This window comes from Quercus lobata, chromosome 6, assembly GCF_001633185.2.
Source record: "Quercus lobata isolate SW786 chromosome 6, ValleyOak3.0 Primary Assembly, whole genome shotgun sequence".
NCBI classification, from domain to species: domain Eukaryota; kingdom Viridiplantae; phylum Streptophyta; class Magnoliopsida; order Fagales; family Fagaceae; genus Quercus; species Quercus lobata.
The window spans coordinates 42,903,505-42,975,593 of NC_044909.1; the positions used below are offsets into that span (position 1 = coordinate 42,903,505).

Sequence of the window (72,089 nt, forward strand, 5' to 3'; positions counted from 1 at the left end):
CTCATGCTTAACCTTTACCACTCCAATGCCAAGAATTTTTGTAGTTCTTAGCCTGTATGGATCATATCATTTGAGTTTTGCTTTTGCCTTTGTCTTTGTTCTTCTGTTTGCAAGATTGTCGTAGCATTGAGTAACCATGATAGCTAATTGCGGTTGCTATTGGTTTATATGTAAATTAAATGTCTAGAACTAAGATAGATGTGGCAATAGTGTTTATTGAAATTATTTATAAATTGAATCTTTAGTTGCATGATTTAAAATTAATATGAAGTTGTATGTTTTTATTGTTGCAAAATTTTATTTGGATTCTGGCTTTAAGCCTAGCTAGGTAAACATACAACGGTTGCAATTCTTTGTAAATAGTTTTCCCTTTATTTTTCTATCGTTCTTTTAGATTTTTTCTTCATGGGCAAATCAACCTCTTAATGATTCCTTTAGCCTTTTCTTTTTATCATAAGGTTGATTAATTATTTTTTTATTTAACTATCTCGTACAACGCACGAGTTAGCGACTAGTATTACTAAAAGCTGAAGCATAACATTTAATGTTGCTATGCTCATGTTGACCCACATCAGCAGCCACGTCATTATTTTTTGTTTCCAATTTTTCTTCTATATATATATTTTAAACATTTTCTCATTTAAGATGACTTAATTATTTAAAAATTAAAATATCTTTTAACCATTATTTTTATTATTAATTTTCCAAAACTCTCCTTTCCTTTTATCTCTTCATCTCCCCACTACTTTCTACCTTAATATCATTCTTTCTCTACCTTTTTATCTTCCTTTATTTTGACTCTTCTTATTCTCAACATCTTACTATAAATTTGACATTTTCTTTTTCATTCTATGCATAGTTTTCTCACACAAAAAAAGGTTACTTCTCTCTCTCTCTCTCTCTCAATTTATTTTTCATTTTTTGTTTGATTTTTTTAATATTTTTATTGCATCAATTCTTTAGGTTGATGAATTTTTGTGTTAATTAGAATTCTACTTTGAGTTGATGTAATTTAGTTTTGTGTTTTAAGTTGTTATCTTCTATATTCTCTTTGATTAAATATTATCCTACTGCATTATACATATAGTATATAATAATATATTGTTATTATATTACATAGAATGACTTGGATAATTTGATTTTTATTGCTATATATTTTATTTTTACTCTTTTTTCCTCTCATATTATTTTATTCAATATTTAAATCCAATCACATCCTCCATACTATTAAACTAGTCGCTAACCCGTGCTATGCACGGGAAAACTACTTAAAGAGATTTTTAAAAATTAAACTAATATTTTTCAATGAATTTTTTCTCTCAATCTCTCACTCAGTAATAATCTTACCCCTTAATGTTTGAATGTTATCAAGTTTATAATTTTCTCCAATATTTTATTTGTCCTTGCAAATGTATATCAATACAAAAAACATAATTCATAAAAAATTTCATTGTAAGAAGACTACTATTATAATGTTGCATTTTTGGTTTTTTTTATTAAAGTTCTAATGTACTAAAAATACAAATTATGTTGATGGCCTAGTATGCCTAAATGCACATGAAAAAGAATAAAAAAAGAAAAAAGAAAAGAAAAAAGACCGGTGGAAACTAACCCAAGAGGCACAAACCATGAAGTTGACTTAAACTAATGCATAAGTGAGACATGTTGTCAAACAGATATATATATATATATATATATATGTATATAACACACTAAACTAATTATTTTACAAAATGCTAAAGATACAACAAATTAATAACAAAACATTTTGTTTGATGTGACAATAATTATGATTGGTAAATGGACAATAATTATGATTGGTAAATGGCATTATCAAAATAAATAATAAACAAATATCAATTTTTTTTATTTTTTATAACGGGTGACATTAGTTTCTAGAGGTTAAGTGATGAAATTTGTTATATCGTTAGCATCATTTATATATATATATTTTTTTTACCCTAACTATCCTACTAATATTTTTTTAACCTTTCTTTTATTCTCATCCACTTATTCTCTCAACCTTTTAATGTTTTTTTCTTTTTATTTTTTTCCTTTCTTTTAAACTCCTCCACATGCTATCGTCTTCAGTCAAAAAATTATTAAAAAAAAAAAAAAAAATCCTCCACATGTTCCCACTGGGGTTATTCCAGCTTGTAAGGCCATAGTTGTAATAAAAGATGCCAACACCATCAATGCATGTTGATGCTTAATTATTGGCCTCTCTGAACTCTCTTTCATGGTTAGTGTTGAGGTTAGAGATTTAGTTATCCAAGGAACTTCTGTTGGATCCCATTAATTCATGTACAATATATCTTTTACACTTAAAGCCCCAGCACATTGAAGAATTTCCCCAATCTCTATATCCTTCAAATCTCTAGGTCTCTATATCAGAATGTCTAAAGTTGTAGGGCCAGTGCAACCAAATTTGAAAAAGAAAAAGAAATAGAGAGAATCGGTCACAGAGAGAAACATATCTGAGGCAAAGAAGAAACGAAGAAATAGAAGATGGAGGAACACATATAGTAAACGAAGAAAAAGAAACTAACAGCAGTAAAGAAAACACAGAATAAAAAGAGAAGAGACTGAGATAGGAGAGATAGCCTATACATCTTCCAATAGATCAGGTTTGAGATAAATAGAAGAGATTGTATTTGCACCCAGGAGAAGTTAGGACAGAAAGTGACAGTCCGGCTATGAACAAAGACACAGATTTGAGAGTCTAAAGAGGAGAGGAAGAGAGAAAGAAAAAGTATCGGGATTTAGAAAAGTGCAATTATGTTTTTTTTTTTTTTTAATATTGTGCTGATGTGGAAAATTGTGAGAGTTTCAAAAGCTTCAGTTATATATATATATATATATATATATATATATATATAAATTATGCAGCACAAATTAAGAGAATGGCTAGACACAAACTTGCCTTTCTTTACCATACATTGGGGGAATCAAAATATTTGTGTGATAAAGGGTCATATAATTTATAATTTAGATAGCAGCACCCTTTGAATGTGTCTAGGCCCATAGATTGAGCAATTTGTAGACTTAAAAAGCTATTGAGAATGAACTTTTTGAATCAAGTCTAAAAAAAATATGAACTACTATATATCATTTAGATAAAAACTTTTATCATAGATACATTAATACTTTTTTTGCCACAAATTTAAATCACGCAAGCTTAATAATTTTATATTATGTGTTAGCATCGTCTTTGCTTCTTCTTCTTCTTCTAAAAAAATATTATGTATCATCTTTAAAGGATGCCAACAATATTGATCTTATGGGAAAAGTTACATAAAATATTGAGAATTTTTTTTTTTTTTTTTTATATTACAATCTACTAAAAATGTTTTTTAAATATTTAAATCTTTCTATTTTTCATATCACTGACGTGTTTTACAACTACCACATGTGTTAACTTAAGTCTTAATATCCTTAAGTTGTTTCGGCAAAAAGAAAAAAAAAGGTTGTCACAAAAGAGGAGTTCATGTAATGTTTTTTGCAAAATGAAAGTAAACAATGAAATAATGATTCATGAATAAAGAAAAAATTATCTATACATATTTATCTTGTGCTGTTGTAACTTTACATATAATTTTGCATTTATATGTTGATTTACTTTAATTTAGATATAACTTAATAATGAAATCTATGAACAAGGTAAGTAAAACAATCATATTTCTACAATTCAAAAAGTCACAATTTCTTTTTTATGAAAGAGGCCTTTTACATTTCCTTGGAATTATTTTTAAATTTTTTTATTAAACCTTTGACATACTACTAACCTAACCACTTCATACATTAAAAATATTTAAGGCTCATAATTATTTCCATTAATATATTATGGATATCTTAATTGATTGAGACCAAACTAGAGAAATGCCTTTCATATTTCCTTGAAAATTCAGAAGGAAAAAAAACCTTTGACATACCACTAACGTAACTATACCTATAACTATTTAAGCCATCCATGATATCTATTTTTTATTGATAACCATAAAATTTACAACTAGCAAGGGAACATACAAAGTAATAAAAAAGAAATGAAGGAAGAAAAAAAGAAATGAAATCAAACGTCAATTAATAACCGTTATTTGGAAAATAGAAAGGTGGTCAAGAGGAATAAGAAATAAAATAGAGATGGCTAGACAAAGGACATTGAAAACTTTACAATGCAATAAAATCAACCATTACATTCACTTAATTAAATTTGTTAGGACATATGTGATTCACTTGTTAGGAACATATGTCACTATTTTATGTAATTGGCTAATCCTTTGAAAAAACGCATTTTACTTATATTTGGGTAGATCTAGGATGTGTTTAATACTTCAACAAACCTTATTTCAAGTTCAAGCGTTAAAACCATGCAAGTTTGTCCAAGATTCAAGCTGAGAAAGTGCCTGTCATTAAAGTTGTACAGCTAGCCATCTATCGAGCTTGAAGAGCTATTCTAGCCCCGTGGCTTGACAGCAGCTCAACAGCAGCTCGACAGATAGGGCATTTGTCAAGGTTTATGAAAAACAGAATTTTAGTTTCTATTTTGACTCCAATCTATGATTGTATGTTTGGGCTTCCTTTTCTCACAACCCTAGACATATAAAATGATTATTTTAAGGGCCGTCAAAGGTGGAACAAGTTGCACAAGTGTTGAGCAAAGTTTGTTCAAGCAAATTGTGACCGGAGATAGAATTTGCCCTAATTCATCTTTCTTGTGAAGAAGTTGATGTGTCTGTACACCATAGGGTTTTGTGACCAAGCATCTTCTTGATTTTCATCGTGTGATGAACTGAAGAACTTTGTAGCCAAAAACCTTTTCTAGTTGGTGATTGAAGTCGCGTACTGGAATCCGCGCAATTGGTTAATCATGTACTAGGAGTCGTGCATTACAAGGAGAGATTGTCACTACAGAACAAGTTCAATTGTGTATTGGGGTAAGGGTTTAACTGTAGGTTAGTATAAGGTACTGAGATTCCTTTACTTGTAACCACTTGTTTTGATAATAGTGGATTCTCGGGAGTGGTGACCTTAAAATCACCTAGTGGGGTTTTTGCCATGTTGGTTTTCCCCATTCATAAACGAATCATCGTGTTAATTTATTTTCTACTGCACACTTAGTTTAATTGGTGATTTGTTTGTGCTACCACGCACTTTGTGTGTTAATTTGATTAATTAATAAACTTGGCTAATTAATCAATTGATTAATCACAAGGGGTCAATACATTTTTGGCCTATCAAAATCAATAATCAACAATTTAATATAATAATACAAAATTTAAACTTAAAACTAATCAAACTCTAACTAGGGAAATTATATTTATATATATAATCATAATTGTTAGGACATATGTGATTTATTGTTAGGACATATGTGATTTAATGTTAGGAACATATGTCAATACTGAATTGGCTAATCCTTTGACAAAATGCACTTTACTTGTAATTGGGTAGATCTAGGATGTGTTTAATGCTTCAAGGAACAAGGTTTCAAGTTCAAGTGTTAAAACCATGCAAGTTTGTCCAAGAAACAAGTGAAGAAGTGATGGATTTTAAAGCTCGATAGCTAGTTCGACAGCTAGTATTTATCGAGGTTTAAAAGGCTGCTGAAGCCCAATGCTCGATAGCTTCTCAATAGATAGTTTTTATGAAAGTCAGTTTTTCAGAACTGATTTCACTTAAATCCGTGAATACATGTTTGGGCTTTCTTTTCTCACAACCCTAAACATATATAAGAATTGTTTTAAGGGTTGTCAAAGGTTGCGCAAGTGTGAAGCAAAGTTGTGCTTGTGCAAATTGTGACTGGAGATAGAATTTGCCCTAGTTCATCTTTCTCTTGAAGAAGCTGTTGTGTTTGTACACCGTAGGGTTTTGTAACCAAGAAGTTTTGTGATCGTCATCATGTGATGAACTGAAGAACTTTACAACCAACATCTTTCTCAAGTTGGTGAGTAAGCTGCGAACCGGGATTCGTGCATCAAATTGGTTAGTCACGTACTGGGAGCCGTGCATTACAAGGAGAGATTGTCACTACAGAACAAGTCCAATTGGATATTGGGATAAGGGTTTAACTATAGGTTGGTATAAGATACTAGGATTCCTTTACTTGTAATTGCTTGTTGTGATAATAGTGAATTCTCGGGAGTGGTGACCTTAAAATCACTTGGTGGGGTTTTTGCCGTGTAGGTTTTCCCCATTTGTAAACAAATCACTGTGTCAATTTATTTTCCACTACACTTTAACTTAGTTGGTGATTTTTTTGTGCTACCACGCGTATTGCATGTTTATTGAATTAATTAATTAATTTGGCTAATTAATTTGTTAATTCATCACAAGGGTTCAATACATTCTTGACCTATCAAGTGGTATCAGAGTAGGCACACTCTGATTAGGTTTTAATCTTTGCTCTGTGATCCATTGACCCCTGTTTGTCATAGATAGAGGACAGTCTCTTATTATACCTCCTTTATTTGATGGCACTAACTATGTATACTAGAAAGTACGCATGAAAGCGTTCTTGTAGTCATTAGATGCGAAGGTGTGGCAAGCTATGGAGATAGTCTGGACCAAGCCGAAGGAAGCGCTGGCCAATTGGGATGATGCTAAGATCAAGGCGGTTATCTTCAACAGCAGGGCATTGAATGCTTTATTCAATGCAGTCATGAATGAGGAGTTCAAGAAGATATCCTCTATTGAAACTACAAAGGAAGCATGGACTACCCTCCAGACAACCTATGAAGGAACCAAGCCTGTCAAGGATTCAAAACTTCAGAGGCTTATCACGAGCTTTGAAGAGATAAAGATAGAGGAGGATGAGTCATTTGATGATTTCTATGCCAATCTGCAGACCTATGAGTTAGGTTTGACAAGGATAGGGAAATCTATTGAGGGAAAGGGCATGGCATTGAAGGCCAAAAGTAGTGACATTGATGAGTCTTCAGACGATGAAGATTCTAAGTTGAAATCCTATATCACTCGGCAATTCAAAAAGTTTATGAAGAATGCCAATTCTAAAGGATTTGACAAAGACCGCAAGCAATTTAGCTCGTCTTAGTTTAAGAACCAGGACAAAGGAAAGAAGGATGCTAAGGTTGGCAGTCAGTACACTGTTCCCTCAAGACTAAAATGCTTTGGATGTCAAGACTTCGGACACATGAAACAAGAGTGCCCTACATATCTCAAGACCATTGGGAAAAGCAAGGCACTTGCTGCTACCTTGAGTGACACTAAGCCTAAAGATGATTTTGACAATGAGGATGATGGAATCCTAAATGCCTTCACTGCCACTGTAAATCCTACTGAGGGGATTTTTGAAGATGTGGATGAAGAAGAAGACTTGGTGGAGTCTAAGTTTGAAAAGATGAATGAACAAGATGACATCCACATAGCCTATGCAAAGTCATACAAGGTCTCGAAAAAGCATGAGAAGTTGTATAGGTTAACCACCAAGAAGTTCAGTGATATGGAGCTTGAACGGGAAGAAATCTTCATGAAGTTTGATGAAGCCAATCAAACCATTGGAGCACTGAGATTTAAGAACAATTTATTGGCCGAGAGAACCAAGATGCTTGAAGAAGAACTGTTTCAAGTCAGAGCTCAACTGGAGAGGACTTCAAGTGCAAAGCTTGATGAGATGCCCAGTCTTCAGAAATCTGCTTCCGATCGAACCGGTCTAGGGTATGATTTCTCTTCTCCTAGTATTGCTACTTCTAGTACTACTGTTTTTGTTCCTCCTACTAATAATGTTGAAACTGAGAACAATGATATTAAAAATGAATTAGCTAGTGAGAACATAGACAAGGGTAAATCTATCTTAGGAGCACCCCCTAAGTAGGATAAGAAAGAGATTAAAAACCCCAGGGCTAAGAAGGGAAACACTTAAAAGCCTAAACAAAAGAAGCAGCATCTCTGTCATCATTGTGGAGTAGTTGGACATACTCGACCAAATTGCTACAAGTGGTTAGCCACTCAATAGAGCAATAGTATGATCTCATCGGGAAACTAGAATAAATTTCCATCCTCCTTTGCTCCTCTTAGAGATCTTCTAAAAGCCCTCATATTCCTTTCAAACTTGAACGGTTTCAATTCTTCTCCCTTACCATCGGATCAAGGGTTTGTTGTACCGAAAGGTTCTTCCAAGGTCTAGAAGGAAAAAGGCTCCAAGTGATTCAGTCACTTTGTCTCTCTCTCTCTCTCCCCCTTTCTTGTTTTTGAGGTTGCATTACTTGTGTGTTTTGCTTTCTTATTTTGAGTCAGTCTAGTTTTATGCATTGCTTTGTTTAACATGTTTTTATTATTTTATTTTATTTTTTTGTTTTGATTTTTTTTGTTTTTCATAAAAAAAATTGAAAAATTAGAAAAATACAAAAACAGTGTGTGTTTGTATACATTGGTACTTGTGTACCTTGGATGGCCATTGAAACAAAATTTTCTAAATTTTGTATCTTTTGTAACTTAGATGATTATCTCTATGCACAACTAAGCAAGTGAGTTTTGTGGCTCGTGTTTGGGATGAGTAAGATTAAGTAATCTCTTGTACTTAACACTCGTATCACTCTTTTTGACGGGAAGGACTAGAAAGTCCTAAGAGAAAGGCATAAATAACCATCTCACCACTGTTGCCCGCCAATCATGAGACGACATTTGAATAATTCGGCATAGCAAAAGTGGAATGTCAAAAGCTTAGCATCATTGGGTATTTCTTTTCTATCTCTTATATGCCCATGCATGGTTTGCTTAAAAGAAAAATACGCAAAGAAATATAAAAAGCAAAAAGAATCAAAATGCTTTATATATGATTGCAAGTGTGTCTTCTAGGAGATATGGGAGTTATAGGATGTTCCTCAAAGGTGATAGTCCCCATCAAATAGTTACGATTGTGTGTGAGTTAAAGTGATTTTCTCATATCTCAAATCGTCATAACATGTAGACATTTATGCAATCTTGCGATATTTTTTCAAATACAACACGCAATATTCTTTGCTACTTTTGATACACGTGTAGGTATATTGTGATTTGGCCATCACAAGGAATACATATGTTAATGTATGCTCACTAAACTGTCTTAACTTGTTTTTGAAATATAAAATTGGTTAGAATTGTTTAGTGTGTATGTGTGTTTTTGGATTTATGTGCTTGACATTTTTTCTTGTTGAGAGATGATTTTGAGAGCTTAAAAATGTTGTTTGGATCTTTGGTTGTGTAGCATGCTTGATTGCATTCATATCTATGTTTTTCTCTTCTTGGAAAACTGTTTTTAAGCAATTTCGACAGTTGTTGGGCACCTCTCAACAGCTAGGCTATCTATCAAGCCCTTTCAGCTTCTTTTTATCACATTCTCGATAGCTACTCAATCCATTAAGGAAGTCTTTGGATGCTCAATAGATTCTTGATAGCTTCTCGATCCATCAAGACCCTTTTGCTGTGGACACCTCTCAACAGATCCTCAATAGCTCTTTGATAGCTAATTCTCGCATTTTAAAGCTCAACACCTCTCGATCCATTGAGCTTTATGATTTTCTATATATAGGGTCAGCACGAAAATTCTCTCATTTTCTTTGATCTCTCTCGATAGATTCTCACTTCTTTCTCTCCCAAACTCTTCAAACTCAACATCTTCACATTCCCCACTTGATCTTTAGCCTAAATTGAGTTTTATTCATCTAGTATGATCTTATTTCTCTCTTGTATCATGCATTTCGTTCTTTTTGACCTAAGTTTTAGGTTTTTGAAAATTTTTTGGGGTTTTTCAAAATTGATGAAGTTTTGGTGAAATTTTTGGGTTAGGTTATGTTTAAATGATCCTAAAATGTTCATGCATTGCATCACATTTGCATTATAACTATATTTTCATGCATTATAGATGTGTGCTATATATGTTGAATTGCTGTGTGTTGTTAGCTTTGGATTGGGCTAAGCCCATGATGCTTTTTATGTTGCATATCACATGCTCATGCATTTTCATGCATACGTACCTTCTTTTATCTTTATATTGATATTGATATTGTTGGTGCTTTTCTGTGTGTTTCTTTCTCTCCCTCTTTCCTTTATTAGTTGTTTTATGGCACCTAACCGAAAATCCACTCCGTCCTAGAACCCTCTTCGTTCTGGGGCATCCACTTCTTCTGATACCACTCCTTCTCACATACGGTTCTGTGATGATAAAGCCCATAAGGACTTTTCGGAGAAATTTTCTCAACGAGGCATTCATTTGGAACACCAAGTCATTCTATCGAATTTTTCTGATCTGACCTTCCCATTGTCATCTACAGTTGGGGTTGGGAGTCATTGTGTGGCATCCCGGTCACTTGTCCCTCCATGATCATACAGGAGTTTTACTTCAACATGCACGGATTCGATACTTCTGTACCTCATTTTGTCACTCGTGTTCGAGGTACACGCATTGTAGTTACTCCGTATATTGTATCCGAGGTACTACATGTTCCTAGGGTAGCGCATCTTGACTACCCTGGCTATGATCATCTGTGGACTATGTCCAAAGACGAACTCTTGTCTCTATTTTATGAGACACCTTCATCTTGGAGTGACCGTCAAAACACCCCTAGCTCGGGCTTTGCAAAAGGTCCAAGATTCCTTAACATGGTGATGACATTCATTCTTCACCCTTTGTCTCACTATAACTCTATCACAAAGCCTCGTGCTCAATTTTTGTTATCCCTCTTAGAGAACATTTCTATTGACTTGCCTTCTTATGATTCTATCCCTTATAGATGTCTATAGGGATACAACGACTTGTGATAAGCTCATTTTTCCTTCCACTATCATGAAGCTTCTTCACCATTTTTTTGTCTCTTTTCCCGAGTCTCCTCATTTTACGATTATGAGTGCCATAGACCTTGCTACCGTTAGACAAAGCAAGGCCCAGCTTAGACCGAGGCGACCTCGGACTGAGACGGTGACTCCTTTAGCTTCTTCCGCTCCATCCAGCTTCTCTCCTTTGTCTTCTGCAAGTGGAGTGACTCTCGAGGCCATCATGGCACAGCTTGTGCGCATCGATGCTTGCCTTGACACACTCAGTGATGAGTTGTGTCAGGTGAACACCCGTGTTGGTCGAATTGCATGATGACAGGCTGCCATGGGTGGTTTCACTGCGTATACCTCTCCATCTCCACCAGCTTCAGAGGATGAGAGTGATGATGACTCCGGCAGTGATGATACTGATGAGGACGATGGTGCTAGCTCGCCTATTGATAATGAGATGTCTACTTGATGTACTTACCCTTTATCACTCGTGACAAAAAGGGGGGAGTAGTTTTGATATGAAAGTAGTCATATACATAGAGGGAGAGTTAGCATTGGAAATTTTTGTGATAGGGGGAGTGTTTATACTATGAGGGATGTAGTGAGGTTTTTATGTATTTTATTTTCTTTCTTTTACATTTACCTCATGTATATTGGTCTTGTGACCATTTGACATACATTGTACTTATATTTGGGTTTATATATATTGGTGTATGTTAGGTTCTAAAGACTTAGGTTTTTATGTATTTAGAACTCTAATGTGTATTATTGGCAAACCATGATCAAAACAATATGGTTAGTAGTGTTTAGTCTTGCTTAAAGTTGTATCTTTTATGTAAAGTTGGAATCGAGCTAATGCAGAAGTTACTGTGCATTTCGTCCTGGCTCGATCGATCGAATCTTGGGCAGAATGCGTTTTTCTGTAGATTTCCAACTCAGCCCTAGTTTGTTTAAAACGTTTAGGGTTTTCTAATTTGTCCTAATTATAAAATGCAAACCCTAGCCACGTTTTAGTGTTGCTCATATTGCTGTTTTTGTAAATCTCTTGTGAGATCTAGAGGAGCTTTCCTTTACACAAACTTAGGGTTTTCAAGGAGGAGATATTCTCTACACCTTGATGATCAACTCAGTTACTACCATTGAAGCTTAAAGAAACACAAGCGGGTGTGTTTGTATCTGGTGGTGAATCCAAGAAAGAAGAAGTCTATGGATTCGGAGCTTGCAAGTGGTCGTGTTAGTAAGTTCTACTGGTGGGTAGTAATAAGAAGTCGAGCATAGGGGCTTGTAAGTCTTATTGTATGAACTTCGATTCTTTCAAGATAGTGGATTCAGGTTTACCTTGAGGATAATTAGGTTAAATCATCCCCAGGTTTTTACCGGTTTGGTTTCTTAGGTGATCATATCTTTGTGTTATTTATTTTCCGCTGCTATCCATGATATGGTTGTTGTGATTGTGATAACCTAGATTTGTTAAATTGGACTAAGTAACAACTTGGCTAATTACCTAGGTTAATTCAATTGTGTTTTAAGGGGTCTAAAAACCATCAATGTAAGTTATTAACCTATCTTTACATGTGTTGTTTCTTTTCTTTCTTGATGCACATGCTTCTTATATATTGTATGCAATTTTTTATTTTTGTTTCACACTAAGATGTCGTGATGAGTTTTGTTTAAAGTGTTTCAGAAATACAGGTTGTCAAAGTCTTCTTGCTATGAACTCTCTTCTTGTAAAGTTTTTCTAGAGTTTGTGTTAGGATAGATTTTATTGTATTCAACAAGTGAGTATGAGTTGCATGATTTATGACTTCTCTCATATGTTCATTTGTTTGTTGTAGTTTTGTTACAGATTGTCAAAAGGGGGATATTGTTAGGACATATGTGATTTATTGTTAGGACATTTGTGATTTAATGTTAAGAACATATGTCAATATTGAATTGGCTAATCCTTTGACAAAACACACTTTACTTGTAATTGGGTAGATCTAGGATGTGTTTAATGCTTCAAGGAACAAGGTTTCAAGTTCAAGTGTTAAAGCCATGCAAGTTTTTCCAAGAAACAAGTGAAGAAGTGCTGGATTTTAAAGCTCGACAGTTAGTATCTATCGAGATTTAAAAGGCTACTAAAGCCCGATGCTCGATAGCTTCTCGATAGATAGTTTATTTATCTGTCGAGGTTTATGAAAATCAGTTTTTCAGAGCTGATTTTTCACTTCAATACGTGAGTACATGTTTGGGCTTTCTTTTCTCACAACCATAAACATATATAAGGATTTTTTTAAGGGTCGTCAAACATTGTGCAAGTGTGAAGTAAAGTTGTATTCATGCAAATTATGACCGGAGACAAAATTTGCCCTAGTTCAACTTTCTCTTGAAGAAGCTGTTGTGTTTGTACACCGTAGGGTTTTGTAACCAAGGAGTTTCGTAATCTTCATTGTGTGATGAACTAAAGAACTTTGCAGCCAACATCTTTCTTAAGTTGGTGAGTAAGCTACGTACTGGGATCCGTGCATCGAATTGTATAGTCACATATTGGGAGCCATGCATTACAAGGAGAGATTGTCACTACAGAACAAGTCCAACTGGGTATTGGGGTAAGGTTTCAACTGTAGGTTAGTATAAGGTATTGAGATTCCTTTATTTGTAACCGCTTGTTGTGATAATAGTGAATTCTCAGGAGTGGTGACCTTAAAATCACCCGATAAAGTTTTTGCCATGTAGGTTTTCTCCATTCGTAAACAAATCACCGTATCAATTTATTTTCCGTTGCACTTTAACTTAGTTGGTGATTTGTTTGTGCTACCACGCGTATTGCATGTTAATTGAATCAATTAATTAACTTGGCTAATTAATTTGTTAATTCATCACAAGGGGTCAATACATTCTTAGCCTATCAATAATCTTCATACACAATGAATAGTTTTACCTCTTATTTAATGTTTATGTTATGCAAATCATCAACCAATAAATATATGATAATAGAAAAAAGGGAAAAATGCTCACACACCCCCCGAACTTTAGAGGAGTGGTCATTACACTCCCTAGACATTTATTTTGGCCAATTTACTCCAACTTTACACATCTGCCAAATCACTACCTCTATTAGTTTGCTATCAAAATTTAACATAAAATGCACATGAGACACATGTGAAACAAAGGAGAGAATTGTTTTTTGAGCGAGGGCGACAGTCAATCAGAATGACCATCTTGTCGTTCAACCACAATATGGATCCACACCAGACACACCCAAAAAATAGTCTAAAATCTCTAAAACAAGTTTGTTTCAATTTTAAGAAGGTTCTAATGGATTTGGATATGAGGGATTGTGCTGCTAAAGCTCCCTAGGGATTTCCTAGAAACCCAAACAACTGGAGGTTTTTTGTTTTTAATTTTTTAATTGAAAACAAAAATTCTGGGTTTTGAAGAATTTGGTGTTGTTGGGATTTAGAATTAGATGTGGGTTTTACCATTTTGGTTAGTTTTCTTTATTGGGTTGGTAAAGATTGTTAATATAGATGGTGGACTTGGCTATTGTGGTTGTTGATTACTGCTCCCAAGGAATTCGTCCACAGAATGCTTGAAGGGTAAAAGAATTGAAGTCCAGCATTCCATCCTTGTAAACCATGCTTCATTGTAGGAAAACAAGGTCCCGAAACTAAGGCATCATGGGAAATATTTAGAATGAAAATATTAGTAAAATGGTGGCTATTGAACAAGAGATCCATATTTGCAGCTGGACGGTGCAGTGGGACCATAAACAATAGGACAAAGACTTCCAGCCCCGAAGGTAAGGATGTCACAGTGGTGTTCTAACCATTGACCTCTCTCTTCTTCATCTTTTTGATTATGGTATTTTAAGCATCACATGTGTATGACGTGTATTTTCTGTTAAAATTTTGATAGCAAACTAATAGAGGTAGTGATTTGGCAGATGTGTAAAGTTGAAGGAGTAAATTGGCCAAAATAAAAGTTCAAGTGGTGTAATGACCACTACTCTAAAGTTCAGGGGGTATTGGGGCATTTTTCCCTAGAAAAAATGTTATAGACAAGATTATGAAAAATATGACAAAACTTTTTTTTTTTTAACTCTTTATAAAGTCTAGGGACTAAAATAGTATTTTATCTAAAAAATTAACACGCGTAACGTGCAAGTCTGCGACTAGTTTCTATTAAAGATGAAGAATAATTGATTGATAGTTGCCATCATAAGTGGTCTGCCAGCTAAGGAAATTGTTGCAGAAGCCAAGAAGTCTGAATTTATATATATATATATATATATATATAACAATGACTCTAGAACTGTGCACAACTTCATTGTAGAAAGTTAAAAGTTATATATTCAATACAATTAAAAGTTATATATTTTACTGATAGATTGAGAAATGAAACTACAGTAAAAAAAAAAAAAAAAAAAAAAAAAAAAAAAAAAAAAGAATAAACTTGTACACTGCTTTAAAGAACAAAAAAGCAAGGTTGTGGCATAATTTATTTGATACATTCATCATTTGCTGATCATAAAGGAAAAAATATATAAAATTCCCATATCATTTACATCTTTAAAAAAAAAAAGCTTCAGCAATGCAATCGACTGTTGCTTTTGTTCATTTTTATTTCTAATTGAATTTGAGCTTTACCCTGAACTCTCACCTACATGCCCTATGTGCCTCTCTCTCTTCTTCTACTTTTTTTTTTTTTTTCTCTTTTTGCTTTTGCTTCTTTATATTTTAAAGTTTTTGTAACAAATATTCAAGTTATTGGGTTCACATATTATTTCAACTAACTTATGCATAACTTTTAATTTCTCACAAACCAAAAAACACAATTAGTAAATAAAGTAAGATCGATCTGTATTTTCTTCTTTACACTACATTCAAAGCAACCTTAAAAATGGTTTGCAGACAACTATTTGGAAAAAATACCCTAACATTCCTTTCACATATTCTTTGAGATTAAAATTACGCGGCATTCGATCTCATCAACTACTTTATTATTCCCAAGTAAAGCAGAATAGATTCATAACAATGGAATTTTCCAGCAAAGCAATTCATTTTTATTTCTAATTGAAGAAACAATATTAAAAAAAAAAAAAAAAGCATAATAAGAAATGAATGTGCTAAAAAAAAGCAATTGGTGACAAAACATGACACTGCGGTTGTAGTTTTAAAATATAGCATGTGATAGTATTGGCGGTTTTTTTGCAGCGTTTGTCAGAATTGAACCAAAAGACAAAGCTCCAATTAAAAACCATGGGAATCAAAACAATCAACCACACCATAGCAAAGCAATTCATTGTTATTTCTAATTGAACAAACAATTACAATGTTTGCACCTCTGCTAAGCTTGTCCTACCTAGATTCCAAAAGATACGTTGCAAAACAACAGGGCTTTGAACATTTACATTCCAAGTTATTTCCAATCGGTCAGTGGGCATGGTTGCCTAAGCTAGGAGTGCAATTTCGCCAGAACTAATTGGGTATTAATCCCACCTATAGCATGTTTCATAAATTAAAACCTCCCTTAAGCATAAAAATAAGATACAAAAAAGAAAAAGGGTAAGAAGGAAAGTATAAAAATAAAAGAACCTAGGAAAAGTAATTTGGCTTTGTAAAAGATTGACTTTTACATTATATTTTGGAAGTAAAACCAAAACAGCTTGTGGCAAGATACAATGTTTTGGATGAAAGTTGATCCACAATTCTCTGATTTGCCAAAGCATGCTCCATTAAACTCGTGAATTACAAGAACATAAAGATATAGATAAGACTTAAAGAGTCCATATCCATATCATTTTTCCTGGGCTTCTCTCTCTCTCTCTCTCTCTCTCTCTCTCTCTCTCAATTAATCAATTATATCTCTGTCAAAGACCCAAACTCTCAGACCAATAATAAAGATTCAATTTTTGAATGTGTGTTTGTCTTCCTTATAATCTCAGAAACTGAATTGTGTGTTCAAATCCAAGCAGCAAACCATTACTACCAATCCATATAACAAAATGTAATAAGGGAAACAAAAAAATCAAGCAAAAGAATGGAGCACAAAAAGAACTGAGATTTAGAGATACCTCAACCAAAGAAACCATGTTCTATAAGTATTTATACATTGTGAAGAGAGAAAGACAGGAAGGAAAGAACTCAAATAGGCGGCCGTTACTGCGAAACGAGCAAGAAGGTGGGGAGATTTCAATGGTTTCAAATGGTATTAGATTATCCTAGCCTTCACGGTTTCAAACTCTTTGTTTCCCTTCACGGTTTCAGACTCTTTGTTTCCCTTCACAGTTTCAGACTCTTTGTTTTGAGCAGCATGCCAGTATGACATTATATTTTTCAAACTATTTGTTTTCTCACACAAAACCCTTCAGGGTTCCACATTATATTTTTCAAACTCTCTGTTTTCTCACACAAAACCCTTGAGGGTTCCACCTTCCACGGTTTCTAATTTTTTGTTTTTCCTTTAAGCTGAAAAGGCCTTGGGTTGGGCTTGATAGTGGAAGTAGATAGATAAGAAGTGGGGTGGGATTTATTATACAGATTTATTATAGGGCTAGGATTTATTATGCAGAGTTACTATTATTCTGAAATTTGTAAAAACTATTTTCAAATTGTAGGAAAAATTAAAAAAAAAATGGAATGACATGGACAATGATGTGGCACAACGTGAGCATAGCAACATTTAATGCTACACTTCAACTTTTAGTAATACTAGCTTGTAACCCGTGCAAATGCATGCGATTTTTATTTAAAATTTTTTTGTTGTATTTTTATAGCATCTCAAAAGTACTTTTCTTTTTTATATAACATCATTAAAAGTAAATCAAATCATACTTCATCATAGTAACATATATTAACACACTTTGAATAAGGGGGAAAAAATAAAACTTACAATAGTGGAAAAACAAATAGTTTTCTTCATAACATCTTAAAAATTTAGATTCGTAGCTCAAAATAACATTTATAATCTTAAAAAAAACCAAAAGTCAAATAGTTTAACCCCTTAAAAGTTTATGGGTATAATTTTGTGAGAAACCAAGCCATTGATGATCCTTTTGCATACCTGGACATATCAGAACTTAAAAAAGAAAATATGTTAAATTGATTCCAAATGAAGAACACATACAAATGCGAAATTAGTTCTACCATCTCAAATCTAAATCACATGAATCAGTGTTAGATAGCTTATCATTTCTTTTTTCCTTAAAAATGTCTAATAAAAATCTCTAAATAAAAATAAAAATAAAAAACTATTTTTATGGAAAGCATTAAATGTAGCTTGTACTCATTTTCTTTACCACTTATCCAATTTGACAATAGGTAAATTATCACGTTTTATATTTCCCAAATTTCATCATGATTTTAATTGCCTCATTTGCAACAAACAAATGTCCTAACACCCAAACAAAAATCCATAACTACCCAAAGTATACCAACCAGAAATTAACATAAATTCATTGGAAAGATGTTTAAAATAATAATAACATTAAGTAACACCTTTTTCCCAATTCAAAAAAAATAAATTCAGTTAAATTTTCAATTAGAATTACTTAATATATCAATTGCATTCGCTGGTAAATTACATTATCAATACAATTTTTCATTAACGTAATAGTTATCTTCAACTTTAGAAATTGCATATGGCTTCAATAAAATAAAAAGGAAGCACTAACTCACTTAAAGTTAAATAGGGGAAGCACTATTTGTCATTGAGCAAGAACAGAAGAAAGAATGTGTAGGACTTTAGAAGCACTAATTGCATATGTTGCTTGTGATTCTCTTTCAATGTTTTAGAGCATTAAGCTCCACCACTAGCTATTTATTTGAACAAAAACAAAAGATCTAAACCCCAGACGTTTGTCTCTAGGACTATGATCTAAATCATTAAGGTTAATTTTTAACCATTTAAATAAGGTTAGCATATATTTATATATGCTAGAGCCCAAATTGCTTAAAATTAACCACTATTATAGATACCTGCCCTAATTTGGCAAAATTGAATTGTAGACAACATGTTCATGAAGAAATTGTTTGCAAAGTCCTTGACAAGATTTTTTTTTTTCTTTTTTTGGCTAAATGAAAATTTTCATTAATAAGAAATAAAGGATACATTTCTGAATCAAACCTCCCAAATGAAAGAGGAAGAGAGGAATTACTACAACATAAAGACAAACTATTAGTGGGTGCAAATTTTTCTGTCATTAAAGGATCACTGGATTTAAACTTTTCTTTGTCCAAGCTTTAAGATAGATTACATTTCATCTTGAACTACTACTCTCAAAATTGAAGCATTCACTGACATAGTAGCATCAACATTTACTTTGACTGTACCTGGTGGGGTAATTTCCATCTTTTGATTACTTGAAGTCCTTGCTTATGATCTTCTCATCAGCCATTTGATAGGTACTAGGCATTAGCTAATGCACTTATTGAATCATTAGCCATTACACAGTTTTAATTCTCATGGATATGACAAAAAGGTTGTTGAATTGTTTCACAAGGGGGTCTAGTATTAGACTTGATAAGATTGTGTATATTGCAGTTTTGAGTCTTGCAGCCATATTGAACTTGTAAATGAAGATCAGGTGATTTATGGCTATGTTGTAGGTATGCTGCCGCAAGGAGAGTTGAGGATGCTTATGAGCTAAAATAGAGTAGGCCATTCAAACCTGATGAGTTTGTAAACCAAGACATCAATCATCATACTGCTACTTTTCACATAAAATTTTTTAATTACAAATAATCCCTTGGACAATAGTATCATTAAAAGTACATAATCTCAGTATGAATCTCCATTAATACACCAAAGAACTCGTGCGATGCACGGGAAAGTTTTTAGAAGTGCTAAATATTTTTTTTAATCAAATTACATGCACTTTTTGTCAGGTTGAGAGAAATTTAATTAACTTAAATGATCCTTTTCGCTTTGGATTTTAAGGAATAACTCACACAAAAAGGAAAATACAAATTTCATTAGGATTTGAGCTGGTCAACCGAGGTAGGTGGGTGTATGTGTGTGTGTGTGTGTGTGTCTATATATATATAGTGACCTTGGTTATTGCCTTCACAACAAAAAAGGGTAAATTTTCAAATCAAAAGATTACGTATCTCATATAAAAGAAACACCAACAGAAAGTAAAAATATATGACATGCACTAATAACAAATGATCGTAATATTCAAAGAGTTTTGTAAATCAACAACAAAATCTTATTAAATTGCTCGGGGCAGCTTCACTAACTTTATTTTATCAATAAAAATAACCTTCTTCATAAGACTCTTGTTTAAGTTATCATATTAAATATGAGAAAACAGGTGCATGCATATTGTTGTTGACTCTACACTGTATCACAAAGAGTCTCTCTTGGGTTGCTTCATTCTTATCTCTACTCTACAACTAAAGCTCCCCCATCATAAGCTTCCTGCCTTGCAAAACTATGCAGACAAAAGCAGAATTCTAGAATTTTCGTTTCCTACTTTTGCAGCCCTCAACAAAAGTTAAGATTCATGATTTTATCAAAATCTTCCATGGCATTGTTATTAAAATTCTCAATATATACACCATTAGCATAGATACAAATTGATTAAAAAACAGCCTTCTTTTAAAAACACCATAAGGCAGAAATATTACCAGCAAATAATCATAATATTTGAAGAGAAAAGAATGAAGAAAAATAAAAATAATTAAAATTCACAAATGAAGTACCAAAAATCAAGAACATAGAGGGAGATTGTTGGAAGCAGAATTAACAAACCTAGCATGAATTGTTAAGATTTTAGACTTGATTGGAAAGGCAGCAACTCTAAAAGTTTTAGCTCACCAAGCTTTCTTGCGTTGTTTTGTACCTCCTGAAGTAGGGATATCAAGGGAGTTATAGGATGAGTGGATAACAGAACAAACAAATCGGCTCAATATTAACCATCAATAACACACCCAAAATGATAAAAATCTTGTTAGTTTTTAAACCCCTTAAAAACACAATTGGATTAACCTAGGTAATTAGCCAAGTTGTTACTTAGTCCAATTTAACAAATCTAGGTTATCACAATCACAACAATCATATCATGCATAGCAGCGGAAAGATAAATAATACAAAGATATGATCACCCAGGAAACCAAACCGGTAAAAACCCGGGGAGGATTTAACCTAACTATCCTCAAGGTAAACTTGAATCCACTATCTTGAAAGAATCGAAGTTCACACAATAAGACTTACAAGCTCCCACGCTCGACTTCTTATTGCTACCCACCAATAGAACTTATTGACACGACCATGTGCAAGCTCCGAATCCACGGACTCCTTCTTTCTTGGATTCACCACCAGATACAAGCACACCCGCTTGTGTTTCTTTAAACTTCAATGGAAGCAACTGAATTGGTTATCAAGGTGTAGATAATATCTCCTCCTTGAAAACCCTAAGTTTGTGTAAAGGAAAACTCCTCTAGATCTCACAAGAGATTTACACAAATAACAATATGAGCAACACTAAAACGTGGCTAGGGTCTGCCTTTTATACTTAGGACAAATTAGAAAACCCTAAACGTTTTAAACAAACTAGGACTGAGTTGGAATTCTGCAAAAAAACGCCTTTAACCCAATTTTCGATTGATCGAGCCTAAGTTTTGATCGATCGAACCAGGCCGAGAAGCTTAAATGGTTCCTGCATCATCTTATTCCAACTTTACATAAACAAACCAACTTTGAGCAAGTCTAAACACGACTAAACATATTGTTTTGATCATGATTTGCCAACAATACACATTAGAGTTCTAAATATATAAAAACCTAAGTCTTTAGAACCTAACAAATCTAAATAGATTAAATGTTATAGATTGAGAAAGAACTTAACTATTTATTTATAACTGCCAAAAATGTTAAAGGATTTCCAAAACTACTAAAGTTTGTCAGGGATAACAAATTTTATATACCTGGTGGAAACCCTTACCTTGTTCTTCCTGTTAAACACCTATAGGAATCTAATTCTTTTCAATTTAGTTAAAGAATTAGATAAACAAACAAAAAGAGAAGAAATATATAATACCTGTTTCCAAAGTTTTCAAGGGCTTTAACTAATTCCTCATACTTATACTCCTTCATCTCCACCTCTACCTCTACTTTCTCCACCACTCCTGCACCTTTTAAAATGCCAAAATAGCCCAACGACGTCGTTTAATGCAACATCTTTTAAATTAAAGCATGGACACAATAAAAAGAGTGAAAAAGATCATAAATTTATGTAAAAATTCAAAAATTTGGGAATATAGATTCAGATTCTGTAATAAGAACAAAACAGTCGAGTATTTTATCTTAAAGGTGTTGTCTAACACATAATAGATTGGGTTGCTGAGCTATTTGGTTTTTCCTTTACAAATGATGTACGGTAGCTGTTTTTCCTTTCTTTCCCACTAACCACGTAACCTTCGTGTTCTCAATGTTCCTCTTCTATGCTTCCTCTTCCGCATCTACTCTAGCATACATAATATAGTATAACACATCACGTTGCTAATATTTAACATGGTATCAGAGCCAAACTCCGTTCTTGGCATCAAACAAATATCTCTAGCAAACAAAGAAGATTCTCACGTGCACACCACCAACAGAAGTCACACATGCTTGTTTGCTGGATCTAGACTCCACAGCATCTCGCAGCCGCCATGGCTCCCTGCTGTGTCCAAATCCTCAAGCCCAAGCAATCCGTGTCTCTCCCTATCAGATCTGTGCAAATCCAAGCCTCGCCTGACGAAGCCAACACCACAGACGTGCTCCACGGCATATCGCGACCAAAACCTAGAAACCCGACCTCCAACGGCAGCCGCACGCGCCAACACGCGCGAACAATGGCTCCTAAAACTCTCACGAGCGCCGTCGCAGATTCTCGACTCCCAGGCTAGATCTCAGTCACACGCGCCGCCAAAACGGCCTTCTCGTCCACCGATCTACTTGGCCTGAGAATCTGGTGGTCATACGACACTGAACGCGCCACCACGCGCTAGCGCAGTTTCTAGCGACTTCTCCACTCGCCGCCGCCGATTTCACAGGGTCAGATTCTCCTATGGTTACACGCGCCGCCATGACGGCCTCATAGCTCGCCGATCTGCCAAACCACCGAAGTCCGAGCATCAATCTCCCTTGCACGCACCTCCACGCGCCTTCGGAAGTTCCAGACACGCGCCGGTGGAATAGAACACGCGCCGAAGAGCTGCTGCTAATGACGTGTGACGTCACCGGATGACGTCACTTATCCACGTCAGCATGCCACGCACGCCCTATTCCATGTCATCAGCGACACGTCATCAGCCACGTCAGCAGTGTCGTCTCGTCAGCACCACGTCGTTGACCCGGACCGACCCGACCCGGACCACCCGGATCTGACCCGTGAGCACTTTGACTGTTGACTTTGATTCTGGACCTGTTGACTTTGACTTTTTGCGTTGACCTTTGACCAAAAGTCAAAATTTCCAAAAGGGCCTATCTTGCTCAGTTTTTCGCGTAGATTCCGATTTTGTGCTCCGTTTCTGCATTTGAGACTCCGAAATTAGTCAATTGGTACATTCTTCATTATGGTTTCTTCATAGGCATTCTTCAAGGCATCTCCAAGTGATCTTCTCATGCTTATCCAACCTCAAGCCTTCATCGAGCTTCCGTCTTGAGTTTGAGAGAGGATGTTAGAGATATATATTAAACATATTAGCCCAATGTAATAGGCCCAAGCCCATTCCTGCTTGTACTAGTAGTCTAGGGTTTAGTCGCCTATATATACTCATGTTAGGGTTTATTGTAACACAAGGAGGTTATTATACTACACTCTCATACAATAAAGATGTAGCCCTTAAGGGATTCCTCCGTGGATGTAGGCCGGCAAGGCTGAACCACGTAACCTTCGTGTTCTCAATGTTCCTCTTCTATGCTTCCTCTTGCGCATCTACTCTAGCATACATAATATAGTATAACACGTCACGTTGCTAATATTTATCAGATTTGAAGCCAAGAGAAGAATTTTTATAGATACAAAATATTATAGGCAATTAATATTGGAGTGAAAGAGATTGCACCTGTCAAAGTATCTGTTTCAACACCTCTATAAAAAACATCCATTGGGTTAATAATGATGCCACAATCCCTACACAATAAACCATATGTTCCAACAGTTTAAAAGAAATAGTTTACCTTCTCACAATGAATTATTGGAAAAACAACTAAAAACAATTACAATGAGTATAACAATCGCAATAAACAATATGTTCCAACCGTTTAAAAGAAATATTTCTTTTTATTTTGTATAACAACTCAACTGAGTTAAATATACTTTAAAAAAAAAAAAAATTGTATCTCTTTATTCTTTTATTTAGCAAGTAAACAGAATAATGCATAAATACATATTCCATAAACAAAACTATCTACATTAGACAAATAGTGCAATATGTGTATTAGTAGCAAAGCTGTAAATGATTTGATTAATGGTTTTATATGGACTATTTATATATAACTTTTATGCAACAAGAAATTCATTTTAAAAATTTTTATAGAAATTGTTAACAAACCTTGAGTCGATGCAGCTAAGTATGCAGCTCTTTATCTAAAAATGAAACTAGAACCTACAAAATGAGTATTTTTTTAGTTTTTTTTAATTAAAATAATTTGTAAAAATAGAATAACGAAAATCAATAATAGTTCAGTAAATGACCACCTAAATCAAGTTAATACCTACACATAAAAACAACAGCGAGAGAATTAACTCCTACATCCTTTGCAACACCAAGCATGTAGAAAAGAAAGTAACATAATATATATTTCTAAACCTGGACATGGATCAATGTATGTCTGTCTATGTGTAGTACCAAAATGTTCAGTTCCTCGAAGAAAAGAGGTACTGGCATTGCAATACTTAATAGTCGAAAACTGATCACATGCTCAGGTGCATTATAGAGGTACAGAACTACAGAGATTGCAATCTTTAGGAGGCAGCAAACAAATGTGCAAGATCTGGAAGACAACATCAAAAACAGGTCATTCTAAGCTTTAGTAGTTGGAAACAGATTCACATGCTTAGGTGTAGGATAAAGAAGGCGGAAAGTGACATGGGGAATTCAATTTTTTTTATAGAAATGGGGATTTATATAAGTTTTCTTTCATGGTGACTCCTTGAAGGCTTCTAAGGCATCACCAAGACTTCTAAGGCATAGAAACTGTCATTGAACATTTTTCCCTTTATTTAGCTTGCCAAACTAACCATAAATTCTGATAAGATCAACTTTAGTGGGCAAACAAGATCCTGGCCAAATGTTGTAAAAAGCACTGCAGTAGAAGCTTCCCCTTCCTCATTCTGCTTAAGTAAAATGTAACCTAATATAAATATTATCATAGGGTTAGAGATTCATAAATAAAAGGGACAAAGGAGTAAAGAAGAAGAACGGCCAAACTAAATACTGAATCTAGATGTTGAATATTAAGGAGAGAGAGAGAGTTAGAAATGAGTTTCCTTTCATTATCAACTCCAAGTCTACAACATAAGATTTTTTTTTTTTTTTTTTTATAATTTTTAAATGGGGAAGAGGCAAAACTAAAGAGTTTTTTTTTTTTTTTTTTGAGGTAATTGTTCAAATAATTCAAACAAAACTAAAACAGAATAACACTGAATCATTGACTCTAAATGCAGTAGAATACACCCCCTTACATTAGAATTCAATAATTGTTCAACATCTATAGTTTTGAATGTAACTACAGAACTTATTTTTTTTAATTCTATTTCATTAATTGTTTATACAGATTACAGTCAACTATGTTTCTTTTGTTAAATAACACTAAACTAATCATAAATTAATCTCAAAAGCCAATTCTTGTTGGATTTTGAATAGATAGCACAAATTTTCCTCCTAAATATTGCCTTCTGAAAAGAATTATATAATGATGAGAAATCTAATTGAATATTCATAAAGAACTTATATTTTTCAATGTCCTCTATGATGAGAAATCTGATTGAACATTCATAAAGAACTTATATTTTTCAATGTCTTACCATTTAAAATTATAAAAAAATAAAAATAAAAAAAATAAAAAAAAAAAAACTAACAATTGTTGAACTTGCTTCATTTAAAAGGCATATATAAAGAGACAAATTGATGAGCAGAATATTGTAAATTGCTTCAAGTGGTGTGCCACATGGGAAGTAAAAGTAGTGGTGTCTTCTTTTGGAATTGGAAATCTGGCAAACAGGAGACCTTTTAGGTAGATTTATTTTGATTTCTACCCCACAACAACTACATAGTATTGTTACTATGACATGACAGAGACATTAAAATGAAAAGTTCAAACAGGTATAATTAAAAATTATGCATTGTTAAGAAATATATATGTAGTTTCTATAATTGAAATAAAAGAAATAAAAGTATAAAGATAGCTTTAAGTGAAAAACAAACCATTGAAAACTAACAAACACCTGGAGTTGTTGTTTCAAATTGTTCTAGTATAGGGAAATTCAAAATCCAACTATGGAATTGGGATTTGATGATGGAAAGTTCTAGTGTATAATGTACTACATTGCCACTTATGTTGTTGACATAGAATGCCTAAATGCACATTAGGAAAAAATCCAATGACCAATGGCAACTAAAACCAAGAGGCACAAACCATGGAGTGGATATAAACTAATGCAAGAGTAAGTAAATCATTTTGTCAAACGCATGGTCTGCACAAAATTTCAATGTCTAAGATATTATCGATTGTTATTATATCTAAAAAGAATTAAAACATAAATACACAAATTATTGGCACATTGAATAGTTCTTGCAACGTAACATGTCTAACATTTGTTTGATTCCGCACCTCTTAAAAGCAAGGGAAAATTTTTATATCACTAAAGCAAACATGGTATAATTTGGAAAATTGTCTAAATCAAAACATACAATGGTAAAATTATATCTCTACCAAATTAGTGGAAGGAAATGAAAACACAGCAAATGTTGCAATATTAGGTTTTTACTTTTTTTTTTTTTTAACAATGCAATACAATAGTGTGAGGTGTGAACATCGAGGGGGGAAGGAAAAAGAAATTGAGCGACCCAAATTACGCAAACAAATTTTCACTCAGAAGGAGAAGAATATTAAGAAATAAATTCCAAAGCACTACAATTGAAAGGGGAAAATGAAAGAAATCAATTTTACCGGTAGTGGTTTCGTTGGTTGATCGATGGTGGCAGGCTAGTGAAGGCAGGCCTATGTTCTTTCTCTTCAAGCATCGCTGGATTTCTTTTCGCAGAGGAAAAAGAGCATAACAGAAAAAGGGAAAAATTGAAGAGAAGAAACAATATATAAGAAGGCAGATAGAGTGGTTACATACTGAACCGGTGTGGGTTTTTAAAAGTTAAAAGTAAACTTTTGGTGAACATGTGTGAGGATGAGAATGAAATCAAATTTAACCCAAACATCTAAATCGATATCAATCCAACCAAATATAAGTATATAACCAAATCCATAAATTTTAACAATGAAAAAAAAAAAAAAAAAACAAAAAACAAAACAAAACTTTACTGTGAGGTCACAAGAGTCTGACGGTTCTCCCTCTTACGAACTCTGTCTCTGTTCCTCTCTACCTCTGAATTTCAAGGGTTGGTTTTTTTTTTTTTTATTAATAATGAAAAACATTAAAGGGTGTTTTAAAGTTGTGAAACAGTATAATTTATCTGATAACCCTTCTTCTTCTATAATGACCTAGATAGCAAGCTAAAAAAAAAAATCAAAAATCAAAACAAAACAAAATATGAAATTGAAATTCATGAAAGCAAAGGAACAAAACCTAGAAATTGAAAATTCCTAATAACAATTTAGTTAGAATTTGAAACAAAACCAAAAAATAAAAAATTCCTATTAACAATTCAGTTTGAATTTGATCTTCTAGGTTGTTTACCTGATTTCAACGAAATCCCTAAATTGATAGCATACATAATTGAAGACAATAGGGTAAGATATTAGTTGAAAATTACCAAGAAAGAATGGTCTAATATCGAGAGTTCCTAGGAAAGGCTTTTTTCGTGCTTATGCCGAAGGCCGCTTCATCTTCCTTCCTTCTTTTTCTCTGTTTCTTTCTCCATGTCCCAGGCCTCATCGCCTCTCTCTCTCTATTTCTATCTTTGTGTGTAGTATTTTAACCAGCGCTTTTTTTTTTTTTTTAACAGAGAGGCTTATAAACGGTGTTGTAGCATTGCCAAACAACATAATTTATCGCTTTTTAACTTATAAGTGGCTGAATTTTAGATAGGCTTTTTTCCTATATGGCAGCACCTCCTTAATTGCAAGAAAAGGCTTTTGATATTTTATATATAGTATATGATATAGATGTATACAAATTTGTAAATAATTTCGCAAGCTCAACATGCCTTTAGTTCAAATAAAATAATATTTCTTGTGGCTAAATTTTTTTTTTTTTTTTGAGAGGCTAATTAGATGTACATGAATATTCAAAAGAAATAAGTAAATAAGTTACCTCAATACCTTGGATCATGATATTATTTTGCCACATACCTTGGTCTTTTCATTGCTGAAGTTTTCTTGACAAGCTCTTCTCTTTTAGGATTTCTTTGGTTAAGTTTAACATGATATTTCATGTCTATGAGATAGATCTATTTTGCTTCATTCTTTTGAGGGTACAAGATCTAGGCCACGTTGTTGTGATCCGTTCAAGTCCCTTCGAGGTTGTATTTCTTCCCTTTGGTGATGAGGTCATCCTGGGTGCTTTTGTTGTTGCTACCTTGTTGTTTGGCGATGACCAATGAAATGGCCCTTTGCTTTTTGCCTCTATAAGACAGTGGCCTAGTTGGCTAACTTTGTTTCGTATTCTTCTTAGGCCCTTCACTTGACTGTTATGATTAACGGTCTAAAAATCTGTCATTCTGCAATTTATCTAAAGGAGCGTATTTATACAGATACTTGCAAATTGTTTAATTAAACACATACCTCTTATGAATAAAGAGACCACTGGTAATATTTTGTCATGGGAAGAGAACAATGACTTGTCGCTCCCCACAAACAGCGCCAAATTGATGAAACAAAAAATCGTCAATTGAGCCACTTGTCCAATTCATAGCTTTTGACGAGCTTTTGAGATCTGCAAGAAGAAATAGAGTTTATCGAAGAAACCACTGGGTTGTGCCCAGTGGGGGAGTCTCCGATGCTTAAGTTAGTATCAGCCTAAATATTTTGTATATAGATGGTATTTTGTAGTATTTTTTAACATACTTTAGCAAGTGGGGCAGATTGTTCCTTTCATAGGTGACTTAAGTAACTATTGGACATGATTGTAGGTGATTATTACCTTGAGTGTAATGGTTATTATCTTCATGGGAGTAATGACCGTCATTGAATATATTGAATGTGCTTGAATGGTTACTTATCTTTCTTTGATGGCTTACTAGTGACTTAATGTCGTCCATTTTGGCGGACGACCAATTGATTTTTCTAGACTCATTAGTTCCTATTATCTATGAGTTCTCCACATATTTTTGGATTCATTTCTTTTGGATGCTTTCGTATATACAACACACTTTAATTCCTTATTTTGGATTTCTTAAGAAAAAATAGAGAGTGAAAATGATATTTTATGAGTTTCTTGGGGGAGATAGACCTACAAAGTTCAAACTCATCTATACATATAAAACTAACAAAATAACATAAGTTTCTTATTAACTTTCCCTTATTTATGTTTTGCTTACAACACAAAAGTCAATTATTCTGAAAAATAAGAACCAAGCATAAAAAAAAAAAAAAAGGGATTGCTTACAACTTGCACACCAAAGAAATAGGAAAGACAACAAATATGACAATGACCATATTAAACCCGCAACACAACACTTTCTAAAAAGAAACAGTTCTCAAAATCTTACTTGAGAAGCCAATTCAAGTTGATATTGTTCTTAGCCACCTCAATCTTAAGCTTGGTGAGGAATTCCTTGATAGGCTCCCATAACTTGGCCCTCTCTTCGTCACATACCACAATCTTTAGTTGCTTAAGATCCATTGTTGATTCTGGTAATGAATTACGTAACCTCAAGCACCCTTTCATGTTCAGCACTTTCAAATTACATAACTCACCAATGTGTTTTGGCAACTTGCTAATGCTTAGGCAATTAGATATGTCAAGAATGCTTAACTTATGGAGGCTTCTAATTGACTCTGGCAACTCTGACAAATCAGTACAAGACCTAAGCCTTAGGTCTTCTAAATTCACCAGCTTTCCAGTTCCTTTAGGCAGAATAGACAACTTATGACAATTGGTGATGTAGAGTTTTTTTAGGTGGACAATATCACATAGCCCAACAGGTAGTTCTACCAGATCATTGCAATAGTCAATGTTTATCTCTTCTAGATTTGGCAACGCATATGAAACCTTGTTAGTACAATTCTCAAAAGCCTTACCAATATTGCACATAAACAATGATATTTTTCTTAAATTCTTCAATGGTACAAGGGTCTCGCAAAGGGAAGAAATTGAAATCTTCTCTAACCTAATTCTCTTTAAATTGGGTAGAGACCAGAGCAATTCAAAGTTTTTTATTTCAGCATGAAAGAAACCATAATTACTGACTATCAAAACCTTGAGTTCATTTGCTTTCTCCACAAAGTAAGGTAAAGTGTAATTCTTTGTTTGAAAATTTAGAATTAAAACCTCAACTTTAGGTGCTTGAATGTTGCACCAACTCCACAAGAATGATTCATCTGCAAAAAAAGCATTGTATACACCAGAAGACTTCTTTAGGGGGGCCGAGCTAAATATAAATTAGAAAATAAATAAATCCAAAGAATAACCTACACACACCAAAAATGTTTGTAATATTATTTAAAAAATGCTATTTTCTTACATATAACAAAGTATATATCTAACATTAATAAAAACAAAAGATTTTTAACTCCTATCCATGAAATCAATATTTGTTGTTTAATTCAAAAATATATATATATATATATATAAAACATTTTTTGTTTCATCTAAAAGGAAAAGAAAAGAAAAAACCTTTATATTTCTAATTTTATTGAGTAAGATTAAGGCTACAATCAAATTTGTAGCTAAACTTTGTCATTTTCTAAATGAAAAATTATAATAATAAAGAAGTTTTTACTAAAAAGATTTACTTATATATTTCTCGGATATACTATTATGGTATAAAAGTAATTAGAGAAAAGAAACAGCGCATTAATAATATATAAACGTTTTCTATTTTTATGAAATACATTTAAGTACATTTTAAATTAATGGGTTATTCATGGTATAAGAGTAATTAGACGAAACAAAAATGATGTTAGTGCTTGTGGGGTGTAAGGGGCAAGGGCGGGGCTTAAGTCCCCAAGAGGGAGTTTCACATACATATACACTTAGATTAGGCTAGAGTATAATTTCTATCTTGTAAAAAAAAAAAAAAAAATGATGTATTAGTCATCTAAATAAATGTGTTACATGTTTTTGGTAAAAAACTAAGGCCTCGTTTGGGAGAAGGGAATAAAATGGAATGAAAAGAATTATTTTAAAATATTCTTCAATTCCCTTATTTGAGAGTTTTAATGGAGGGAATAGAAAGCTCATTCCCTTATTTGGGAGTTTAAGTGGGAGAGAATAGAATGAGTAGGAGAAAACACTCATTCCTCTCTCTTCCCTTAAAACCTCAAATTTTCATTTCCCCTGAAATTGGGAGGAATGGGAGGGAATAGTTTAAATTTTATGATTTTTTTACTAAAACTCCCAAAATACCCCTATATATTCAACTCTTTATTTTAAAATAGGAGTCTAATAGTAATATTGTCATAAAAAGATTTCATTTCATTCCCTCCATGTTGCTCCCAAACAAGATTACTTACATTCCATTCATTTTCATTCATTTATTTTAAAGCATTCAATCAAGGTTACTTAATTACATTCCATTCCTTTCCATTTCCTTATGATTATTCCATTCCATTCCCTTATAAACTCCCAAATGAAGCCTAAGGGGGACCATTATTTAATTTATATGTAAAGGTAATTTTTTTTACCAAAAATATAAGGATGATGGATTTTTGAAAGTCAAGGGGCTCATGGCCCCCCCTAAGCCCCCCTCCCTTTGCCCCTAATTGTATATGATGTGATTAGCACTCAATATTATGTAGGTTACCAGTTGAGATAGATAATAAGCGTGCATTGATGAGTTGTTTCTTTTCCATCCACCACTTTGGCTGATTGTTTCCACTTATGTTCATGATCAATCTTAGCCGTTGTCCGATAGGCTCCTGGCTATTGTGATGTAGAGCAAGCTCTCTAAAAATATGATGTTGTGTGACAAAGTCTTCATTGTAATAGCTATTGACCTCACTTGCATCTTTCCTGGTGAATGGGCAAATTAAAAGTTTAGAAAATATTTTTAAAAAATTCATTTTCTCTCTCTCTCTCACACACACACACACACACACACTTATTTATCTATTTATTAATATCCAACAAAATTAAGAATATAATTACATGAAGTTATAGGGAAAATTTTCCATTTAACATTATTTTTGGAACAATTTAATTAGTTGTCAAGTTTGCAAAATTATTTTGCAAACAAGCATCTCGAAGCTCTGAAACTTGATTTTAGTGAAGGGGGAAATTGTAAAGTCTATATTTTTAGGTTGGCAACCATGAACAAATTGTAATCTTTAAAACTTAGTTTTGTCTAGTGTTTAGTCTAGAAATATTAAAAAACAAGACAAATGAAGTTTTGCACAATTGAAGACTCAAAGAAGAAAAGATATGTGCAGTATCAGTCTCGCTTATCTTGACCGATCGAGATGCACATCTTGATTGATCAAGATTCATACAGATCTAAAATCTCACTTTCTTTCTTAGCCATTAGATCTAGAGTTTTGATAGATCTTAAGGATGTTTAAATGAAATCCCTAGAGCACATTTTAAACAATTTAAGAGGCAGTGTTTTGTACACAGATGTGAAGTTTTTCAAACCCTTTTGAAGTTACAGCTGGAGACTTTGGGCAAACAACAGATCTAGCTTTAGAAGAAAGTTGCTGAATTCAAATCAACCATAGTTGATCTAAACCTTTGAGTGGAGTCTCAAAGTCACAAACATGTGCGTTTGTGTACAACAATTTCATAGTAAAAGAGGCCATGGATCCAGAGCTGTGTATGGTCACATGAGTAAGTATTACATGAGGTAGTAGTAGATTTAAGGTAAAGTCTATTGTATGAACTTTCATTCCATTAGTGAATTGTTGCTTTGAGGATTGTTTAGGTTAAATCCTCCCTAAGTTTTTTACTTTGAGACCACAGTTTTAAAAGTTTTCCTAGGTCATCATTCTTGGTGTTCATGTGATTTATGCTTGTTTGATGTTTGTTAATCTAATTAATTATTGGGTTAAAATTTGATAAAATTTAAGACAACTAAGGTCTAAAATCTTAATAAAGACCTATCATTAAGAGCGGACGCCATTGATCTTCTTCTTCTTCTTGGCTTGCTTCTTACTCATGCTCTATGGAACTCGAGTCTCTATGTGGTTTTTTTTATCCACATTAGTTTAGAACTCGAGCCTCTAAGACTCGAGTTTCCTCACTGAACTCAAACCTCCAAGGCTTGAGATTCTAGTTTGCTAAAATGTTTCAAAAACATGCCAACTAACTAAATTTTTGCTAAAATCATGTTAAATGGCGAATTTTCCCAAAGTTATAGACTAATAAAAGTTGAAACCCCTCTGTTTTCCTGGGGAGAGTAATTGAAATCTCTTATTGTTTTTAGTTTGGTATAAGTTTCTTTCTTTCTAGCCCTTTGTTATAATCACATTTCACATCAATGGAATAAAAAGTCCAAATTCGGCCGCTGACAGATCAAATAAATTAAAATAACAAATTATCAATTGCCATCGAAAGTTAATTAAGCCATAAAAGGTCATAAAAAGCTATCATACCTTGTCATCACAAGCTTAGCCAGATTTCGAATGGTGAGCTCTTGCAAATACGCAATCGCGTGGATGTCATCTAGTTTGTATAATTCTGCCCACATATCAATAAGGGTAGTAGCAGGGATCCTTTGTTCTGCCCAAAATGAACATAGGTCCAAGAAGCACTCTTTGATAATGATCTTGTCATCTGGAAATTCTAGGCTTTTTTGAAGATGAGGAAGCAACTCAGTATCAGAATTGAAAAAAAAATGACCATCAGACCATTTCAAGAGTCTACTGTGCCATACCACTGCATGTTGTCCACACAATGAGCCACCAATTATTTTAAGGGCCAATGGGCACCCCCCACAACCTCTTACTATCTGCAAGGAACCAAATAAATTCAATTATTGCTCAAAGTTTAAAAGGGTAATTTTTTCCAAAATTTAAATTATCTAAACGACATTAATTGTTCAGAAATATGAAAACAAAGTTTGTGTGACAAAATTTTCCCCCTTCTTTGCAGTCTCGTTTTGGAAAGTTGGGTTATTGGAAACAAAACAAAGCAAGCTTTTTTTTCTTTTTCTTTTTCTTTTTTTTTTTCTTTTTTGAGAAATAAAACAAAGCAAGCGTAAAAGTATACATAGGTAGGAATAATGATTTTGGCAAAGTACATTTGGTATTATCTATGTACCCATAAAAAAATGTATATCTTGTGATATATATATATATATATATATTTATATATAAGAGGATTCCCCTCTTTCAACTAGACTTTTATGTGGTTTAAAAATACTCTCATTAATGAAGGGTAATTTCATTTAGAAATAGGGTCATAAATGTCAAATAACAAATTTCATTTTGAATTCAAAAAGAAAATTCCTAAAATTTAAGATTTTTTTTCCCTTCAAGTTCAAAATTGAAATTACAGTTACTACTTTATCTCTAAAATTTATCTTTTTTATTTGTTTGAAAAATAAATATATATATATATATATATATATTTCTAAATTATAATAAATGTAAATTATTAACTTAAAAAAAAAAAAAAAAAAAATAGAAGAGCCTCTAAGTACATGCGTGAACGCGTGCTCAAAGGCTAGTACATATATATCAGATTCACCAAGTACCTTTTTGATATCCTCTTCTGGAATGTAAGAGCTTTCATCTTGTAGGAATGCTGAACGACAAAAAAGAGTCATTGCATCCACTTCATTTAGTTGTTTCAAGTTATATGTATGTTTAAATCTTGGAAATGCAGTTCTTGAAGTAACCAAAATCTTGTAGTTTGGAATATTAAACTTAAGCTTTTCAAGAAGGAATTCTGATCCAAGCCAGACATCATCCAGGATCAACAATATAGGATTAGGTCCAATATGTTTCAACATTTGTGGTAGCAGGTAAATTGCATCTTCATCACTTTGAATTTGATACTTAGGCTGAATACCCTTATAACTAAATAGGTTTTGTACAATGACCTTCATGTCAGGAGTTTTAGAAACGTTGACAAAGAGAATATTGTTCGTAAACATGCCTATATATCCAAAAACAATGTAGTTAGAAAACAGTCTTGGAGGCACATTTCTTTTCTCATAACATTACACAAAAAAACTCACATAATGGTAGGAACGGACCCTGGACTTTAAGCTAGTGGGAGCCAAAGTATAAAGAAAAAAAACTCTAAATAGGCATCCACATAGTATTGAAAAATTATAAATACATAAAATCATTGTTCCTAAATACATTAAGATGCAATCATTTACCAATAAGAGCAAAAACAAAACAAAATAATGGTTTTTTTTTTCTTTTTCTTTTTTTAATTGTTGAAGTTAAAGCATTCACAATAGTAGCGCTAAAAGTTTTAACTTTTAGCATCTCAAAAAGCTACTTTATCTATTTTAGCACTTCACTTTATAATACACCCAATATCAAATGTTCTATTTTTTTATCACTTTATTTAAAATAATATAAAAAAACTCATTAAAATAATAAAAGAAGAGAGAATTTGAGTTTTTTAATTGACGGAAGAGATATAATCTTAATAAAATATTGTATTTTATTTTTAATAACTTGCTACAATCAACCGGTATCTATACCAGTTTATTGTAGTCGCAAGATATTTGGCTTTAACTTCTTTAATAACACAATTTTTTAGTTCTTTGGTGGTAAAATAGTTTATATATATATATATATATATATATATATATATAATACAATCACCATTGTGAATGTTTTTATTGTTTTTGTTAAGTTTTTAGGTTGGATAGTTACTATTTGGATTATGTTAGCTAGACTAATAGGGGAGAAGGGGGCCTAAGGTTTTGGAAGGGGGGCCCATCTACAAAAATAAAATATATAATAACTAAAAAAATAAAAAAATTTGGACCGGGGGGTCTGGGCCCACACCTGGGTCCGTCCTTGCATAATGGCCAAGTCATGAACAAAATTCCCAATCCCAATCACAGGAAAGGGTGAGAAGTGAGCAAAAATATAATTTGCGAGAATCAACACAATTATAAAGATACGAGAATTGCTTCATTTTTTTTTTTTTAATCATCACTTAAAATGACATGTTAATTAAGGTGGTGATAGAGAATATGACTTCGGACAAAATAAAATGATGGAAAAGAATACAAGTAGTTGATCATAGTTAGCTTTTTGACAATTCATAGCCAGCCACCAAAATTTGGGAATAAGGCTTAGCTATTGAACCTTGGTTGACCTTAAGAACCTTGAATTTCTCTATTTTCTAATTCTTCAAACGATCTAGGTTTGAAAATCATGCCATGAACTGTCTTAGCATGCCTCATACTATGCTCTAAACAACAGCCTTTGAGTGCTTGTGTGTGTACTTTCACTCGTTATTACTACAAAGACACTTCAATGGTTTCTATGTTTCTCTAATTAACCATAGCTTGAAATTGTTGAAATGGCTGAAACACTTGGTCTTTTCTCTTCAACAAATTCCCCACAACTTCCTTGATGCATCATCAATAGATGTGACAAAATATCTATTGGCACCCAAATATTCCACCTCAATGGGACCACAAACATCAAAGTAGACTAATTCCAAATAATTAGATTTCTTTTGTGAGGATATAGCAAAAGAAACTTTATGTTGTTTATCGAAAAGACAATGATAACCAGGGTTTAGTGTTTTACCCTTAGAAAAGGGAATAAGAGACTTCTTTGCTAAAATTTGAAACCCTTTATTGCTTATGTGAGTCAACCTTTTGTACCTCAAGTTTGATGATTCATCCTTGACAACATATAATACATCTCTACACACCTTCACAAGTGTCTTGTAGAAAGTGCGACAAAGCTTGCCTTTGGCCACCATAAATGAACCCTGGTTAAGTTTACATCTTCCATTACTAAAGTAATTGTCATAGCCCTGCTTATCCAATGTGGTTATGGAAATAAGATGAAGACACAATTCAGGAACGTGTTGCACAACCTTCAAAGTCAATCTACAACCGACATTACTTTAGATGCAACTATCACCAATTCTCACAATCTTTGAATAACTTCTGTTGCTCATCTTCACAAAACCAAAGTCTCAAACCATCCAAGTAAAGAACTCCTTGTTAGGAGTACAATGGATGGAAGCAGAACAACCCACTCAATTTCCTCCCCAACATGCAAGCACTCATCCTTTCCCCAAGAGAGAACCATTACTTATTTACCTGAGCAAGTAGCTATTATATTCTTGTCATAATCTTTCTTTTGATCATTTGCCTCTTTTTGTTTTCTTTTCCATGCACAATAATTCATTTTCGTATGGCATTCTTTACCACAATGAAATCATTTTCCTTTCTCATCAGATTTCCCTTTAGTCTGAGATCTTCTCATTGATTTTCCATTACCCTTATGTTCACTACCCTTGCTTCAACCCATGTTCTATGTAACAAGAGCTTATGCATTTTTTGTACTAGTCGACTTCTTTCTTGTTTCTTCACTAGTGACTTGACTCATGGATGGGCAGAACTAGAATTTTGAGATTTTTTTTTTTTTTTTGGTGGGTTGGGGGGGGGGGGGCAAAATAAAAGTAAATATAAATATTGAACCAATTTGGAAGTGTCATGCAAGAAATAAGAAGTGTTTCGCTAGCCAATTTAACATCTTTTGAAAACTTTAAGTAAATTTCAGGGTATAAATCTAATATTTAGGAAGTTTGGAGTGGCCAACCATTTTTTTTTTTTGAAAATTTTAAGTAAATGTAAGAGTAAAAAACTAATATTTAGGAAGTTTGGAGTGGCCAACCACATATTTTTTGAAAAAACTAATATTTGAGAGGTTCCCCCCCCCCCCCTCTCTCACCCTAAGCTTCAATGTAGTTCCACTCTTAGATGTTATTAGATGTTGGACAATGTTTAGTTACAAAACTGATTGTAACCTAAAGTTATAACTTTACTCAATAAAATAAACATTACTACATATTTTAAAAATCTAACTGTTGAATTGCATCTTCTTTATGCTCTTAATACATATGTCAAATTTGTGTCAATCAGATATTATTTACTATATGATCTATAAGCTTATATTTTTTGCATAATTTTAAACTATAAAATCTTGCAATTTAAACAATTTATTGATGGCATTACTATTAATATTTAATTTTCTAGAAATTTTGCAACCATGAAGGATATAAGGTGGATTTGTTAAAATTCACATTTAATAAAAAGATATTGAGTAAAGTTGTAGCCAATTTTGTAACTAAACTTTGTTTTTATATGTTCTCTAACAATTTTGATTATATAAAAAGACTAGGACAAAGTTTAGCTTCAAAATTGGTTGTAGCTTTAAACTACAAACTTACTTAATAAAATAAAAATTACTACGTATTTTGAAAATTTAACCATTGAATTTCATGTTCTTTACTCTCTTAATACATATGTCAAATTTGTGTCAATTAGATATTATTTACTATGTGATCTATAAGTTTATATTTTATGTATAATTTTAAACTACAAAATCTTGCAATTTAAACAATTTATTGATGACATTACTATTAATATTTAATTTTCTAGAAATTTTGCAAATATGAAGGATATAATGTGGATTTGTCAAAATTCACATTCAATAAAAAGATACTGAGTAAGGTTGTAACCAATTTTGTAACTAAACTTTGTCTTTATATGTTCTCTAACAATTTTGATTATATAAAAAGGCTAGGACAAAATTTAGTTTCAAAATTGGTTGTAGTTTTAAGCTACAAACTTACTCAATAAAATAAAAATTACTAAGTATTTTGAAAATTTAACAATTGAATTTCATGTTATTTACCCTCTTAATGCATATGTTAAATTCTGTGTCAATCAGATATTATTTATTATATAATCTATAAGTTTATATTTTATGCATAATTTTAAACTATAAAAACTTGTAATTTAAACAATTTATTGATGACATAACTATTGATCTTTAATTTTCTAGAAATTTTGCAAGTATGAGAGGTTATAAGAAAAAAATGTAATCCAATGGTAGATTTGTCAAAATTCACTTTTAATAAAACAATATTAAGTAAGATTATAACCTTAAACTACAATTAATTTTGTACCTGAATCTTATCTAAAAGACTAAATTCTTTCTAAATATGTTTATCTCTTACAAAATTTTACTAACAAAACGTGATATAGTTGTTCCCACGAAAGATAAAATGTTCAAAATTCAAATCAATAAAATCCTACTTAAAATAGATTACTTGACAAGAAAATCTTGGATCAGTGATATTATCAATTGAGAAGTAGATACTAGCAAAATATAAATATAAAAACTCTATTAATATTGCTACATAACAAAGCGCAAGAAGAATAAATTGCAAATAAATATTTATAATTGATTTTAAATATTAAAATGGCCCCTTGAAGGGTGGTGATTATAACACGAAACTTATCGCACACAGACTTGTGTGAGATTAGCTGTGTGTAAGAAGTACCTTTAATTTGGTTATCCTGGCAAAGCATTTGGACTAATGTGGTCTTCCCGCATCCTGCAGGAGCGGTCAATAGAAGCTGCTTCACCTCCTCCTTCAACAGCAGTGTCTTCAACTCCATCATTGGCATATCAAACCCAACTGTAAAATTAGGGGGTCTACGAACCGCACAAAATGCCCTTGGCCTGTCCAAGTTCGAAGAATCCTCCTTTTCTAGAGTAATAATATTCAAGTTCATCGATATCTCCGTCTCATCATTCCTTGTGCTATTTGCTTCCAAATCATCCTTACAGAACCTTGCGATGTCCTCGTTCAACTCGGAAAGTTCGGTGGGGCAACAGAATTCGAAACAGCAGTTCCACCACCGTTTTTTCGAGCACTTGCGAATTAGCGTCTCGCCCATCTTCATTTCTTCGATCAAACTCTTTGTTTTCTTTTCTGGGAAATCAATTTGGTTGATTGATCGCTTTATATCTTTGACTATAGGCAATAAACGATCTAGCGTGGATTCGAGGTTTTGAATATGGGGTTTGAAGGAGCAGTCTTTGTTTCCCACATTCTTGACTGTATCATATAACACCGCAATGACCTCTGCAAATGCTTCCCCTAGAGTAGCCCCTCTAATAACCATTGATACTGCCATAACTCTTAAAAACTTTTGCTTCGCTCGCCTAATAAACCCAAATCTTCAAAGATTGTAAATTCAATATAGTATTTTGAGACCCAATTTAGAAACAAACTAAAATAGACTTCCCTCTACCCAACAACGCCCAAAAAATCGAAACTTTATTATAGTTTTGTTTAAGGATATGTTGTAGATCTGCTTTCAAATGAATGAAAAACTGCAACACAGTACGACTGAAATTAACAACGATACCTGAGAATTACGAAGCTGAAGTAACACTTATATACAACTACGAAACTTGATTATCAAAAAAAAAAACTACGAAACTTGTAAACACGGCAACCCTTCAATTTCTTCTTAGTTTCTTTGTGCCGTTAAGGAAGCGGAACTGAAAGAAACAAAGCAGAGAAAACGAGAAGAGAGGAAAGAATAGGATTCTTTCGCGACAGAGAAAAAAAACAAATAAAGAATCAAAGGAGGGTAGAACACGACAAACATTGTTCCCGTCAATTGCGCATCTATATGACTTTATCATGACCTGGAAGTTTCGGACCATACTTTTATAAAAGTTGTAATAAGTCGTGAAAAAAATTGGTATAAAAGTTGTGTTACAGGCATTTTCCATACTTTTTAAAGCACGGCACGGACTTTTATTATTATTATTATTATTATTATTATTATTATAGGCACGGCATGGACTTTTCCTTTTAATAAAGCTGGCAAAGGAACAGAAATCAGGATTCATGCCGTGGCTTTCACATCCGGTTTTCAAACTTTATAGCCCAATACGCAAGTTGGATTAAAATAAAAAAATAAAAAAAAAGACTTATTACAAACCTTAGGCATCTCCACCAGCTTTCTCAAATTTTTGTACTGTTTGGAGAATGAACAGTGATATTTAACTTTTACTTATTCACTTTTTCAAATACACTTTCTAATAAATTCTATCTCATTTAAATATTATTTCTTCATTTATTGTTTATTCTTTTTTTTTAATCACCATATATTCTTTTTTAACAACTATATTTTTCAATGAAAAGTGTTATATTCACAACATTTTACGCAATACTTTCACAACAAAATTGATGTGGAAAGTTGTTACTAGTTTTAATTTGAACCCACCATAGGAGCTTCTCCAAATTTTTGTACTGTTTAGAGAATGAACAATGATCTTTAACTTTTACCTACTCACTTTTTCAAATACACTTTCCAATAGATTCTCTATCTTATTCTCTATCTCATTTAAATATTATTTCTTCATTCATTGTTTATTATTTTTTTTAATCACCATATATTCTTTTTTTAACAACTATATTTTTCAATGAGAAGTGTTATATTCATAACATTTTACGCAATACTTTTACAACAAAATTTATGTGAAAAGTTGACTAGTTCTAATTTGAACCCATCATTGAAATTATTTTTTTACTCACCAATATTAACTAATAATAATCTGTTACTTAAAATTTATTGTGAAAATATTGTAGTAGTATTTTTCAATTATGATTTTTTATTTTTTATATTATTTTTCTTCCTTTCATTTCATTTTCATCCATTCACGTTTCATTTCTTTTTTTTCTTTTTTCTTTTTTCTTTTTCTTTTTCTTGCTTTTCTCCTCCACACAAGTGTCCAGCCCCCCTTCTTTTATTTTCTTTTTCACCGCAAGAACATTCCAGCAACTCATTTGCTTCACATCAGAGAGAGAGAGAGAGAAAGAGAGAGAGGGTTGCTCGTCCATCGCCCCACCGCCGGTGGAGATCGAGGTTGCTGAAAGGACAAAGCTGGTGGAGATTGGCATTCACCATGCGGCACTACCACGTCCGCCGCCCCACCGCCGCTCGTCCTCCTCCCCACCACCAGGCTGGGTCAGATTAGCGTTCTTTTTTTTTTTTTTTTTTTTTTTTTTTTTTCATATTTGCTTGTTCTGATTCAACTTTATTTTAGGAATTGGATTTTGTTTTGTGTTTTGTGTTTGGATTATGTGAGAAACAGGGTCAATCGGCTTTTTTTTTTTTTTTTTCCATATTTGCTGGTCCTGATTCAACTTTATTTTTAGAATTAGATTTTGTTTTGTGTTTTGTGTTTGGATTATGTGAGAAATGAAGAGAATGAGAGAAAAAAAAGAAATCCGGAGAAGAGAGAAAGAATTGATATAATAGTAGCTGGGATAATTTTTTAAGCAAAAAAATTGATTTGAAGTTGCTACAGTATTCTCTAGATTAAGAGAAGTACTGTAGCAACTTTCAGCTAGGGCATGGCTCTAATACCATCTGTAACAGCCCCACCTCGACTGTGTAGATATTGTCCGCTTTGGGGCCCATGCCCCTCACGGTTTTGTTCTCCCTTAAAGCACACAACAGTGGGGGGAAATGCCTCTACACATTAAAGGAATGTCACTCCTTATAAGCACGTCCCCATGTGCTTCCCTAGACGATGTGGGATTTCATGAATTGCAAGACCACCTTTTTGGGTCACTACAGTTAAACTCCAAATTGCTTGCCACAAAGGTTTTAGTTGTGTAGTATCAGATTGATCTAGTTGGCCATTTTGAAACTCCAACTGCAAACGCTGGTACCCCGACTTGATTGTGTACTCTTCAATGGGGTTGTAAGGCCATGTGAGAATTACGTGCAAATTGATTAATTAGTCCAAATTACGTGCAAATTTAATTATGGCACAATCAAATCACCAAACTAAATAGAGTGCAATGGAAAATAAGTTTGACACGACGATTTGATCAAAATGAGGAAAACCTCATAGGAAAAACCTCATTGATTAAATTTTAGGTCACCAATTCTGAATAATCCATTTACACGAGATAGTATTACAAATACAATGAGTTTTACCCAATTCCGAAGTACCTACTTACAGTAGAATCTATTGATCTATTAGAAAGCTCAGCTCTAATCCCTAGTTGGACTAGATCTTGTAAAATTCTTCTCATTCACATGAATCTCTATCCGTGACTAATTCCACAGCAACCATTTTGATTGTTGTAGTTTTGCAAAGTTCAATCCAAGCTTGGATGAACCGATAGCTTGATACAAAACCCTAGACACTCAACGTCGCAGAAACTCTCTATTATGTGCGTATCTCTCTTTCTCTATGATGATGACTATAAATTATGTATTTTATATGTTATGGACTAGTGCAAGAATTCTTAGAAAGGCAAGTCATCATAGGTTGAAAACAAAATTTGTAGTTCATTTTTTCCATATCTCGATATGTCAAACAAGTATCGAGATTCATTTATTGTTGATAAGTCGATAAGTATTAAGACTTGCACAACATCTTTTCTTGAGCAGCCTTGTATTTTCAATAATACCACTTGTTAACAAACAATATGTTCTTCTTAAAAACACTTGAAACTAAGACTCAATTACATATAAAGTGTATTTTGATCTCATATATGCCAATACATTAAAATATGACACTTACAATTATACTTTAGGAAATAACTATTATACATTCACTAAAAGCACACAATGAAATCACCTTTTGTACTGAAATTGATGATTCATGAAAATCAGTAGGCTGAAATACTTCAGGCTATGGTAATGGCTGTAGGTCCTAAAAAGAAAGAAAGAACTATCAAGGGTAACTGATGTAACCCGGCCAAGGACCCTCCGACAGTTAAGTTAGTTTTCTTTCTAGAACACAAGATAGAAAAATAGTGAATGGTAGAACTTACTTTGGTGAATAGGGCTTGCTCCTTTTATAGAGAGTTAGAAATGGGTCTACTTGTTTGGATCCACCACAATCATGGGTGATGTGGATGATTAATGGATGAAATGGGGAATGTGGGGCAAATTATGGGGAATTCTCTCCACGTTTTATGAGTAGTGCATTGTGGCCTGATTACATGAAGCCTTATGAGAAGTTTTCTTCTAGAATTCGCCAAGTATTTCTTGATCGTCCATGCCCTTGTGTCATTCCTAGACGACCATCATTAAATGCTCTTGTTATCTTGTGGACAAGTATAGGTCATATACATGATACCACTGTTGGGCTTTTTTCCTCTTAAGGATTTCTGGATGCAATTAGGCTATGGCTGTGATTTGATTGTTTGGATGACCACTATGGAGGAATCTTGTAAGACTTGAGCCCCATCAAAAATCATGACTCCAAATCACAATTAGAAATAAAAAATTTTTGAACTAAAATTATTTGAAATCACGATTTTAGTGCAAAAGATAATTCGTGTGTGCTTTGTGTGCATTAAGCGGTGTGTAATAAATACCACTCACTTTATTCTCATCAATCAATCAACGTATGAATTATGTCTGATTTTTTTTCCTAATTTCGGTTATTTGAGAAAAAATGTATGAAATATTGTTATTGGTAAAACACGAAATGGAACAATTAAAGTGGAACATAAAATTTTTATTCTAATTTTATCTTCTTCTTCTTCTTTAAATCTTTCAAATATACTAAAAGGAGAAAAAAAAAAGTTATTTAGAACAAAACTTTTACATAAAAAATAAATAATATTAAAAGCGCACATGAAACTGTCTTTTTCTTGATTATTGTACTCTTCCATTTGAGAAAAATACATATATTTTGAAGAGTCTGCTTCCACTACATATTCATTATACAGTTAAAAAGTGTATTTAACTATTTATGAGACTCTCAACCAAAAAAAAAAAAAAAAACCTATTTATAAGATAGACAGAATGGGTCATAGGATGGGGAGATAACGTAAATGGTGGTGTTAAACTTGGTCTATTTGAGTTTTAAGTAATCTTAAATGACGTGTCAATTTATATTGCTGTCACCTAACTATTCAGTTGTATGAAACTAGACACTTATAACATGGAAAAATTATACAATTCTTATGGTGGACCATTGTTAGTTTAACTTCTTCTTCTTCTTCTTCTTCTTCTTTTTCTTTCTTTCTTTCTTTCTTTCTTTTTTTTTTTTTTTTTCAATTTTAAATAGATAAGAGTCTTTTAATAAAATAGTGGACCACGTCACCATGGGAATTGCATAATTTCTCCACAACTTGCCAATAACATTTGTATACCTTCTCGTGATTTGGAGGAGTTGTTGCTAAACTTTTTCCATGAAAAGGTATGTATATTGGTAATAGTCAGAGTATTCTTACCTACTGCAATTGAATATTTGTACTCCACTACACCCAATTCAAAACTATGACTTAATTAATAGATAGGAGTCTTTTAATGAAATGGTGGACCACGTCACCATGAGAGTTTTATCATTTCTCTACAACTTGCCAGAAACATTGGTATACCTTCTCATGTTTGGAGGAGTTGTTGCTAAACTTTTTCCATGGAAAAGTATGCATATTGGTAATAGATAGAGTATTCTTACCTGTTGCATCTAAACATTTGTACTCCATTACACCCAATTCAGAACTGTGACAAAATTAATAGATAGCAATCTTTTATTGAAATGATGGACCATATCACCATGGGAATTGTATAATTTATCCACAACTTGCCAAAAACATTGGTATACCTTCTCACGATTTGGAGGAGTTGTTGCGAAACTTTTTCCATGGAAAAGTATGTTTATTGGTAATAGACAGAGTATTCTTACCTGTTGCATTTGAACTTTTGTACTCCATTACACCCAATCCAAAACTGTGACTGAATTAATATATATGAGTCTTTTATTGAAATGGTGCACCACGTCACCATGAGAAATTTTATAATTTCTCCATAACTTGCCAAAAACATCAGTATACCTTCTCGTGATTTGGAGGAGTTGTTGCTAAACTTTTTCCATGGAAAAGTATGTATATTGGTAATAGACAGAGTATTCTTACCAGCTACATCTAAACATTTGTACTCCACTACACCCAATTCAAAACTGTGACTAAATTAATATAAGGATTATCCAATCAAATTAAAGATTCAACAAGTTTATAGTAAATACATCTAACAAGCACCTACTTCTAAATTCCATTGCTACATTAAGGAAGCAACTAAACAAATTAATCACAATTGTATCGAAACATCAAATTCAGTTGAGAAGAATCAACCATGGGAAAGGAAAGATACAAATTGCAAAAACTTAATACTTTGTTTGAATTGAGAGGGAAGGGAGGGGGAGTGGAGTAGAGTTGGCCAAAAATTAGGCGTAATTAGTAATTCATCCCATCTGCTATGCAGAACATATACCTATAATTTTTGTTACATACACATACATGGTTCAGAAGATTATATTATACATGTTATCACATCCTTCTATAAACCAGGGTATATAAGCCCACTAACAAACTTGAACAACTATTGCCATTGTTCCAATATGTCTACAAAAAGACCAGAGTATATAGAGCATATTTCAGCCTAGACCTCCTATAAAAACTATAGGCCATAGCAACTGTTTGCCATTGCTCCATCCACAGCAACAGTTTTGAGAACATCACTTTGTTCCCATCATCCTATCCAGCTTGACAGTTTGTCCAGGCCTTTCTTTTCATATGCTTTGGTTTCTTTCTCACTCTGTTTTGATCCATCTCTGCAACAACAACAACAACAACAACAACAACAACAACAACAAAAAAAAAAAAAAAAAAAACTCATTATTAAAGTATGGAATATTGTTATTGGTAAAGCATGAAATGGAACAATTAAAGTAGAACATAAAATTTTTATTCTAATTTTATCTTCTTCTTTTTAAATCTTTCAAATACACTAAAAGAGAAAATTTGAATTAAAAACAAAACTTTTATATAAAAAATAAATAAATAATATTAAAGCGCATATGAAATTGTCATTTTCTTAATTACTGTACTCTTCCATTTGAGAAAAAAAAAGTATTTTGAAGAGTCTGCTGCCATTCTGTATTCATTCTATTGTTAAAAAGTGTATTTAATTATTTATGAGAGAGGCAGCACGGGCTATAGGATGGGGGTTAGTGGGTGACAGTGAGAGGAAACTGGAAAGAGGAGCGAGATAACGTAAATGGAGGTGTTAAACTTGGTCAATTTGAGTTTTAAGTAATCTTAAATGAGGTGCCAATTTATAATGTTGTCAACTAACTATTAAGCAAGCTAGACACTCATAACATTGAAACTTATAAGGTAATTATGTTAGACACGTCAGTTTAACTAATTTTTTTATATCATAAATTAACTCAGCAATTTTAAAGAGATAGAAGTTTTTTAATGAAATGATGAACAAGTAACGTAAGTTTTTTAATGAAATTATGAACAAGTAACGTAGTCCATAATGAGAATTGTAAAATTTCTTCATATGCCAGAAACATCCATGTACCTTCTAGGGATTTGGAGGAGTTGTTGCTAAACTTTTTTTTATGGAAAAAGCATGTATACTGGTAATACTTAATAGGGAGTTGTTGTTGCTAAACTTTTTCCATGGAAAAAGTAATACTTAATAGGGAGTTGTTGCTAAACTTTTTCCATGGAAAAGTATGTATACTAGTAATAGATAGAGTATTCTTACTTGTTGCATTTGAACATTTGTACTCTACTACAGCCAGTTCAAAACTGTGACTAATTAATATAGGGATTATCCAATCAAATTAAAGATTAAATAAGTTTATAGTAGATACATCTAACAAGCACCTACTTAGAAATTCCATTGCTACATTAAGGAAGCAAGTAAACAAATTAAGATAGCCAGTCATAATTGTATTGAAACATCAAATTCAATTGAGAAGAATCAACCATGAGAAAGGAAAGGTACAAATTGCAAAAACTTAGTAATTCATCCCATCTGCAAAACATATACCTATAATTTTTGTTATAAAGACATATGCGGTTTAGAAGATTGTATTATACATGTTATCACATCCTTCTATAAACCAGGGTATATAGACCCACTAACAAACTTGAACAGCTATTGCCACTACTCCAATATTTCTACCAAACGACCAGGGTATACTGAGCATATTTCAGCCTAGACCTCCTATAAAAACTATAGTCCAGAGCAACTGTTTGCCATTGCTCCAACCACAGCAACAGTTGTGAGAACATCACTTTGCAACCACATCCTACCAGCTTGACAGTTTGTCCAACCCTTTCTTTTCATGTGCTATGGTTTCTTTCTCACTCTGTTTTGATCCATCTCTGCAACAAAAATGTCATTATTAACACCCTAGCAACAGCCAGACACATTTTCCTTACTGTTCTAAGTGACATTTTCAGGTGCTTCTTCTTGCTTTTCTTCACATCCCCATTAGGAAGCTTCTGTTCATCCATTTTGCCACCTTCCTCAGTGGTTGCCCTATTTTTCCTCTGCATATAATCAATATTACCTTATGCTCATCTATCGGTTGGAATAATGCCAATGATTGAAAGCGCAATCATCAATTAGAAACCAAAACGACAAATGGGATGATCCTCATTCAGAACAAATGTGAGAAAATCTTTCCCTTTTATTTAACCCATAAAAATGTATGAAGAACCACTAAAAGACTTTCCTTTTCCTATGTCTTTCAACAATTAAAAGACTCACGTGCCAGTTATAAAGCTGATAATAGAACTCAAATCGAAACACATGGAAGCAAGGAACCAAATGTAGGCTAAGTTTAGACAGACACAATGAAATTCAAAGTAAGAAATTTAAACAGATTTAACAGACTACTGAATCCATTGGATGTTAAAGGTTTTCTGGTTATAGGCAAAATTGGGATAGTTATGGTAACTGGCTACTTTGAGGGAGCCATCCTCCTTAGAGACAGAGATGGAGATAAAGACAGAGAGATGAGGGAAAAGAAAGAGCTAAGAACATTTTATTACTTCCATAATTCTGTACATGTTACAATTTCTCTTTAATAGTTTGCTCAGGTGCTCAACTGGTAATTACAGTTAATTAGTACCCTAACAACTTCTTAACCAACTAACCACTATAGTAACTGACGACACAGTAACTAACTTGCAACAAACACAACCCCATTGGATTGTAATTGTGAAGTCTAGATAACATTAAAATAGAAATCATGCAAGAGATTGTCTTAGTTGTAGATCACTTAATCTCTTATGATAGCGTGACTATTGGATCTTTGGCATATATAGTGGAAATCTAATCATTGTTCATGAAGCATAATCATCAACCAACCGCCAGTATATTATTTCCGATGAATTGAATCCAACCTCTTATGGTGCATGACTATTGGATCTTTAGCATATATAGTGGAAATTTAATCAATGTTCATGAAGCATAATCATTGATCAACTGCTAGTATATTATTTTCGATGAGTTGAATCCAATGCTGTAAGAGGCTATCATTTTTTTTTCTTTGAATTTTTTTTTTTTTATATATAACCCAATAAGAGTGACTTTGCCATTTTAGGGAATGAGATTCAACTGGTGCTCAGAAATTAAAACATAATTGAAACTTGAGCTCTGTAGTAAGTGATAGAATGCTTGTGAAGTTTACCACATAATGTCTCAACTCTCAAGGATCTTCTCGATTAATCTGCTTCTATTCTTTTATGTCATTAAATTATCCTGGTACATGATATTTATAATGCAAATCCCCAACTTTGCTTTTTGTTTTTTTTTTTTTTTTAATTTAATTTATTTATTTATTTATTTAAGGGGGGGGGGGGGACTTGCCACTTTTACACTCTTTATAGGGTAAAAAAAGAAAAACCAAAGACAATAACTTACACACACAAATATACAGGTAAAGGCAGAGTTCATGAGAGACATATATTACAGTAATAAAAATTGAAATCACCCAAGGAATATGCCAAAACAATGATCAAGTATAAGGTAAGGAGTAAAACAAAGGCCAATGGCAACAGACTCCAGTATCCTTTCAATGCCATTGAGAATAATTATTCAGTGGTGACTCGTATACATCCTCCAACACCATGATAATCTGTGCACAATTAGTTCTCTGTTGAAAAATAATCATTGCTTCTGCTGAGAACTATCCTGACCAGCAGCTACTGTTGGCAATGGCATTGACAGTGATTTTCCATATTTCCATTTGACATAACATACTCAAACCTACTACATTTTCCGAAAGGAAACAATTCACAGAATTCATCATTTGGGAAGCCAATTCAAGTTGATATCTTTTTCAGCCACCAATACTTCAAGATTAGAGAGTATTTCCTTGATAGGATCCCATAACTTGGCCCTCTCTTCATCACATACCACAAGCTTTAATTGCTCAAGATCCATTATTGATTCTGGAAATTGAGTACGCAATCTTAAGCACCCTTTCATGTTGAGCTCTTTTAAATTACACATCTCACCAATGTGTTTTGGCAATTTCATAATGCTTAGGCAGTCAGATATGTCTAGAATGCTTAACTTATGGAGGCTTCTGATTGAATCTGGTAGCTCTGACAAATCAGTACATGACCTAAGCCTTAACACTTCTAAATTCACCAACTTTCCAATTTCTTCTGGCAATGCAAACAACTTATGACAATTGGTGATGTTGAATTTTTTGAGGGGGGCAATATCACATAGCCCAATAGGGAATTCCTCCAAATCATTGCAATAATCAATATTTATCTCCGTCAAATTTGGCAATGCATCTGAAACTTGGATAGTACAATTCTCAAAAGCCTTGCCAATATTACACATAAACAAGGATATTTTTTTCACAGTCTTCAATGGTACATAGGTCTTGTAAAGGGAAGAAATTGAAACCTTCTCTAATCTAATTCTCTTTAAATTTGGTAAAGACCCAAGCAGTTGAAAATTGCTTATTTCAGAATGAAAGAAACCATAACTATTGATTATCAAAACCTTGAGTTCATCCATTTTCTCCGTAAACTCAGGTAAGGCATAATTCTGTGTCTGAAAATTTAGAACTAGAACCTCAACTTTGGGTGCTTGAATGTTGCACCAATTTGACAAGAAGAATTCATCTGCAAAAAGAATGGTATACAGTGTGACAAGCTATCAATATTATGTAGGTTACCTATTGTGTATGTGTGTGCCTTTGAAAGAGAGAAAATGTGCCTACCAGTTGAGATAGATAATAAGCGAGCATTAAAGAGTTGCTGTTTTTGTTCCGTCCACCACTTTGGTGGATTGTTTTTACTTATGTTGATAATCAATCTTTGCCTTTGTTCTCTAAGCCCCTGGCTGCCCTGATACATAGCAAGCTCTCTAAGAATATCATGTTGTGTGACAAAGTCTTCATTGTAATAGTTATTGACCTCACTTGCATCTTTCCTGATTAATGGGCAAAGCTTAGAACATATTGTAATTCTTCAATCTTCACATATAAATAATATATATTCCACTATCATCCAGCAAAACCAAGAATATATTGACATAACCAAGGGAAATCTACACTATCAGTTTCAATCTACGATAAATGAATTCAAGTGTTTGCCTGACAAGCAGCAAAAGGGTATAGACTAATAAAAGTTGAAACCCCCTTCTATTCCTGGGTAGGGTAGTTGGAAACTCTAGTTTGGCATCACTTTCCTTCTTTCTAGCTCTTTGTAGCAATCCAATTTCAATGGTAAAAAAAAAAAAAAAAAATCATAAATTGGCCAGACATGTAAAATAAACTAAAACCATAATAATATTATATTAATTGCCATCATTAGTTAATTAAACCATAAGACATGATAAAATATTTGGGCCTATGGTTGGGTATAGAGTTATAACTTATTACTACTAGCACCAATCATATGAAGAGATCACGCTACAAGAAAATCATATTTTCGAAATAATAAGCTAGCATACCTTGACATCACAAGGCTAGCCAAATTTCGATTGGTGAGTTCTTGCAAATTGGCAATGGCTTGGATGCCATCTTCATCTAGTTCATATAATTCTGCCCACATATCAATGAAGGCAGCAGCAGGGATCCTTTGGTCTTCAGGAAATGAACCAAGGTCCATGAAACAGTTTTTGAAGATGACCTTGTCATCAGGAAATTCTATACTATTTTGAAGCTGATCAAGTAGCACAGTATCAGAATTGAAAAAAAATTGTCCATCAGACCAATTCATTAGTCTACTGTGCCATACTTCTGCCTTCTGCCTACACAGTGAGCCACCAATCACTTTAAGGACCAGTGGGAACCCCGCACAACCTCTTACTATCTGCAATTAAAGGAACTAAAGAAATTTAGTTATTGATTGGAGGTTACAGGGTAATTTTTGCAAAGATTTTAATAATCTAAACCACCCTAATTGTTTGGAAATTTGAAAACGTTGTTTGGTGACAAATTTTTTCCCCTTCTTATTGGTCTAGTTTTGGAGACAGTTGGGTTATTGGAAAACAAACAAGCAAGGCTTAAATGTACGTGTAGCCGTGTAGGTATGACAACATAATTTTGGCTGGTACATAAGGTATTATGTAAGACAAAATACCTTTTTGATATCTTCTTCTGGTGGAATATAAGAGCTCCCCTCTTTCAGGGATGCTGAATGACGAAAAAGAGTCATCGCATCTCCATCATTTAGCGGTTTTAAGTGATATGTAAATTCAAATCTTGGAAATGCAGTTCTTGATGTAACCAAAATCTTGTAATCTGGAATATCAAACTTAAACTTCTCAAGAAGGGATTCTGATCCAAGCCATACATCATCCAGGATCAATAATATAGGATCAGGTCCAATATTATTCAGCAATTGTGGCAGATTGTCAATTGCATCTTCATCACTTTGAAATTGAAACCCAAGCCACAAACTCTTATAATTAAATAGGTTTTGTACAATGAGCTTCACGTTGGGAGTTTTTGAAACAGTGACAAAGAGAATATTTTCCTTAAATGTGCCTAGCCAACCAGACACAATGTAGTTAGAAACTTGCCATGGAGGCACATTTCAAGGCTCACAACATTACACACAGAAATATTATTAGATCTACAAGGGGGATTGCTGAAATGATCATCCTGGTCCTTTTTAACTAATAAAACGCTATCATTTATGCAAATGTGACATCATCTAGCGGGTTATTATTTTTAATTCTTGTGCTGATTAGGAATCTAAATCACACATATGCATAAATGACATTATTTCATTGGTTGAGAGATTGGTTGGGAGGACCACTTTAGCAATCCTCTTGGTGAACCTAATAATTTCTCCAAATACACGTGCTAGCACCATAAATAACTTCAACAACATGCAAATTACCAACACTTTTTATAACACTTGCCAAGTAAAATTAGACATACACATACACAAAAGAAAAGAAAATAAAAGAAATGGAAGTACCCTTAATTTCTTCATCCTGACAAAGCATTTTCGCCAATGTGGTTTTCCCACATCCTCCAGGAGCAGTCAATAGAAGCAGCTGCACCTCCTTCTTCAACAGCAGCGTCTTCAACTCCTTTATTGGCATATCCAACCCAACTATTAAATCTTGGGGTCCAGCAACCCCGTGGCTCGACCCCGTTGGTGTCTCCACGACCCTGAACGAACCCATTCTCTTGCTAATACTGATCACCGTTTCTAAAGTCCTCAACCCATTCCTTGTGTTATGTACTTGCAAATCGACCTGACAGAACCTGACGATTTCGTCTTCCAACTCTTTAAGCTTTGGGGAGTAATATACTTTGAAAAGGTAGTTCCACCAAGGGATTTTCGAGCACTTGCGAACCAGGTTCTCTCCCTTTTTCATATGTTCAATCAAGCTCCTTGTTTCCACTTCTGGCAGTGTAAGTTGTTCGCTTAATCGTCCTATTTCGATGACCGTCGGCACCAGACGATCTAACGTGGATTCGAGGCGTTTAAGAATGGGTTTGAACAGACGGGCTCTGTCTACCACATACTTAACTACGACACGGAAATCCGCAAAGCCCTCTCCAAATGCTGCCCCAAGAGCAGCCCCTGCATAGTCCAAAGGCATGGCTTTGCTTTGTTTCTTGTTTCGGGATGAATGAGAATTTTATTCAAACAAATGAAAGAATGCAACAAAGTACTAGTAAACTAAACTAGCAGTGCAACCTGAAAATTACAAAGCTAAAATCAACACTTATATACTGCAAAAACTATAAACATGGTACTGATAAGGATAATGAACAGAAAATACAAAGTGAAAGTAAACCCCCTTAAATTTCTTCTCAGTTTCTTTGTACTCGATCGTAAAGAAACGAAATAGAAAATACAAAGTGAATTTAAACGAAACCCTTCAATTTCCTCTCAGTTTCTTTGCGCTCATAAGGAAATCCGACAGAATATACAAAGTGAATCTCAGTTTCTCTGAGCTGATAAGGAAACGAAACAGAAAATACAAAGTTAAAAGTAAACCCTGCAATTTCTTCTCAGTACTTTCTTTATGCTTTTTTATTTTTTTGATAATCAGTACTTTCCATATGTTTCTTTGCACTAAAAGGCAGCAAAAGACAAAAATAAATTAAAATAAAGCAATCGATGTCTCTCGCGAACCAGGAAGGAAGTTTCCAAGTCTTATCGCAGATTGACTGACACCGTTGACTCTGGAAACTCCTTTGCATTGCATACAAAGGAAACATACTCACAGACCGTGTTCTTTTTTCTTCGTCATGAAATAGGAATAGCGTGTTACAACTTCCAAAAGTTAAAAGTTCACCCTCTAACCTTCACTATTTTTCACATTTGGAAGAGTTGTATTAGTTGGATAATCAAAGTTTTGCCATGGTACCAAATTTGTTGCTGTTTCATTATAGATCAATATTAGATTTATTTTTAAATTTTAGAAAAAACATTAATTAAATAAACTATCCCCTCTTTGACGAGAAAGCGAGTTAGTGTTTTTGGTTTGGCCACTCTTTTCTCAAAACCCATTTTCAATTTTGGACTGCCAATTCGCTCGCTTAACCAAATTCACTGACCCTCTCCTCTGCTTCAATATTACTTTACTTCCCCAGCTAGTATGGAGCTCTTTAATGGAAGGAATGGAAAGTCCATTCCTTTATTTAGGAGTTTTAATGGCTTTCCATTCCCTTGTTTGAGAGTTTACGCTCACGTAAAAGCATTTGGGGTTTTCATTTATAATCATTTCCCGAATATCTATGTCAATTGTGAGGGTATTTGTTGGAATATTTTTATATAAAATAATTTTAAAAAAAAATATTGATTAATTGTTGATTTAATTTTTATACGTTTTTTATATAATTTCATAACCTGCCTATGATGAGTTGGCTGATATAAGTACTAACTAAATAAATGTTGACACCCCCATTTTACAACCCGCATTTAACCTCACATAGAGGGTAAAAGGGTAATTTCACCTTGGAAATATGCATCTTGATTTTGGTTACTAGATCCTTAATCTCATTTCATCAAAATGATCTTGATGTTGTAACGATCAAATCGATTGGTTATAAGCCCTAATCGGACCATCAAATTGAAAGTTATCATCAAATCAAGTTCTAATGGCCGAGATGCACTATCACAAATTGAGTCCGACTATATGTGATTATGAACAATTGATTTCAATTTTTTATAAGTATAATCAATTTAAGATCGATGGTGTGTCATAATTTGATTGGTTAGGACTACATTTTATGGTAAGATTGCACACACCTAATTAACTAGATAGTTAAACATTAATTATTCAATGAGTAATTTGTGCAATTATATTTTAATTAGGTAAATTTGGAACCAATTAAGTCTGAAATGGGAGTGATTGGAGCCATTTAATGTTAATTGGGAGCTAATTTGGGACCTATTAATGTTAATTATGCTGAAATCATTTTCTAACAAATGACCTCTGCTCACCATTTCATCGATGTCTCTCAAAATATTTTGAATCTGTGAATGAGGTTAATTTTCCCAGAAACTAGACATCCAGGGCTTCAATTTAAGTAAAAGAATGAGACAATTCTGATCAGATTTAAGTCAGATATGATTTTTCAAAGTTAGCTCTATAGACTGTTACAGCAACTACGGAAAAACCAAATTTTGGCTTGCTCCTCACTCCCACCAATCTCTCTATTTAATGCACCAGATTTTCCCCAAGGCTAAAATGAGGTCTAGGTTCATGATTCTTTGTCAACCCTCATTAAATGGCCTTCCATTCATATTTCCTCCACCACTACTATATAAACCCTCATTTTCCTTCATTCTAAAGACACACCAAAAAAAAAAACTCCCTCTCTTGAGTTCTAGTGAAGTTGAGTAGTCTTGTCATATCTTGGTCTTCTTGAGACTCAAGGTATTGAGTGAGACTCAATCTTCCTCTCCTAACTCTTCTTTTCCTCCACCCTTAGGACCTCTACCAAGAGTCTCCTCCTCCACCATATGGATCTTGCATGAAGGTATAATATCTTTCCCTAATTTGTTTTCTGTGTTGTCATGATGAGAATTTAGGATTAAAGCAAGATAGTAACTATTTAAATTCTCTTGAATATGTTTGAATGTTCTTAAATGTTCTTATGTGTTCTTCATATGTTCTTATGTGTTATTCACATGTTCATACATAACACTAGTTCTAATCTTAAATCCATATCAAAAATATGAAAAACATGTTTGTTTAATAATTCTTTCAAATCCTTAAATCTAGGGTATCACAATCCACACACATTCACTAGAATTTATTTTTCAATCCAAATGAAATACTTAATAAATTGAATTAGGGTTTATCACATGCACACACTTTAAATTTAACATGCAAATTAATCGATAACATATTGGATTATATGATATGAATGTTGACCATCATAGTCTAGAAGACCGGTTTCACCGGGTAAGGTGGGTGCCTAACACCTTCCCACCTTGTAACATAGCCTCCAAACTTAGATCAAGGGTTAGTAGATCAAATGCTTATCCATGTAATTTTCGATTTTTAGATTGTAACTACGAAACAAAGCCATGTACTTTATCTTAGATTGTATTTAGGACCAAAGCTGTGTAATTTCCTATGATCAATGTAAATTCAATTTCAAATAAATAAAATGAGGAATTTTTCAATTTTGGTTTTCTTATTTATTCCAATAATTAAATAAGTGGCGACTCCATTGTAAAATCCTTAATCTAAAGGGGAAAATATAATCAGTCAAACCCATTTTGAGAGGCAATAACACGACTCCACTCATTCACATGGGTTTGGCCCAACATCCTAAAAAAGGGGGCCGAGGGTGCGGTCTTTCACAATGAATCTTAATAGTTTAATGTATATAGCAATAATCCTTGTCAAATACATTTCCTTATAAAATGTTTTCTTTTCATATGCTTTGATGGCGTTTTAATATGGGAGTTATTGGTATAAATACTTATTGGGAAATGCTAACGGATGCCCTTAGATAAATGGTTAACAATTCATTTATAAAAAGTTTTATGGGAAAAAAAAAAAAAACCAATTAATGTTTTGATAACTTTTTTCATTTCCCATAAAAGTGGCGTAAAAACTTTCCTACAATAGATTGTTAATCATTGCCCTAAGGGCATTCGTTAGCATGACCCATAACTATTTACTATTTGATTTTGCAAGGAAGTCAAACCAACGTTAAAATGTCATTAAAGACAATTTCAATGGGTATGGCTTATTTAGTCTATATATATATATATATATATATATATTTTGCAGCCAACATTTCCGAATTTGATATAAGAAAATCAATTTTCTAATGGGCACCATTTTCATGTAAAAAGAAAACTCCCTTCCTATATACTATATTTTTGGGTAAAAGAAAAGTATTATTGAGAGTTTCCTATCCTACAAGCGGTGTAGGCTTGTAAGGATTATCAGCGAAGGTGGCTAGGTTGTAGTATTCCGGGGGCAGCACGCACAATGTTTTAGTCTACAACACTAGAAACCTCGTAAACGCGTGTATCATCTCAAAACAGTGACATGGTCCACGTCTCAACACCGCCATCTAAAAACATATAAGAATTGATGGTAAATTGCTTCTTGTTATGAGATTACTTTAAAGTACCATCAAGGTAACATCTCTCCATTATTCTCTAATTTTATGGTAAATCAAATTTATGTGAAATTTAATCATTTATATGATATTTTAAATGTAATGAAATTCAATATTTATCAATTATTGTTCTTAGGAACAACAGGTATTGCGGATGCCTAGAACATGTTTGATAAAATGGTTGAACCTAAACCATGATTTGCTCTTGGAACACAATGATATTTGGCTATGCAAATGTGGGAAAGCTTAAAGAGGCTAGAAAGTGTAGGAAAATAAGGCTAAATAAACAAGTTTTGATTCAACAATACAAACCCTAAAAATTAGCAATTGTAAAAAGTAAATAGATAGAGTTAGAAAGATCTCACAAACTATAAAATCACGCAAAATGCGTTGTCTTTAAAGGTTGATTCGAGCCACCCGATGTAAAACTCGATGTGAATGGCTCTCTTGGCCGAACAACCCCCCAAGATTAGACTATAGTGATTTCTTCAAGTTGATCACACACTCAAGCAAGAAGAACTAAGAACAACCTTAATTTGCCTTTCCTTTGTTGAGGACTCTTTTTTCGGCCCACATGGCATTACTTCATTGGCAACCCATGCCACATCAACATATTATTGATTTTTTGGGTAAATCTCTTTAAAACCCAAAATAAGCTCATATCTCATTCAACTACATGGATTGGGCTCACATGGCCCCCAAGATCCTTACTTCAAGAGGCGGATTCATGGTCCACATTTCCTTTTCATCAATTAGGATCATAACCCCACAACATCATCAACATCAACATATGGATCAGGTTTAAGCAGCTTTTTCAACAAGAACCCATATTTACACAAAATGACAACAAAACTCGAGATATGTCATCTCATCTTCGACTTATGATCCAAGCTCATAAGTCACTTTGGGGAAACTTTGGGAGTTGTGGTTTGGAGGGCTAAGAGGTATGTTCAGTAAAGCTCCAACGGTTTAAAGTTGATAAAAGAAACATGTTACTTAGCTTGTCTTTTCCAACTCCCTGAACTCTAATGAGTCCGTGTGTAGCGGGTAACATATGGTAAGCATCTCTTATCACGTAGCACTTAAAATGATAAAATTCCCCCATTGCTCTTTTCTTAAAGCTTAATATTCATCATATGACAAATACTCAATATCTCCAGCCATCTAAATGCTGAGAAAATAACTGTTCATTTAATCCCCAGCTGTTGCTATATAAATTTAGAAACTTCATTATATTATTCTACATAAATCTTATTACTACTTTCAGCTAAAATCCAACTTAAACACACGGCCTAATCTAATTGGCTATCTTTAATCTCCAACTATATAAAAAATATTCATGATATCTCTAATACCCAGCTGCTGTCTGCCACAATCAGACCATATATTTCTTTGCCAGCTACCAAAGCAGAGCATTAAATGCTCTTCTTACTCACCAACATTAATTCACAACACAATGAGACCTTAACTAGATCTCTAAAACTTCATTAACTTTCAACCAATCCTTCTATTACTTGCTAAAAATGTGTTGTAATGGAACCTTGGACCAAAAACACAAACACCCAAAAAAGGAAACATTTCCAGCTGAACCCCAACAGTGTATTCAGCATTTGACACCTGGCTGGAAGTGATATCATTAGCCATTTAATGCTGAAATCCCAGCAACCAGCTGCTATACCCAAAATAGCAAGATACCCTTGAAAGAGATCTTACCATTTTTCAGCCAAATCCATGAAATGATCTCTCCAGCAGTCTGAAATCACCTAGCTGACCTCATCTGCTTCTACCCAAAGAAACAACTGTCTTATGACAGCTGTCACAGCTATCTCATGATAGCTGTCACAGCTTTTCCTGACAACTGGGACAACTTTTTCAGAATAGATGTAACAGCTGACCCAGCAGCCTGAGCATTACTAATTTTTCCACATTTGGTTAAAACCAAAACCAACTAAAGAAATTACCTTTCTCTTGTTAAAATACCTTCCTTTTCTGCTACTCTTGCCCCTGCAACTCTTACCCAAAACAGCAAGAACACCTTAAAGCTAAACATACCATTTTTGGTCAAATCTTAAGATGGATTTTTTGAAGATTCATTGCTAGTTGGAACAGATTTTGGCTGATATTCTTTGCTAAAATACCCCCTTAAACTCAGCTCTAAAGGGGACCCTTCATCAACACCTCAAAGGGGGACACCAATGGAGGAAAACTCTCTCATAAACTTCTCTCTCCCTCTAATTATCTTCTTAAGCTCTTAATGAAGTACTAAGTTTCTGAGTTTTTTAGTTTCCAAATTAGGAACTAAACTCTTCATAAGCCCTCATACATCCTCTAGTAGAAACACCCAGCAGCTTTGCTAAATACACTACAACACTATTACTCTCTTATTCTCATTATCTCACTCTCCATATTCTGAAAATACATATATCTTGCTGCCCATATCTCTAAACATCTCTTTCTTCACTTCTCTTACACAATCTCATACACACTTACTACACAATTACATATAACACACCACAACTCTTCTAAGCTCCACTCTCATACTCTCTCACTCTAAAATCCTACTGTTTTGCTGCCCATAAACACATCTCTATACTCTTTTCTTACAAAATCTTTCCTCTTGGAAAGCAATCTCTACTACTTCTCCAGCAGTAAATCCTAGCAGCATTGCTAAACACACTACAACACTATTACCCCTCTCATACTCATTCTCTTACTCTCCATATTCAGAAAATACATCTATCTTACTGCTCCTATCTCCAAATACCTAAACACATTTCCATACTCTTCTCTTACAAAATCTTTCCTCTTGGAAAGCAATCTTTACAACTTCTCTAGTAGTTTTAATCTCATATTTTTACTATCTTTAACCTCCACGTCTCTCATACTTCCATATATCATACATATTACAAATACTACATCCCACAAAACATCTATATCTTTTACCATCTCCACACTTCTCAAGAGATATCAAACACTCATACTAAAAGCCCTTCTCATGGAAGGCATGAATTTCTATTACTAAAACCCTTCTCCTAGAAGGCACCAAGATCTTATATCAAAGCCCTTCTCTTAGAAGGCACAATTACTTCTTACAAAAGCCCTTCCCTTAAAAGGCACAAATACTCCATACAAAAGCCCTTCTCATGGAAGGCAATACTATTCATAACTTCACAACAATTAAAAGAGCATTGTCAAGGGGAAAACTTATTTAAGTGCATGATAAGAGGGGCAAGTTTAACCAGCCCCTACACACAGTTGGACATACTCTCTCTCCCTCCAGTTGCACCTATTTTTCCCCCTCAATCTTGAAGTTATCATGGCAAACTGCCTCCCTACCGCTGGGGTCACTCTGTTGGGATATTATCAACTCACAGAAGCTGTACAGCTAGAGCTACAAACCATATAAAGATAAGTGACTTTACTTCCTTATCTTTAAATTTAAATAATTGAGTATATGATTACTTCACATTTAAATACATATTATTTTATTCCCACTACTATTACAATTATTAGCCAAGGCTTAAACTCATTTAAATGCATGATATGAGAGGCAAGCTTAACTAGCCTCTACTGCTGGAATCCTATTAACTCATTGATGCTACACAGCTAGAGCTATAAACCATACAAAGATAAGTGACGTTGCTTCCATATCTTTAAATTTACATCATTGAGTACATGATTACTTTACTTCTAAATAAATACCACCTTATTTCAACTGTTATTACAACTACTAATCAAAGCTATTATATCAAACGCATATTATATATTTATTCGACCATTATCGTGATTCTTAGACTTTGGCTTTAATGGTTTTGTAGGCTTAAAAATACACCGGTAGCCATTGGACCACGTGGCCCAATGTTGAGTTCCAGAGGCAACTCCCCAAAAAGAACCCAGGCCTAGTAAGGTCATCCCTCCAACGGACCACACGTGGCCAAGGAATATAAAAAGGCCCCCGAACATCCTTAAAACTAAAAATTGATGCTGAAATTTTCAATGGAGATGAGCAGAAAAATAGAGCAAAACAGAGGGGGAGAGGCGGCTGTGTAGCTGAAAAAAACTGAAGAGAATAAAAAAGGGAATAGAGAGTTTTATAAGCCAACTAATGAGAGGACTTATGGGTTGCAACGGTCACTGTGCAAGCCCAACAGGCAGCACATTAAATGCCCTCAATGGGCTGCCTGGTTAATGCCCAACGAGCTGAATTGAATTGGGCTAAAAGTGAAAAGAAAGGAAAAAAGGTACAACCCAAGAGAGATAGAGATAAGCCTAAATCCAACCCAAGCCCAACTTGAACCCTTAGCCCATTATCTTCCAAGCTATCACTTAAGTTGTGCTATGGTTTATAAACACACATGAAAACTCATCTCTAACCAATGTGGGACACAAGCACAGTTTAAGTGTTTGAAACACACATACTCCAACAATCCCCCACATGTTACAAACACTAAACTAGGAAAGACAATAAACTCAAGAAGGCATGCATCAATATGGTACCATAAGGTTTTAACCGTACTTAGGATAAATAAGCAAGAACTACTATACAATGGTAGAGTTAGACTCTTTTAACTAAACTATTAGATAACCAAACTTACCACCCATATACATTTCTTTACCAAGGTTGTTCCATAAGCGGGTTGGCGCCTTATACAGGCCATGCGCCACTGGGTTTAATGAGAGCTTTAGAGACCTACCCAAGTCTCATAAGAAGCAGCACAACTTCCACTCCCACATAGGTGGCATCCATCAAGAGTATGTGCAATACACCCCATCCCAACAGGTAGGGACTATGGATCCATTGAGAGTTAGAGCTCAACCTCCAACAATTTGCAACTTAGCACTATCTCACACCATAGGGATGGACTCATCACTAATCTCCTCAATGAGATAGCGAAATACATAATAATTAACAGTGCCCATATGAACCACAAATGACCTCTACCCATTAACCCCTGCATGGAATCAACCATCATAGAGGTTGGGCATTGGCCATAGTGTCACAATTTGGGTATCAATCCTATCCCCCTCGATGTCTCACTCACTAGCCTTCTTGCTAGTGGCTTGGTCAAAGGATCAGCCAAATTCCTTTCTGACCTCACAAAGTCCAAGGACATTACACCATTATCAATGAGTTGCCTCACAATATTATGCCTCAATCGGATATGTCGACTTTTCCCATGATAGATTTTGCTCTTAGCATGTGCTATGGTAGCCTGGCAATCACAATATATGTAAATAGAGGCAGTAGAGTTAGTATACAATGGTATATTAATTAACAAACTCCTAAGCCACTCTACTTAGGACCCAGCCTTCTCTAAGGCTACTAACTCTGATTCCATGGTGGATCTCACTATGCAAGTCTGTTTAGATGATTTCCAAGAGACAGCCCCTCTAGCTAGTGTGAACACATATCCACTAGTGAGCTTTACCTCATCTGTATCAGAGATCCAATTAGCATCACAATATCCTTCTAATATAGCAAGATAACCACAATATGACAAACCATAATCAAAAGTACCCTTTAAATATCTTAACAATCTTAATATTGCATCCCAATGTTCAATACTAGGATTATAAGTATATCTACTCAATCTAACAATAGCATATGCAATATTAGGGCGAGTACAGTTTGTCAAAAACATTAAACCATCAATGATTTGTGCATATTTATCTTGTGAAACATTATCACCACAATTTTTAAATAAGTGCACCTTTGAGTCAAAAGGAGTAGACATAGGTGACATATCAAAATGTTCAAACTTTTTAAGAATTTTCTCTACATAGTGAGATTGTGATAGCGTAATGCAATCATTATCTCTAAAGATCTTGATGCCCAAGATTATATTTGCCTCACCTAAATCTTTCATATCAAAATTAGAGGTAAGAAAGTATTTAGTATCATGCACAACATCAAGGCTAGTTCCAAATATAAGCAAGTCATCAACATATAAACATAAAATAACACCTTCATTATTAATAAACTTGCTATATATGCATTTATTGGCACCATTGATCACATACCCATGTGTAAGCATAACATTATCAAATTTTTCATGCCATTGTTTAGGTGCTTGTTTTAAACCATATAAAGATTTAACCAACTTACAAACTTTATATTCTTGTCCAAGAACTACATAACCCTCAGGTTGCTCCATATAAATCTCTTCTTCTAAATCACCATTTAGAGAAGCGGTTTTAACATCTATTTGATGTACTACAAGTTTGTGAATAGAAGTAATGAAAAATAAAATTTTAATAGATGCAATTCCAGTAACTGGAGAATAAGTGTCAAAATAATCCACATTATGTTTTTGCTTATAGCCCTTGGCTACTAAGCGAGCTTTAAACTTATCAATTGTACCATCCGGTTTTAATTTCCTTTTAAACACCCATTTGCAACCAATAGGTTTAACCTTAGGTGGAAGCTCAACTAATTCCCAAGTATGATTAGACATAATAGATTCTAATTCATTATTAATTGCTTCCAACCAAAAAGGTGCATCTACGGATTTAATTGCATCATAGTAACTTACAAGTTCATCTTCAACGACATAGGTAAGAAAATCGTTACCGTAATCCTTTTCCTTCCTAGCTCGCTTACTCCTTCTTATTTCTTGCACATCATCAACAAAGTTATTAGAAATTTCAATAGAATCATGCAATTCTTTTTCCTTCTTTTTCAAAGGAAACACATGCTCAAAGAATATGGCATTTTTGGATTCAATAAAAGTGTATGATTCTAATATATTACTTTTGATGACAAGAAATCTATAGCATGAACTATTACAAGCATAGCCAATAAACACACAATCACATGTCCTAGAACCAAGTTTTCTCCTTTTAGGCTCGGGTAGCATGACCTTAGCCAAGCACCCCCACACTTTGAGATATTCCAAGTTAGGTTTACGCCCTTCCCAAAGTTCATAAGGAGTTTTGCCAGTTTTCTTATGAGGTACCTTATTTTGAATATGGCAAGCCAAAAGAATGGCCTCCTCCCACATGTTGGAGAACTAACAAGCATAGCATTCATCATCTCTTTAAGAGTTCTATTTTTCCTTTTGGCTATTCCATTAGATTCCGGTGAATAAGGTGGAGTGACCTCATGTATTATGCCATTTTGTTCACAAAATTCCTTAAAAGGATTAGACTCATATTCACCAGCTCTATCAGTTCTAAGTCTTTTAATCCTTTTATTCTTTTGGTTCTCAACTTCACTTTTGTACTTTATAAACATCTCCAAAGCTTCATCCTTGGTTCTTAGTAAATAAAGTTTAGTGAATCTAGAGTGGTCATCAGCAAAGATCTCATAAAATCTTTTACCACCTCTAGCCATGGTATGTTTTAAATCACCCAAGTCACTATGTACCAATCCAAGAAGCTAGGTTTCTCTTGTTATGGATTTACAAGGTTTCTTGGTGATTTTAGTTTCGGCATAAATTTCACATTTGTCCATATTAGCTTCACTTAGTGAGTTAATAATTCCACATTCTTTCACTTTCTTTATATAGCCAAGATTTACATGTCCAAGTCTACCATGCCAAACATCAATGGAATCAACTAAGTAAGCACAAGAAGATGAACCTTTTTCATTAATAACTTGATCAACATTAAATACAAAGAGACCTTCATCATCATAGCCCTTACCAACAAAGAGACCTTTATTCTTTTGGTTCTCAACTTCACTTTTATACTTTATAAACATCTCCAAAGCTTCATCCTTGGTTCTTAGTAAATAAAGTTTAGTGAATCTAGAGTGGTCATCAGCAAAGATCACATAAAATCTTTTACAACCTCTAGCCATGGTATGTTTTAAATCACCCAAGTCACTATGTACCAATCCAAGAAGCTAGGTTTCTCTTGTTATGGATTTACAAGGTTTCTTGGTGATTTTAGTTTCGGCATAAATTTCACATTTGTCCATATTAGCTTCACTTAGTGAGTTAATAATTCCACATTCTTTCACTTTCTTTATATAGTCAAGATTAACATGTCCAAGTCTACCATGCCAAACATCAATGGAATCAACTAAGTAAGCACAAGAAGATGAACCTTTTTCATTAATAACTTGATCAACATTAAATACAAAGAGACCTTCATCATCATAGCCCTTACCAACAAAGACTTTATTCTTAGTTAAAGTAACTATGCCACCATCAAATAAAACTTTAATACCGGCCTTACCAAACAAATGTACCGAAATGAAATTTTGTCGAAAGTGAGGAACATGAAGGACATTATTGAGTGAAAGAGTTTTATCAGAAGTTAGCTTCAAGAGTACCTTCCCTTTATCACTCACTGGCACGGACTTATTGTCCCCAACATAGACACATTCGGTGCCTTCTGCCATAGGAGTGTAGGAACTAAACTCCTCTTTGAATGCACCAATGTGTCTTGTGCAAGCCGAGTCAACTACCCATCCCTTCACTTTTGTCACAAAGTGTGCCTCACACACCACCACCGTAATGATCTCTTCGGTTTGCACCACATTTGCCTTATTTGATGTAGAGCCTTTGTTTTTGTTCTTATTGTTGTTGAAGTTGCCTCTTGCCCTACATGTTGCCGCATAATGAACTACTTTGCCACAAATAAAACAATTACCCTTTTTCTTTTGGATTTGAGGATTTGGGCCATTTTTATTATGAAATTTTCCTTTTCCCTTGAAATCATGTTTCTTATTATGTTGTGGAGGTCTAGAGGGTCCTCCCTCTACAACATTAGCCTTGGAAGTAAATTCCTTAGCTCTAGAAACATTTTCCGACATCCTATTTGTTTCTTCAATTTGAATATCAATGATAGTTTGTTGAATATTCAAATAGGTTCTATGGTGGCTATACCGGTGTTTATACTCTTTCCAAGAGTTCGGCAACTTAAATACAAGGCCATGAGCAATAAACCTCTCGGGTAAAACATCACCCTCTTTAGCTAGGTTGGATACTAATTTTTGAAAATTTTCAATTTGGCTAGAAACATTTTATTCCTCAACCATTTGAAAAGACATAAATTTAGCCGTAGTAAACTTTTTAGCACCCTCATCCTCAAACCCATAACAACCATTAAGTTCATCCCATAAATCTTTAGCACAAGTAAAATAACAATAATTATCAAACAACTTGTTAGATAAACTACACTTAATAGTATGAACACATAATTTATTTGTTTTTTTTTCCCACTTTGCTATATTTTTAGGATCATCTTCGGGTTTAGGCTCATAAAGAACCCGGTCAATTTCGGTAAATTCCAAGATGGGCAAAACCCTTTCTTTCCAACATTTAAAATTATTTCCATCAAAAGCCTCAAGCTTTGTAATTTCTGAAATGACCTTAAGAGAATCAACAACTTGTTTCTTCATTTTTAAAACACACTAATCAACCTTTAAAATTGTAGGAAAATAAGGCTAAATAAACAAGTTTTGATTTAACAATACAAACCCTAAAAATTAGCAATGCCAAAAAGTAAATAGATAGAGTTAGAAAAATCTCACAAACTATAGAATCACACAAAATGCGTTATCTTTAAAGGTTGATTCGTGCCACCCGGAGTAGAACTCGGTGTGATGGCTCTCTTGGCCGAACAACCCCCCAAGATTATACTATAGTTATTTCTTCAAGTTGATCACACACTCAAGCAAGAAGAACTAAGAACAACCTTAATTTGCCTTTCCTTAAAACTAAAAATTGATGCTAAAATTTTCAGTGGAGATGAGCAGAAAAACAGAGCAAAATAGAGGGGGAGAGGCAGTTGTGTAGCTGAAAAAAACTGAAGAGAATAAAGAGGGTTTTATAAGCCAACTAATGAGAGGACTTATGGGTTGCAACGGTCACTGTGCATGCCCAACGGGCAGCACATTAAATGCCCTCAATAGGCTGCCTGGTTAATGCCCAACGGGCTGAGCTGAATTGGGCTAAAAGGGAAAAGAAAGGAAAAAGGGTACAATCCAACCCAAGCCCAACTCTAACCCTTAGCTCTTTATCTTCCAAGTTGTCCCTTAAGTTGTGCTATGGTTTAGAAACACACATGAAAACTCATCTCTAACCAATGTGGGACACAAGCACAGTTTTAAGTGTTTGAAACACACATACTCCAACAGAAAGTTGGTTGATGAAATGCTGCAAAGAGATAATTTTTATTTTATCATGGTGCGTTCTCGGCCTACAGAGGCTTTGAAATTTTATGGAATGAGATTAAGACATTGGAATTCAAAATTGAGTCCTGCTTCAGATTCGTGGATATATAATGTGGAATGGATTGGATTTAGATGTGGCGGTTTTGGAGTGTTTATCAGCCATGTATGGGAATTGCGGGGAGTGTAGAGGAGACTAGGCAAAATTTTGACAAGATGGTGGATAGGGATGATGTATCTTGGACAGCAGTGATAGATAGATACTTGGAGGATGGGACTATGGAAGAGGGATTTTCTTTGTTCTCGATGTTGATGAGATTAGTGATTAGGCCTAATGATTTCAGGTTTTTTGGGTTTTTAAATGCTTGCTGATCATGTTGCAGAGGACTTGGGGCAAGCAAGTTTATGGGTACATGACACGGATAGGGTTTGATCCCCTTTCATTTGCAGCAAGTGATCTTGTTCATATGTATTCAAAGTGTGTGACTATTCAGAATGCAAAAAGGATATTTAAAGGGATGCCTTGACTGGATTTAGTTTCATGGACTTCTTGATTGTTGGAAATGCTCAAAATGGTCAACCGAATGAGGCTCTTAAGTTCTTCGAGTTACCTCTCAGATCAGGGTCCCAGCATGACCACATTACTTTTGTAGAGGTTCTTTCTACTTGTATCCATGCTTGATTGGTTTGATAAAGTAATTGAAGATTTCCACTTAATAAAGGAAAAGGGTGGATTAAAACATATAACAGATCGTTATGCTTGTACTACTGAGAATATTCTTAACCAAATGCCCATGAAACCTGATAAGATCTTATGGGCTTCTACTTGGTGGTTGTAGAATTCTTGAAAGCTTTGAATTGGTAAAGCATTCAGCAGAAGCATTATTTGAGATAGAACCTGAAAATGTAGCTTCTTATATGCCTTGGATATTGCTTGTATGTGGGGTCAAGTGGCAAAGGTTAGAAAGGCTATTGATGACATAGGGATGGTAAAGAAACCAGGTTTAAGTTGGATTGAGATTTAGAGAGAGGTGACCTGTGGTTTAAAATTGTCGAGGGCAAAAATTTTTCCTTCCGACAAATAAGATTTATATTGGGTTGGAGGTCTAAACTAAAACTCAACGATGGGCTTGATGCGCGACCCAAAGGCTATCGGTGAAGATCCAAGAAATCCACTATATTTTATGTCTTGGGCTTAGATTGGAACTGATAAGACTGGCCCATGAACAATCCCTACAGCGGACACGTCAGCACGGTTAAAAAACATACTGTAAGAAATAACCCAGCAATAAAGTGTTTCTGCAGAAAACAACCCAACAGTAAGGTGTTTCTGCAGAAAATAGCCCAGCGGTAAAGTAAGACAAAACATGGTAAATCTCCAGCTGTTAGCTACTTCATAGATTAAGGAAAATATCTACACTTTCGGACTCATCATCCGTTAGCTCTAGAGAGGAGTCTTCTAATACAACAATATGAGGAAAAAATTCTATAGTAACAGTTACATTATAACCATTAATAGTAAATGAATAAGTAAATATCATGGGTTCCATAGTAACAAATAATGGAGAAAACTTAGTGTGAGATGAAGAGAGAGAGAGAGATCCCAGCTAGCGCAGCAAGATCATTATGGTGTCAAGACATGTTCATGAATATATAGTGAGTAATGAGAGATATTTCGGATAGTATGAGTAACGAGAGTCATTTGTGAGTAGTATGAGTAGTGAGTGTCATTTGTGAGTAGTATGAGTAGTGAGTGGGAGTGTATAGTAAGACTGCTGGGGCTTTCTGCTAGGGGTAGTTGAGTGTTTATGAGTAGAGCTATGAGCTGGGGAACTTAGTTTCTAGGCTTGAAACTAAGAACTCAGTGCTTTTTCAGAGCTTAGAGAAGGCCTTTTTATAGAAAGGTCAAGGAAAAGTCTTGGTGTGTAGCTTAGTGTGTTGTTGAAGCATTTAATGGAGAGTTCCATTTATATCAGGGTTTTTAAGGGGTGATTAGCAAATAATTTTTGTTAAATCTTTCTCAATCTTCTGAAAATCCTTAGAGAATCGTTCTAGGGATTTTAGCTAAGAGTAGTATGCTCAACTTTTAGAAGGTTCTTGTTGTTTTGGGCAATAACAACTAGGATTTTGGCTTAGCATTGAATGCTGATTAGCCTTGGCGATGGGATTAGAGCATGCTTTTAGGTTAATGATCTTGGTTATGCTGTAACTAGAATCAGAGCTCCCTAGGGCGGATTGGACCACCCCAAGCCAGGTGTCAACCTTGGAGCCCTTGCTGGGAACTCTGCTGGGATCCCCTTGGTGCCCTCCAAACCACATTTCCCTAAGTTTCCCCATTTGGGGTTCATGTGCTTGGTCCATGAACCAGAGAATACACATTTTTAGTATGAAAATGAGCTAATTCCATGTTGCTTCAGGAGCTTTAATGGCCTGATAATGGCTGCTCTTGATTTTTGACCAGCTGGGTTGGAGAAGGAAGAAGGGACAATTGGCTGAAGCTTTTCAGCTTTCTGTCACATCCATCTCAGCTTTATATCACATGAGAAATGATGGGATTTCAGCTTGTGAAGGAAGGATTCAACCCTTAAGGGACACTTGTCCTTCTTTGATTTGATTTAGACAAGTTGGGACTTGATGGGAAAGGCTCCAGCTGTTTGTGCTGAGATTTGGCTGGTCACTTCACGTAAGCTTTCAGCTACTGGATTCTGTGTGTGGGCTGGGCTGGTCCAGCTAGGCTTTGTAGTCAAGCTTCCTTTGGGCTTGGTCAACCCTACAAAAATGAATGGTTTTGCCATGGGTAACATACATGGGCTTTTGTAGTTAGTTGATTATGGAAAAATATGCATACTTCCCATAAAATTTTGTAAAAGAAATATTTTTTTGAGAGATGAGTAATTTGTATTTCCCTGAGTTAGGGACTTTAGCATATGTAAAATAGGTGTCGAAATAATATTTGATTTTGTAAATATGTGCCAAAATAGCATTTGGGATTTATGAAATAGTGCCAAATTAGTATTTCGGCTTTATGAAAATAGTGCCAAATTAGTATTTGAGCTTTATAAAATAGGTGTCAAATTAGTATTTGGGCTTTGTAAAATGATTTGAGATTTTGTAAAAACATTGTTTTGTAGCAACGGACTTAGTAGAAGTGTCGTATCGTAACGCGCTTAGTAAGAGTGCCGTGTAGCAACGGGCTTTAGAGATGCCGTATCGTAGCGAGCTTTAGAGGTGCCGAATCATGCCAATCTTTAGAGGTGCCGTGTAGCAACGAGCTTTAAAGGTGTCGGATCGTACCGGGCTTTAGAGATACCGTGTAGTAACGGGCTTTAGAGGTGCTGGATCGTACCGGGCTTTAGAGGTGCTGGATTGTATTGGGCTTTAGAGATGTCGTGTAGCAACGGGTTTTAGAGGTGCCGAATCGTACCAGGCTTTAGAGATGCCGGATCGTACCGGGTTTTAGGGGTGCCATGTAGCAACGGGCTTTAAAGGTGCTGGATCGTACTGGGCTTTAGAGGTACCGTGTAGCAATGGGCTTAGTAAATGGTGTCGTGTAGCAACGGGCTTAGTAAATGGTATTGTTGGGCCCTATTGGGCTTCGCCCACAAGTAAAATGATTTTGGGCTTTTTGTGGAGATTTTGTAATTTTGTGGCTTGATTTTGGTAGTAATGTGATAAGTATTATTTGTGGAAAATCTAAGTTGGATAATATGGGTAATATCTATGAGAGGGCCCAAGGTAATTTATGGAGCTTTATATAGGAAATATTTGTGGGAGCCCAATATCATGGAGAATATTTAAGTAATATGTAGGAAATATTTATGTGGGCTTAGAATAATTTATGGGCTTGTGTGGGTATCTTTTTGTGAGTGGGCTAATGAAATTAAGGCCCGAAAATTTGTACCTCAACAAAAATTATGCTAATGGTTGTATGTGCAGGCTTCTCTCTCCTAGGCTATCACAGTGAGAAGCTTGCCGTTGCATTTGGAATCATTTCAACTCCACCATAAACAACAAT

The 72,089-nt window shown here is 34.0% G+C and overlaps 2 protein-coding genes across 13 annotated transcripts; both read right to left on the reverse strand.

The window, feature by feature from the left end:
- Positions 1-18,823: 18,823 nt before the first annotated feature.
- Positions 18,824-40,485, reverse strand: LOC115994973 (probable disease resistance protein At5g66900). 12 transcript variants are annotated; one of them, XM_031119336.1, is made up of 14 exons: positions 39,569-40,485; positions 34,761-35,164; positions 33,658-34,013; positions 31,875-32,083; positions 28,693-30,450; positions 28,261-28,612; positions 26,905-26,988; positions 24,974-25,086; positions 24,543-24,726; positions 24,285-24,338; positions 23,796-23,863; positions 21,785-21,878; positions 20,497-20,590; positions 18,824-19,411 (listed from the first exon to the last, which is right to left on the reverse strand). In XM_031119336.1, exons 1-5 carry the CDS (start codon positions 40,206-40,208, stop codon positions 29,615-29,617), a joined length of 2,445 nt encoding a protein of 814 aa, XP_030975196.1. In that variant the 5' UTR covers positions 40,209-40,485; the 3' UTR covers positions 18,824-19,411; positions 20,497-20,590; positions 21,785-21,878; positions 23,796-23,863; positions 24,285-24,338; positions 24,543-24,726; positions 24,974-25,086; positions 26,905-26,988; positions 28,261-28,612; positions 28,693-29,614. The 12 variants fall into 12 exon arrangements, with proteins under 12 accessions (XP_030975196.1, XP_030975200.1, XP_030975198.1 ...); XM_031119340.1 differs by lacking the exon at positions 24,543-24,726 and having other exon boundaries at positions 28,261-28,595; XM_031119338.1 differs by lacking the exon at positions 24,285-24,338 and having other exon boundaries at positions 24,582-24,726; positions 28,261-28,595.
- Positions 40,486-49,869: 9,384 nt separating this feature from the next.
- On the reverse strand, positions 49,870-54,367 carry LOC115949631 (probable disease resistance protein At5g66900). Its single transcript, XM_031066906.1, has 5 exons — positions 53,324-54,367; positions 52,478-52,884; positions 51,846-52,207; positions 51,112-51,323; positions 49,870-51,013 (listed from the first exon to the last, which is right to left on the reverse strand). The coding sequence occupies exons 1-5, from the start codon at positions 53,955-53,957 to the stop codon at positions 50,178-50,180; spliced, it is 2,451 nt and encodes an 816-aa protein (XP_030922766.1). The 5' UTR covers positions 53,958-54,367; the 3' UTR covers positions 49,870-50,177.
- Positions 54,368-72,089: the final 17,722 nt, after the last annotated feature.

What these genes read in the sequence shown, in the direction of transcription:
- LOC115994973 (XM_031119346.1), bottom strand. Translation starts at nt 40,208, where the DNA reads ATGGCAGTATCAATGGTTATTAGAGGGGCTACTCTAGGGGAAGCATTT. An exon ending in CCAGGATAACCAAATTAAAG is followed by an intron (nt 35,165 to 39,568) that starts GTACTTCTTACA and finishes TTGGATATATAG; the next exon opens with GCATGTTTACGAACAATATT. An exon ending in CTTATTATCTATCTCAACTG is followed by an intron (nt 30,451 to 31,874) that starts GTAACCTACATA and finishes CTTTTTTTGCAG; the next exon opens with ATGAATCATTCTTGTGGAGT.
- LOC115949631 (XM_031066906.1), bottom strand. Translation starts at nt 53,957, where the DNA reads ATGCCTTTGGACTATGCAGGGGCTGCTCTTGGGGCAGCATTTGGAGAG. An exon ending in TCAGGATGAAGAAATTAAGG is followed by an intron (nt 52,885 to 53,323) that starts GTACTTCCATTT and finishes CTGGTTGGCTAG; the next exon opens with GCACATTTAAGGAAAATATT. An exon ending in GCTAGCCTTGTGATGTCAAG is followed by an intron (nt 51,324 to 51,845) that starts GTATGCTAGCTT and finishes CCCATTAATCAG; the next exon opens with GAAAGATGCAAGTGAGGTCA.